This window comes from Lactuca saligna, chromosome 8, assembly GCF_052625555.1.
Source record: "Lactuca saligna cultivar CGN05327 chromosome 8, ASM5262555v1, whole genome shotgun sequence".
Lineage (NCBI taxonomy): Eukaryota > Viridiplantae > Streptophyta > Magnoliopsida > Asterales > Asteraceae > Lactuca > Lactuca saligna.
The window spans coordinates 170,119,655-170,191,743 of NC_136424.1; the positions used below are offsets into that span (position 1 = coordinate 170,119,655).

Here is a 72,089-nt window from a genome sequence, read left to right on the forward strand (position 1 = left end):
CCAGTAGAGATCATGGACCGAGAGGTCAAGCAAACAAAGCAGAGCCGTATCCCGATAGTGAAGGTACGCTGGAACGCAAAGCATGGACCGGAATTCACTTGCGAACGTGAGGATCAGATGAAACTGAAATACCCTCACCTTTTCGCTTAATTATTTGTAATTTATTATTTGCTTAAATTCTAATTTTAGGACGAAATTCTTTCTAACGGGGGGATGATGTGACAACCCGAAATTTCCATTATGTACAAACTATATCACTTCAATAGAAGTTATAGCAGTCACAGTTAATTTTCAGACTTTTCATGTAAGTTTGAGTAATTCAGGGTTTATACTTCAGGAAATATCAGGAGAGTGGGTGCACTAGGGTTTTGTGCAACATTGTTATTCCAACACTCTATTTTATTAGGGATCATTTCAGAAATAAAAATATTTTCTGCCAAAATATCTCAGGACTATAAATAGATTTATGAACCAAATTCATTCATCATTCACAATTCCAACTAGAGAAAAGCCATTTTCTCTCTGACGGATCTTCGGGTTTTTATACCAAAACGATCGTAGTGTGTGTACAAGTCCTCGCTTGACACTTAGCAATCCTGTACCGATCAGTTCATCCCAATCACCAACTACAAGTGAGTTCATACCCCTAATCAATGTTTTAAATGATTTTAAATGCTTTAAAGGGGGGAATACAAGTAGAAACAAACATGTTATTAAATCATTGTTATGTATTTTATAACTGTGTTTGTCATTTAACATATTTCACATACTACAAAATGTGATGCATGAAATGGTTTTAAATCTTAAAAACGCATTGTTATCAATTGTTTTACCTTTGAAATGTATATTAAAAATGACATCAAGTCATTGTTAATTATTGTTCAAAACCCATAAGATGTCTTATAAAACCATTTTACATTATTGAACTAAACTATGCATGTACACTTATATTCTTATATATGTATTGATGTTATAGTTTACAGTTTTCATTTAGTTTCTCACACCCTTGAGTAGTAAGAGTGTATAAACCTACTTGAACAACCAATTACCTTCCAGTAAATTATCATAAGGATAATTTGGAGATATCAAACATAATTCATATTACAAGGAATCACACAAGAGTCAATTCATTCATGAGTCTATACCAGTACATTACCTGATACATGAGTACCTTTACATTTGATTACATGATACATGAGTACCTTTACGTAGATACGCTTAATTGTGTACATTAAAATGAATACTTGTATCTTGAATTGCGAGGATGATTTATTAGTACCTTCTGTGTAAATCTTCCTGCATATCCCTAGTACCTCGGGATATCTAGACAGGACCCTATCCCCAGTACCTCGGGATACCTAGATGGGCCCCTATCCCTAGTACCTCGGGATATACGGACGGGACTAACCATTCCGGAACCCATCTGTTAGCAACAGTGGGTGATGAACATCTACGGATGCCTACGGTTATTACTTATACTAGGAGTACCTTTACAGGGACTAACCCTTCCTTCCCCCTGCTGCTGCTACAGAGGACAATTGGACAATCTTCGGATGTTCATTAGGTTATATAGGTCGTGTTAACCCTAGTACCTTGGGATAACAATTTTATATGATGTGTTAGTCCTAGTACCCAGTGGCAACACTTACAGTAGTACATTTTCCTGTTTACTTTATTTTGTGATACTTTCACATAAACGATGAGTTAGACTAAGTACTTAGTACTAAACAATTTAAAGGAAAACTATCATTTTACTTACAAAACATTCGGGTCTTGGTAGAAGACTACATCTCAAACTGATAGGAAATAAGGGATTTTCTAGGGTTTTTCATACGTACATCAACATTTTCATTTAACAATTTATATGGCCTTTATAACAGATTTTCACAAACAAGGCAATGACACTTATATACTTATGAATTCACCAGCTTTAAAGCTGATACTCGCTTTCAAAATAACTTGTATTCTCAGGTCATCAGTAGACAGGTACGGAGGCCAGGTTTTGAGAAGACGGAGCAGACAAGTCTCGTCTTTTATTTTGATTGTATATTTTTGGTGTCTTACTACAATGAAAGAAACACACATGTATTAAAACTTTACTTATAATGCAATGGATGATGTTGTTGCTTGTTTATTATATTACACTGTTGTGATATTGTACATGACGTCCTCCACCCCTGAACGTTTCCGTCGTTCGTGGTTTTGGGGTGTGACAAGCTTCATCTTTAGCAGCCTCAAGTGTCATTTGGAAGGCTCTCGCCTTTGGCTTTGGTGGAATGTTGGGCTTAGCTGCCTCCTTCTTCTTCGGACAGTCTTTCAAAATATGCCCCTCTTCATTACAACCAAAACACATCCTTTTGTTGTTCGCACACTTATTGGCAAAATGCCCAACCTTTCCACACTTGTAGCAGGTTACATCCTCGCTACATTTCCCAAAGTGCTTTTTCTTACACTTATCACACCACTTCGCTTCGCCTCCTTTTCCTCCACCAAACTTTTTCGAATCAGATTTCGAAATTTGCTTTTCTTACCGGAACCAGATGTTCCCTCAAACATTCTCTTCTCACCAACCTCAACCTTGTCGATGGTTCTCCCCTTAATCATGTTCTCAACAGACTTGGCATCCCAAATAGCTGCCTCTAGAGTAGGTGCTTGACGAACTGGCACTGCGTACTTCCATGAGAGTCCCTTTGCATACCGGTCAACCTTTGTCAACTCATCTGGAACGATGCGCAAAGCAAACTCCATCTTATCGGTAAAGTTATTAGTGTATTCATCAACTGACATGCTGCCTTTCGTTAATGTCAGAAACTTGTTCTCCAATTCCAACAGATTTTGAGCCGAGCAGAACTTGCGCTTGAACTGCACCAAGAATTCTGCCCATGTCGATTGTAGTGGCTCATTAGGGCTTAAATTCTTCCCTAGAGTGTTCCACCAACGAACGGATCCACCTCGGAACTGACGTACTGCAAACGTGGTCTGCAACTTGCCTCTGCAGCCACAAGTCATAAAGGCTAACTCCATTTCGGAGATCCAATCCATCACTCCGATTGGGTCCTCCTTCCCAGTCAAGGTCGATGGTTTGAAAGTAATAAAGTCCTTGTACTTGCATCCCATTCCATCATTCCTTCCATCATGGTTGTTTTGCCTAACTATCGGTGGGTTAGCTTGACCAACAGACCCACTGAAGTTTCCACCTTCCGAGTGCCCTTCATTTAATTCGGGCTCTTCCACACGAATTGACAGTTCTTCACGATTCTGTTGAAGCAACCGCCTAGTTTCATCCATCTAACGATCCAACATTGTCTGAATCATCATTTGCACACCAGCCATGGTTATTGGCTCAGGTGCTACTGCTACGACAGGTATTTGTTCAATCACTGGTGGTTGATTCCTGTTTTCATCAGCATTTCCAACTCCACGTCTTGTTCTCACCATTTTTGATCTACACACCGAATAAGGTGAAATTAGATACTCATTCACGATAGATATTCAAATCATCCTTATCACTCCGAAACGTTTACATGCTAGTTCTAAATTCGTAGACATACGCTTAGAATCCTACACACATAAAGTTTCTAGATCCGGTCGGCAACATACCATAGATCCGAACAAATAATATCATATATGGCAACATATAACATTTAGCACATAAAAGCATTTTAGGCAACTTTCCTAAAATACTCGTGTCTAAAACATAACCAACACATATCTCAAAATTTCACTTAGCATTTTAAGTTTAAGTCTAGAAATCCTACAAATTCCTAGTTCGCTTAAACTAATGCTCTGATACCAACTGTGACATCCCCAAAATCTCAGCCAGAAAAGACCGATTTTCATTTATGCTTTTAAAATAATTTCAGAGTAAATCCTTTTGATTTGAAAGAGTTGCAGAATTTGTTCCCAAAAACAAAACGTGATAAAACAATGTTTACCAAAGCATTTCATAAAACAAATGTATTTTCATTATATAATCAAAACTCGGGATGTCATGTTCCGATACAGACCATAAAGCATAAACGATAACATTACAAGTCATTCAACAAATATATACATATACAGACTTGCAAACAAAACAACTTGATGGTTCATCCATCTTATGCCCTTGCGCCACTTCATGTAATACAAATAAAACTGAGTGGGTCAGGCTTGGGAGCCTGGTGAGCATATAGGGTTTTCAACCCACAATAAATAATTAAATTAATTTTCATCAACCAAAAATAACCCAATTAAACATTCCCGTTATTCTCACTTTATGTCCCTAAAATAACTAACACAAGGGACCTAGTCTAATAATATTTCATCGGGGTAACAACACATGCTTCATGGGTTCCTCAGCAATATAAGTCAAATAAGGCAACAATGAGGGGGATGGAGTACAACAAATGAACACCCAAGTTCATTAACACCTACAGGTGGAGAACCTGCTAGCGTTCCACGGGACTGTTTAGAAAAGTTTGTGGTCGTCATCTAAACTCCGCTAGATGACTGAATCAAAAACAACAACGAGGCCTCTCATCTGTTTATCACACGTCAACTATCTACTCATGTTCTACGCAACATATTAGTAGATAAAAATATATATTTTTATACATAGTTTAAAACCTGTATAGCATTCTCATTCAATACATATTCCAAAACAACAGATGAGACACATACACATAACACGTATATCATAGAGAATAAATCGTATCTATGAGATAGAAGAAAGTGAATATACATTCACGCATATAATAATAAAATATACACATAACACATATTTTATATAAAATACTTAATAATTATGAGTTAGAAGAAAGTAACCACACACTCACTTGATCAGAAGATGATCGGACAACATTACGGCTTGCAGAAGTAGTAATCCTCAGCAGATCTGGAAGATCTCTACAAAAATCGAACTTCTCGCGGGCAGAGCTTCGGCTCGGGAATCGCACTTCTCGGGATCCCGGGAGCGTGAAACTTCCTTCTTAATTTGGATATGAGATCCGGGGTGTCGGGATGGCTTCGGGAGTTTACGCGCAGAGCTTCGGCACAAAGAGGAGAAGAAATGAGCAAAAATATCTGGAACCCTCGCATCCTATTTATAGGAGGTTGAGGCCTCGCCGTACGCTGGGCGTACAACCTTACGCGGGGCGTAAGCCTCCGAAATCGTCACTGCATGCGTCATCCGAAGAACTCGAGTGCGAGGTGCATCATGCTTCGCGGTATGCTGGGCGTACTTCGGATCAGATCGGTGACTCCTTCGGATATACATCCGAATTAAAGATTAAATTTAAATATTAATTATTTAATAAACTTCGGAAATTCATATCTTCTTCATATGAACTCCGTTTTTGATGTTCTTTATATCCACGTGTAGGTGAGACTACGCTCTACAACTTTTGTTTCGACTTCGTCGGCTAATTTTGACTTTATTTTTATTATTTATTTTTAGTAGGCCCGGACAGGAAAAACTTCGTTATAAATTCATAACTTCTTCGTTTGACGTCAGTTCTCGCCTAACTTTTCATCGCTTCGATACCAACAACGAGATCTTCGATTCTCGTTTAGATTGCTTCCGCTAAAAACCGCTCGATCTCAAATCGAGTATTGCAGGTTGCATACCGCTAAGCCGAAACTTCAATAAATCATAACTTCCTCATACGAAGTCAGATTTTGGCATTCTTTTTATGCACGCTCTCGGTTTAACAAACTCTACGACTTTCGTTCAGATCACTAAGGCTAAATATCGCTCTAACATAAATTTCACTTTTTACGTCATTCAGCGTTGCCGGTTCTGTCACGAAACTTCGCGAGGTCATAACTTCTTCGTTATAACTCGAGTTTCGACATTCTTTATATCTTCGGAATCCTTGTTTCGATCACCACATCTTTATGCAAAGATATTGGGCTTATCTCATACTTTAATTTTGACGCTTATTTTATTCTTAATTCATTAAATATAATAATTAAGAAAATAAACACATAATTCACATAACACTCAAATATTTCATCATTAATACTCCAAAAAGAGTTACAAGGGTTAAGCTAGACTATTACATCAATGAAAATGCCTAACCTGGAAATGCGGGCGTTACAATATATATATATATATATATATATATATATATATATATATATATATATATATATATATATATATATATATATATATATATATATATATATATATGAGTTAATGACTTAGAAGGGTAATAAGGTTTTAACTTTGTTTACATTAGGTTCTTAAGGGTTTTTTTGTACATATTACACCAACATAGTTGTTATAACCGTTTAAAAAAGGTAATAATATTTTAATTTTGTCCATAATAGGTCCTTAACGTCTTTTGTTGTACATATTATACCAACATGTTTGTTATAACTGTTTAAAGAAAGGTAATAAGGTTTAACTGTGTTCACATTAGATCGTTATTTTTAATATGTTTATCATTTCACCTAACTCTTTTACAATTTATATTAGTATCTAGTTAGATGGCTTCATTATTTCATCTTCTCATTTTTGTCGCTCATTCACCACAACCACGGCTTCAATAAAAAAAGTTACGTAAGCTAGTGGCGGAGCCACGTCAAAGTAAAAGAGTATACATGAAAAGTAATGGAATATCCTCGATAAGTAATGGCTCCGCCAATTGGGTATCCCCGATACCACATTACTTTTCGGGGATACTCTTTTACCTTGACTCTAGCTCTATCACTGACTTATAAGCTATCCGAAATTTATATAATGACATTTAAAAAATTTGTTTTCTTAGTTATTTAAGAGGTATATTTGGAAACTAAAAAAAAAAAAAACTAGTCTAAGTAGCTTTTTAAAATGCTAGTTTATAAACTACTTTTTGGCTTGCCAAACATGACATCTTAAAAAATATCGAAAAATAAACTAACTTATAAGCTAGTTGTGGCGCCAAACATAATCTTAATCATTAAGACTTTAATTATTATTAGATTTTTTTTTGATAAAAATGAAAAAATATGTTACGTAACCTTTCGATTGAAATCATTGTGGTGAATGCGCGATTAAAATAAAAAGATGAAATGATGAAGCTATATATATATATATATATATATATATATATATATATATATATATATATATATATATATATATATATCTTTACTATCTTATAAAAGAAATCTAACTATTTCTAAAAATAGATTGATTATAATAATAATATTTTTTTAAGATGTCCAAATGATGAAGCTGATAGTACAAGTAATCATTAATAAAATAATATTACATTTTAACCATATTTTGAATTCAAATATTTATCCTCAAATCTCCTTATATTTCTCAATAATTTGATATGGTTCCCTCAAATCTCGGATTCATTCAAATTTTAAACCCTTTTAGATATCCTTAAATTTAGCATGTTGATTCAAATATCTCTCCAATCGCATATACCTCTTTGCTCCTCCTCTGCTATAAAGTTCACCGTCCAGGAACAAAAAATGACTTCATTTCCCAAATAACACCATAGTTTGATTATGTTGTCTTCGACATGTACTTTCTTTTGTAACATAACATTTTTGTAGAGGAAACATATCACCGAAAGAATTTACACGCCTCGCCGCTTTGCGCGGGTACACTGCTAGTATATATATATATATATATATATATATATATATATATATATATATATATATATATATATATATATATATATATATATATATATATATATATATATATATATATATATATATATAAAACAATCAACATTTAACAAATGGTTATATAAAACGAACTAATGTTTCCTATGTAATATTGCTATACAATTTGTTGGATATAGTTATAAATTAAACCACAATTCTTTAGTATACAATTATCCCACAGGTAATTGTGGATGAACTTGTAGTCGCACATTTGAAGTAGATAAGCACCTCCAAGAAGTTATAGTCGTGCGAAATTCTTCCTCTAAGTCTTTACCCATCTGTTTTTCTATCAGAGAAACTGTGTATTGCATGAAGGTGGCTTTGAAAGGCAGTTTAATCGGCCCATCTCTCTGCGACCCGTACTCTTCCTCGGCTATCTCCAACAGTTCTTTAAATATTTCATTCTTGAGATAATCCAATGGCACCACAAACCGTATTTCATCTGAAGTATAAACCACAAAGCAACCCTTACCAAAAAAGTCTGCACAACCAGCGACTCTTGGAACCGTGATTCTTTTTGGCCTTAGTGCTGCTAGATTCTGCCAGTTCCATGTTATTCTATCTAGTTTCTTGGGGCTGATCATGTTGTTGATGATTATTGTTTGTGCCAATTAGAATCTAAGATGTTCTTGTTTGGTTTGTGCTTGAGATGAGGGAAGAAATTACATGTAATGGTTACATATATATATATATATATAAAAACATCGTCATAAATGAAATATTGGACAGGGGGGAAGGGGGCCAAAACCATGTGATAGATGGTATAAATGTAGGGCTATTAAGACATATACATGTTGGGTGTGTGTCTGGTCTTTTGATTTAAAATGAAGACCTTCTCTAATGACAAATTGGGTCCAATAAGAACTGGTTCATATCAGCAGCATCTGCGGCTGAATATGAGCCACAAGATTCAAGAGGAAATGGTGTAGAAGGGTATGTTCAGATTAGTCATGTTCGTTAATTGTCGACCATCACTGTACAACCTCATGTGGATAAGATTGACCGTAGATGATTAGTATACGGAGAAGGTTTATTCAATTCGATGGTGATCCTTCAGATCATGTGATTAGACAGAAACTTCTCTTGGTGCATAGGCTTTGGAAAGGATTTATTCTGTTGCGGTTTTGTATTCACATCAACATAACATAACATGTCTTTGACATCACCCACTCACAAAGCATGTTCTTGTTATTAACTTATTTTCAAAATCAGTAACTAACATTTTGTTTTAGTATTTATAATAATAACAATTTGTTTAATTAAAATCTTAATAACAATAAAAAAGGGTTTTTCTTTATTGAACAAACTCTCAAAATTGTTACCTTTGGCCACATAAGTTTTAAACCGTGCTATTTAATTCCTTAAATTTTTAAACCAAATGGTTTTTAGTCCAACAACATCCGGTGTTACTCTCCCTCCTTAAGATTGATGGTTCAAGTCCAGTTGTGAACATAAGTAAAATTAAGAAGTAGTTTATGAATAAATTAGATTTGCCATTAAAAAAAAATCCTTAAACTTTCAATTTTGTCACACCCCTTAACCATTGAGAGATGCTATAACAAGTTTAAGGTGTCCTTGCTTATTTTACATGCCATAAAGACAATTTTGACTTACCTTTATCCATATGGCGCTAATGTTGTGTCACCATAGATTTTTAGATTTTTTTGAAGTCTCTCTCTCATTATTATCATTTTACTTCAAAATCCCTCATTACAAAAGCTACACCTTCATGAATTAACGAGGATTAAACACACACAAACAAATACAAATAACATTATCACTTGTTGGAAAAATACATACACATAAAAACTAAAAATTTATAGCGTTAAGACCACTTAGATTAAAATAGGATTCACATAAATGTTTTAACATAGAGTAGAATTTGACATTGAAGAAATTAGTTGACTAAATGTGGTGGTCAACGATGGTTGCAGTGGTGCCTTAGTTGGTCGATTCTAACAAGTTGGTAGAGATTGCAGAAGTGGTGGTTAATGGTGGTTGTAGTGGCAATGACATCTTCCTTGGCCGATTCTTACGAGTAGGTGGAAGTTGTAGCAGTGGTCGTTGTAGGGGCTATGGTGACGCCTTCCATATGGATGACATGACAACACCATGTGGATGAAAATGGTCAGAATTAGCTTACATGGCATGCCACATAGGACGATAACCTTCTAAACCTATTATAGATTGTCTCAATGGCTATGTGGTATACATTAGAAGTTTAAAGAATTAATAAATACGACTACAACTTTAGTGACCTTTTGTTTGTAACGTCCCAAAATGTAGAGTAAAATTTTCATCTTTAGTAATAAGACTAATTCATCATCATTCCACAAAAGGTAACCAAGGTATAAGTTTTAATTAGTAAAATTAAATATCAGAGTAATTAAAATAAATGTCAATAGTGCGGAAATCTCGAGAGGATGCGATACAATCAAGTTGTGCTGTTTTTTTTTTGTTAATAGAAGCACTTGAAACATTTAAACTTAAAACTGTAAGCATAAATCTTAATAAATTCCTCAAAATATCACATACTATATAATAACGGGCCTAGCCCAACAATTATGTTTCATTCATACGGGCCCAACCCAACATACATACATTTGGGCCCAACCCCCTAAAAATAAAAATATTCCAAACCCAACAGGCATATAAAAAATCAAAGATTCACAAAGACAACTAGCATAACATGACAACATGACACCCAGTGTCACATAGTATAATGACCGGTCACTAAAGGACAAAACGACTGTGAGACTCATAGTCCATCATGTTGTAGCTATCTCTTGAACACATTGTGTTTCCATTGGTTGAGTGCTTAACTCATTAAGCCCTAAATCCATTAAGTTTAAGTTTTATACTTTCCAAAAAAAACGTTTATGCTTCCTCAAGGTCCATAAAAATTAGAATTTTATGGATATGCATGTCGTATGCATGTTCCACACCAATGTAGGTTAAAATTGGTAAAAATAATGTCCTATCCCATGCATGGTACCAAATGGAGATCAAACTTTAGATCAAATCCATAAGCCACTGTTGGCACATAAAGAGACCATAAAAATCCATAACTCCACTCATAATCCATAAAGAGGAACCAAAATGTGTATAAATCACAAAATTCAAGAAGTAACACACAAAAGTAAATACTTTATCACATACCAATGACCATTAGAGCTTAAAGGAAAATTCCCCACACTAATGCACACCAAGAGCTTCAAGATAGTGAAAACGTCTTCCAAAGTTTCACAACCACAGAAACACACAAAGGATAAAGAGAGAATAAGGTGCTGGGAAGCTAGGGTTTTCTGGAGACAATGGATGATGTGGGTGGATGAAACCATAGCTATCACATCCTTTAAATAGGGCCAATGGCCTAAGACATAGGGTTAGGCATCTACCACTATGTCGCAATTATCACCTAATCACGCTACAACTTAAATAACGTTGTCATGCTACGATGCATCTCCACGACCATGTAGCGGTCAGTCAAAATCCTAAAATTCGATATTTAAGAGTAATCAAACACCAAAAGAATAATACTTGAAACAAATGTTACATTTTTAGAACGCCTAAGACATACACACATTAAATCCTACTCCTAAATCCACACATTTTTTCTAGTACAAGACTTGAACCCTCAATCAATTTTATAGAAAGACATTTCCAACACGTATAATGGTGATCGATAAATTATAAACTCTTAAATTTGTTACTCATAAAATGAAAAATAAAAATAAAAGGAGACACCTCAAAAAAAATAACCATACATAGCACAAAATACAATAGTTAACAATTATGAAATTATGAATTCACCACCCACATTTTCAAATAAATGCGTTCCAAAAAAAGTCATAAGATTCTTTAATTTCTCAAGATAACGTTTTTGTTCGGTGATTACAAAACAATTTACTAATCATTGCAAGGAAAGAAAAATACAATTTAAGGCAAACTAGAATAACAAGAATTCACATAAGTTAAGAATACTATCCATTTTTGTCAAAAATCGATTAAGTAGAATTCAACCAAATTGTATGAGAGATTGTGGTGTTCGTAGTAATCAAGTACGAAATGATGATCAAAGTGAAAAAAAAGCGAGTTACAAGGAAATCCCTTGATCCTTGATAGGATCTCCAACATAAATCCTTGGGAGGTGATAATTATCACTTTCCTTGATGTTTTATTCAATATCAAAAGTTGATTTACAGAGATGAATGTGTAAATGTAAGTACAAGTATCGTAGATCAGCTAAATATGTCTGTAATGTGCTAGTTACATTTGTTATTTATGTCTAATGATAATAACAAGAAGTCCGATAATTTTGGGATCCTCCGAAATCAGCATATGAATGTTATCTGACTTGGTATTTTGGGTCCTTTACCTGGTTGAGACGACTCTCTGTTAAGAATGGGTCTTGTGTTGACTCGTCAGGATCCCGGGATATGTTTAGAAATATTAGTGGTCATAGTCAGGATCCCGTGATATGTTTAAGGTTCCTGAGGCTTCAAAGTATTTTAGGATCTTGAATATGATTCAAGGATTCTGCCTCTAACAATTGCCTCCAAATTATACCTGCGAAATATAACCATTAGTGTTTAAATATTTAGAGGTATAATTTTTAAGTAAAAAATGAAGTAAAAATTTCTACCGGATGGGTAATTTGAATTTCAATGGGTAGATTTCTAATTGTTAGAATGGGTCAAATCATCATTCTACCTCTTATGTATAAATAGGACGTCCATATCCTTAGTTTTATCTCATTCTTCTAGCTTTACTTCCGTCGTCGATTGTATATCATTGAAGGTAGTAGTCTTGTTCTTTTTTTCCTTCTTGTCTTTAGTCATGGTTAAAAAATCCACTTCTTCTCGTTCCATCATCATCGCTATTACTGATAATGATTTCAAGGGCTAGAAAATCTTATCTTACAAGAAAATTTGTATCTTCAATGACGATGACATCGAGTCCCTGAAGTCGTCTAGAACTTTTCCTACCAGTTCTAGAGTGGTTCAAATGATTGGAAAAGTCCAAGCATAATGATGGTGCTTGGAAAAGGATATATTTCTTTATGAAATTCAACTCGATTCCCGATGGAAATCTTTTATCACGATCTTGGATTAAAAAGTGTATGATTCTTTATTTTACATCGAGGATCCCAATATTCACACTTCTTATTTTGTTTGATTTTTTAGCTTTCATGTTTGACAAGCTAATCCCTCCTACCGAAGATACTGAAGATAGGGTCGATAATTTCCTTGCTTTGCCCGAGACTGATAGGACATTCAAGCTTGATCACTAAGAAGGTTCAATCGCCATTATCCTTATGGTTACCGATAAGGATCCATGACTTTAGTTCATTCTATAAGAAGGATCCACTGATATACGAATTTTCTATTATTTTTCGGATCCAAATTTAACCGCTCTAGTGCATCTTTCAATCTTATTAGCCTTGATTTCGCCATGTATAGTGACCAATTGGTGGTCAAAAAACAAAAATACTCTTTCCTTTCCAAGAAGGATACTATAGATTTATCCATCAAGGCTCCAGGATCCGAAAAAGGTAATCAACTGAATTCTTCAACCTGGAAACCTTAAGGTGGATGAAGCGCTGAAGAAGTTGCACTCCTTCTCACAATTTGTAAGTAACCTTGTAGTTTATTCTCTTTTTTCATTTTTATTCCTTTTCTCAGTTATCTCCCTATTGTTTCTTATAGGTGGCTTATCACATCTCTCATTCTTCAGAGTATCTCAAGGCTAAGCTCGACCAAACATATTAAGCTTTGAGGGAGAAAAAGGCGGTCAACGAGGATCTTCTCCAGATGGTGGGGGAGCTGGTCAAGGATAAAGTAATAAGAGAATAGGAACATACGATGGAGATCAAGGAGGTGATCACTGAAGCTAGAAGCAGTGTTGCTGAGGTGGTTTAGGAGGCTAAAATCAAGTTGGCGGAGGATAGCAAGAATGTAAGATCCTAGGACGTGACTGGGTGGCGTGAGGCTCTAGCCAAACTAACTGGTAGGCCTACCAATACTTGTCAAGACCCTACAATAATATGGAGAGAAGAAAAAGAAGGAGGAGGAGGATGAGGATAAGAGAAAGAAGATAGAGAAGGCCCCGATTGGGGGGTAATCAAGCGTAGGGTTAGGTTTGATTGTTAGAATAATTTTAACATCCTTGTTTGTAAACAATATTTTACGGAGTTGATGGGAAACTCATTTTTATACTATGCATATTTCATATTTCTCTGCTTGCATGGTTAATCTGTTTGATATAATTGTCGGATTTATGAGGATCCTTACATAGTCATGATCCTAAAAAGTTCAAACTTTTCTAGGTCCGATTAGCCAGAAACGATTAGCCATTAAATTCTGATTTTGAAATAATCAAGATCTTTTTTAGGATAATAAACCTTTTGAAAAATAACGTTAAAGGATAGATAGAACCTGGTTATCCTTTAACTGAATTTATGATTCCCTTAGTTTCGTATGATCCTGAAGCTTCCGTATGGAAGGACCCTTTCTTTAGAAATTCATCAGGTATGATTCTTGATTACCCATAACTTAGTTCTATGGAGGATCCCTCCTTAGGAATCACTTAGAAATAATTTTGGCTTGGAAAACAACCGAGAAGTAGCACATTTTAATAACATGGTAAATTTTAATAATTTTGATTTCGTAACTGAATGTTGCAATTATGTTGAATATTGTAAATATGAAATTGTGATTATAATCTGAAATCTAAAATTGTTTATTTGAATGTTGAAATTGTAGTTATAATCTCAAAATTAAATTTTTTTGTTTGATTGATATGTGGAAATTCTACTGAAATTAATGTTGAAATATAATTGAATGAATTCATGTTGAAATTCTAAAATCAAATTGAATGTTGAATCACATTATATTAGACAATTAGATGTTGAAATCAAATTATTAGATTATGTTTATTGTATTTAGATAAATATTGAAAGTTGAAAGTAATGAACTTGTAGTGATGAAGTCTAAACTACCATCCCGTAGTCAAAAACGTAAAAAGAGATAACTAGATGAAGAAAAGAGAAAGGTTGACGTCGGTTATCTAGATAATTTTATCCATAGATAATCCGTTGAAAAGCCTGTTGAAGAGCATGTTAAACACCATGAAGATGTAGAAGTAGAAGTAGAACATGCGGAAGATTAAGAGCCCGTTAAAGAGCTTGTTGATATATGTGACCCAAGAAAGTGGGAAAAACTTAATTATGAGGAGATTAAACTTTTAGTCAAGAAAGGTCCTAAAAGAGATACTAGTATTATGTATGATCCCTACGACAAATCTGGTAGACGATTTTCTGTGGCTTTATACACAAGAACATTATCAAATTTGGAGACATGTGATAGAGAATGTCTAGTATATTCGAAAGAGCTCGATAAGGTATTTTGTTTTTATTGTAAAGTGGTTAAAAAGGGTATTTTGAAAGGTACATTGTGTTGGGTTTTTTTAGCACTATAACACTCATATGGTGCACATGCAACCCTAAATGCTTTGGATCTATGTTTTCTCTAATTATACATGCATTTTCAATTATTCCAAAGCATTTTCCTAACTAACATACATTTGAGCAATTGAATGATACAACTAGTTTGGTGGCATACCTTTATGAAGGACTTGTAGCTCTTGGCCTTTGAAGCTTGAGCACCCCAAGTGTGATGCGTCTAATGGTTCACAAATACCAATATGCAAGAGGAGGCTTAAGAGAATAAGTTGCTTAGCTCACAAAGAAGGTGCAACTGATTTTGGTTCATGAGGGTTCTATTTATAGTGCTAGGGTTATATCTTTGCAAATCCTAATGACCTTTCACATTCTTATGCTCCATGGATTTAACCTCCATGGATTATTTAATTGGTTTAGCCCATCTACATAAATCATGGATCATTGGCCCACAATATAAGAATCATTGATTTACACAATCAATCCTTATATATTTAATTAGTCTCTTTTGACCACAAAATTAATTTCAAATTAATTTTTGATCAATACTAATTAAATAATACTATGATTTCATATTAATATATTATACTTGTAATATATTAATAAATCATAAATAACCTTATTCTCAAAAGTCCATCCTATCAAATTGCACTGGTGAAGGAAACCTAAAAGGACCATGCTACAATCGGATCAAGTACATCACAGTTATAGTTATGGGAATAGACACCAAATCCAACAAATTGGGTGATGAGTGTTATTTAGATTGGCACCATGTTACTAATAGTGTTAAAGAACATGAAATCTCATTGGATTATCTCACAAATAGGAACAAGTGGTTTGATATGCGTAAAAGATTGAACTTAAACGAAACAATTGATAAAGTCAAATACGAGAAATTCAAGAAAGAAAGAGACTACTGGAAACAAGTTCATTTGAGAATCATTTCAGTAGTGAAGTTCTTTGCTAAACATAATTTAGCATTATGTAGATCAAATGAAAAGTTGTATCTAAATGGTAACTATAGATTGTATATTTATTTCATATTCCAACAAATACCTTTTTGTTACTTATTATGATTGATTCTACTTCTTATTTGTTAAATGTATTTAACAGGTAATGAAAATTTGTTGGGTGTTATTTAAATGTTCGAAGAGTTTGACCCGGTTATCAAAGAGAATGTGCGGCGGACCACAAATGATGGGCTTCATGTGTATTATTTGGGGCACACGATTCAAAACAAACTAATATTCTTGATAATTCAAGATATTAAAAAGGAACTTATCAAGAAGATAAAGGAAGCAAAGTACTACTCAATCATATTTGATTGTACTCCCGATGCAAGTCACCAAGAACAGATGACTATAATAGTGAGGCATTTAAAGTTATCTTATAATTCAGTTACTGTCGAGGATTCCTTTTTAGGTTTTTTGAATCTTGATGATACCTCCGGAAAATGACTATTTGATGTTACATTTGAGGAGTTAAAGTCTCTTGTTCTTGAAATTGATGATATGCATGGTCAAGGCTATGATAATAGAGCCAACATGAAAGGAAAACACAAAGTAGTGCAAAAGAGATTTTTAGATATAAATCCTAGAGTATCTAACACTCCTTGTGGTTGCAATTTTCTTAATCTAACATTATGTGATATGGCTAACAAGTGTGTTAAAGGAAAGAACTCTTTTGGATTTACCCAATGCATTTATGCTATCTTTGCAAATTCTACTAAGAGGTGGGAAATTCTAAAAGATAATGTTAAAGCTTGGAGTCTTGAGTCATTGTGTCAAACTTGTTGGGAAAGCCGTGTTGAGAGTGTAAATGCTATTAAACTACAACTTGTTGATGTATGGGAAGCTTTACTTCAAGTTGGAGAAAAAGATAATGGTGTTGCAATTGCAAGTGAAGAAACTTCACTAGTAGAAAAAGAACTTGGTGACTTTGGATTTTTGGTATCAACTGTTATCTGGCATCAAGTACTAAACCATGTGAATATTATGAGAAAGAAGTTACAATCAAAGGATATACATCTTGATAATGTTATTACAGAAATAAACATATTAATTTGGTACTTCAAGGATTATAGAGAAACTATACTTTCAAAAGTGATTGATGAAGGTAAGGAGATTGCTATTGAAATGTGTATTGATGCAATATTTTCACAAAAGTGTTTTATTGAAACGAAAAAAGGTTTGATGAGCGTTCAAGTAGCGAAGAAGTTTCATTTACACCTGAAGATAATTTTAGGGTCAATTATTTCTTATACATTATTGATCAAGCTATTTCTTCTCTTGAGATGAGATTTAAACAATTCAAAGAGTATGACAAAGTATTTGGTTTTCTATTTCAACATAATTTGAGGGGAATTGAAGATAAAGATCTTAAGTTGTCTTGTCATCGTCTTGAAAAAGAACTAAAGTTTGAAGAAAGAGTGGATATTGATGCCGCTGAACTTTATACAGAGTTGAAATTATTTGAGACATTGGAAACCAATGAATTTAGCAACCCTATAGATGTTTTGAAGTTTTTGAAAGAACTTGATTATTTCCCAAATGCAAGCATTTCATATAGAATAATGTTGGCTTTTCCAATAACGGTGGCATCTGTAGAAAGAAGTTTTTCAAAATTGAAGTTATTGAAATCTTACTTACGCTCCACAATGTCCCAAGAAAGACTTAGCGTTTGGGCGATGATATCTATCAAGAACGAAATCTTAGACAGTATAGATTATGAAAAGTTGCTCAACCAATTTGCTATCAAGAATTCTAGGAGAGCTTCACGGATCTTTAGTTAACTGTTACGATATGTAATTATTATTAAAATACTATGATTTTGCTATGTTTATTGGTATAAAGTTTATCATCCTTTAAAAAAAAAATATTAGTTTATGTAATTTAATTTGTTGCATGTTAAGGCCTAAGGGTCTATTTTTCTACCTCATTATGGGTATTTGAATTCTTAGGACCGGCCCTAGATGTGAGATGCACATTGTGTAGTCAAGGGAAACTATCCTTAAAGGATAAGACTAAAGGTTTCAGATTCTTCATGTATCAAATAAGATCAAATAACGTCCCATTCCACATGTCTAAAAACACCTTGATATATGGAGTGTCATACGTGGAGTGAATCATGAGAAATTCTTGTAATTCGATAAATGATGTGAAAATTCTAAACATACATGCTCACCATCATGACCTAATCATATGGTTTTGCTGCCTTTATCGAGTTGACTTTATACTCTATAATGGGAACATATAATAGGTTACATGTCCAATCCTGGACATAAAAATATTGAAGTAGTGTTATTGTTTCTAAACATGGTTTTACAAGACTTACATGTATCGATATGTAAGAATTTTAACATATCCTAGACAATTTATAGTAAAAAATCCTTAATCATCTTTTTAAATATAACAAGAATCACATGAACCAATTAATGACTTAGAGTTATTTCATTTCAAAATTCCTTCAAAATGGTACATTTTCATGTGTTTCAGTTAATGTGTTCAAGATGAAAACATCTCAGAAAAGAATCTTAGGTCATACTTGAAAAAATTCGGCATCATATGTATGATTAAAACATTATTAATTTGTTGCATGTTAAGGCCTAAGGGTTTATTTTTCTACCTCATTATGGGTATTTGAATTCTTAGGACCTACCCTAGATGTGAGATGCACATTGTGTAGTCAAGGGAAACTATCCTTAAAGGATAAGACTAAAGGTTTCAGATTCGTCATGTATCAAATAAGATCAAATAACGTCCCATTCCACATGTCTAAAAACACCTTGATATATGGGGTGTCATACGTGGAGTGAATCATGAGAAATTCTTATAATTCGATAAATGATGTGAAAATTCTAAACATACATGCTCACCATTATGACCTAATCATATGGTATTGCTGCCTTTACCGAGTTGACTCTATACTCTATAATGGGAACATATAATAGGTTACATGTCAAATCCTGGACATAAAAATATTGAAGTAGTGTTATTGTTTCTAAACATGGTTTTACAAGACTTACATGTATGATATGTAAGAATTTTAACATATCCTAGACAATTTATAGTAAAAAAATCCTTAATCATCTTTTTAAATATAACAAGAATCACATGAACCAATTAATGACTTAGAGTTATTTCATTTCAAAATTTCTTCAAAATGGTACATTTTCATGTGTTTCAGTTAATGTGTTCAAGATGAAAACATCTCAGAAAAGAATCTTAGGTCATACTTGAAAAAATTCGGCATCATATGTATGATTAAAACATTATTAATTATGTACATCCATTTCAAAAAGATAATAATGATGAGTAACCATGAGACATGAAGAGTGAGAGATTTAACCTTCCAGTTTACGATTAAGGAAGCCAAATATAACCTTGACCTTGTTATATGTACCTTTACCTTCAATTCCTTACCACTATGTGCATTTTTTTATTCGGTTGAAACCTTTTCTTTCGATCAACCAATAGTGGACACAAAAGATACACTATTCGTCACCCTTTCGAGAGTTCATGGACTAAAACTCACATGTAATGGACACAATTGCTCTTAGGTTAACCATTCCTTTCCTGTAGCAAACATTCCGGATCGTAACCTGCTACAAAATGGCACACCATCATATAGGACCCGGGTTTTAGAAAAAACGGGTTATATATATTATCTTAAATATCACACGTATTACTAACGAGAGTTGGTATTGCATCGGCCCCATATGCAATTAAACCACTCAACATCGATTCAGATTTTCCTTGGATTTGTGTCGAATGATAGGTTCTTGATATTCAACAACTATCATATGTACCCACCATCCATCACTACAAGAAACAATGCCTTTAGCGGCGACACAATTACCGGCGACACAACCCATTACCAGCGACTCTACCATTTGTCGCTGCTAAAGAGTTGTGTTGCCGGTAAATGTGTCGCTGCTAAAGGCATCTCACCCGAATCCGCGTTTACCCTCTCTGAATGATCTCATCCATTCGATCGAGTATCTAATCTAACAGTTGGGGTCTCTTATCCGCAAAAACCTAATACCAGCGACAATTGTATCGTCGCTAAATGTCTAAAATGTCGCCGCTAATAGTGATCTAAAAAATAACGCGGTACCCTTCCCTCCTGATTGTTGCCATTGTTGCTTTGTGTCGCCGGTAAAGACCAAATCGTCGCCACTAAAAGCGTCGCCGCTAAAGGCTTTCGCAGATAAAAAAAACGCATGCAATCTGCTCATTTGCTTCATGTTTTCTTTCCATCTCTTCTTGTTTCCTGTTGCTATGCTGCTCCTCTTCTAATCGGTCCTCCATTTTTCTATTGATTCTTGATTCCAACAACTTATCTCCCCACATTGTATGAGATTAGGGGTCAAGGGTGGTTTGGGCTTCTTGTGATGCGATATCTAACTCCGTTTCACGAAGAAAGGTAAGTTTAAGTTCCTATATCTCTTTGTCTTTGTATGTTAACTTCGATTTCTAGTTTCATTTGATGATTAATTGAAAATTATTTGTCAATTTCATTGTTTTTGGTAGTGTTGTCTTTGGGTTTACGGGTGAGAGTATATTCGGGTGAAGACGAATTTTTCTGGCAACAAATTCGTTGATTTCCGCCACTACAGATTCTATTATTTCAATTTATTGTGAAATTTGAGTTTAATTGCAAGCTATGTGTAGTTGTATCAATTATGTGAAAATTGCCATATGTATGTATATTTTATATTTATATGAATCTATGTGAATTTGGTGTATATATGCCAATGTATGTGTGTTTGATGTATATGTGGTATATGAGTATTTTGGTAGAAGTATATATGATGTTATTATCTAATATGTTGACAGAGAGTTTTCAAGCAGCTTTGTTAAAAGTTTATCGAGAACGTAAAGTTGATGCAAAAGAATATTTTATGTTAGTCGGAGGGTATTAAGATATCCCGGGAGCATTAGCTAACCCTCCAGAGGGTATGGAAGTTGATAAGTGGAAGAAAGAAGTTGAGTATTTCCAAACAGACGAACACATAATTGCTTCAGAAAGTTACAAAAAAATTCGTGAAATGAAAACAAATGTCAATCGTGGGGGGTTGAGCTCGTATAACAGTACTTGCTATAAGAAGGTAACGTACGATACTTGTAATTATATATTTAAAATATAATCTAATTTTTAAAGTTAAACAGAACCTTAAGAGAATGGAAACGTTTCGCAAAGCTCATACGGATAAGAATGATGTATTTGTTACTGCTGAGGCGGAACAACAATATGTAAGTAATTAATTATAATTTTATCATATAATTAAATGTTTATTTATACTTAATTGTTACTCACTTTTGGGAGTTACAGAATCGGTTGGTTGAAGAGCTGTTAGAACAAACTCAAGGTGAAAGTTAGTTAACACCCGCTCAAGAAAGAATTGCGTTTGAGAAAGTATTAGGAGAGCGACGTGGCCATATTAGAGGCATTGGTCGTAAACCTTCTGTTCTCCTGCCGTATCCACATCCTTCGCAACCATCACCACAAGCATCACAACCATCACAGGTAAAACAATCTACTTTGGTTTTGTGGTGATTATTTGCTAAAAAGTTTGGTAATTAGGTTTTTGTTCCAAGTGTAAAAAATAACAATGTACTTGGTTTTTTGTCTTAGTTTAAAAATAACAATCTACATTAGCATCATAAAATGCATGTTGATTTGGTAATTTTGGTTTTGTGGTGATTATTTGCTAAAAAGATTGGTAATTAGGTTTTGTCCCAAGTGCAAAAAATAACAACGTACTTTGGTTTTTTGTCTTACTTTAAAAATAGCAATCTACTTTAGCATCGTAAAATGCATGTTGATTTGGTAATTTTGGTTTTGTGGTGATTATTTGCTAAAATGTTTGGTAATTAGGTTTTTGTCCCAAGTGCAAAAAATAACAACATACTTTGGTTTTTTGTCTTAATTTAAAAATAACAATGTATTTTGATAGTTTTTGTTTATGTTTGATAATTTAACTTATAAGTTTATATGTGTTGCTATTAATTATGTAGTTGGAAAATCTCCGTGCGATGCTGAATGATCCCGCATGTAGGGATGAGCTGTATTCGTTTTTTCAATCCCAAAATAATCGAGGAAACGATGGGAATGAAGATGATGATATATAGGCCAGGATGAGTTTTATTTGCTTATGTTGTCACGCTTTGCTACTTGGTAGATTGTAAAACTTTGGTTGTTTTTTGTAATTGTCAGCGACACTAATAGCGGACGACATTATTACTTTTTATATTTTATCGGATATTATGACTTTTGATATTTAATTAATTATAATCGGATGTTTGTTTTGTAATTAGCATCGACGCTATTATTTTTGATATTTAATCGAATGTTGTTATGTAATTACTGAGTACATTATTACCGGCAACCAAAATCGTTAATTACAAAAAAAAATTTAAAAATGAAAATTGTAATTACTGACGACACTATTACCGGCGACAAAGTTAATACGGTGACATGGTCATCAGCGGCGACACCTATCATTAGCTGCGATAAGTTCATTAATAGAGCGACAAAGTAGTAGCGGTGACTTATTACAAGCGATGCGTCGCCACTATTACTATTACCGGTGACAACTTGACTTATTACCGGCGATTTTTGTCACCGCTAATAATCGTTTTCCTTGTAGTGCATAATGATTCGTCGAGCACACGGTTTTACCAATATTCATTCAAGAACTCAAAGCCACATATAGGGCGCCTTCTGTTTTCTTTAGTTAGGTACACTTGATCAGTTGAAAAATCTTAAGGCGTAGATACATCTATATGCTAACACAGTTATTTAATCCCGCATCTAATCCTATCTGGGATTAACCTGCATGAACTATTGGTTATCAGGTAATGATCTAAAGTACATTCATATCTTGGTTATCATGCAAGAAGGACCATGTTCAATGGTGGTCAATGGTTGACAAATTCTTGTACATTAAATATACTTTTAATTTGTTTCCACGCAATATTGAATTGTGGTTCAAAAATCACACTAGCCTTGCTAATTGTGTGAACCAGTTTTTTTGGTACCATATGTGACCCAACCATCCGACAAAAATGTAATTATGTTTGGTTTACCTTACACCTTGTGTTGCCCCATTGTCCTTTCTCACTAGTCATTACATATTAAAAGCTAGAATTATGAGAGTCTCTAATGCTTTTATATATGTATAAGCATATACACTTTCTCAAAACGAATCAATCAAGAAGGGTCATAACTTGAATTTCATGTGAATCCTCTCCTAACATATCTACTTCATATAAGGTTTCATAAAAATGATAAACCCCACGAAACTCATCAGAACTTCAGGAGTACTAAAGCATAAACGAATCACACTCCCAAGAGCCGCTAACCCCACAACCAGAGGCATTAATAAGGGTCACTTTGCCGTGTACACATGTGATGAAATACGGTTTGTGTTGCCTTTGAGTTATCTAAAGAACGACATATTTCAAGAGCTCTTAAAGGTGGCTGAGGATGAGTATGGGCTGCAGACAGATGGACCAATCAGGCTCCCATTCGAAGCCACATTTATAAAGTACACGATATTTTTGATAGAAAGGTTTGTGTGTAATGGTATTGCGAAAGCACTTCTCATGTCTATAATTACGCCAGAAAAGTGGTTTTTGAGTTCGAACATTCAACTAGAACATAGTGAATCCCAAGTGCCAGTTTCTAGCTTTTGAGAGGAGTTGAAGTGTGTTCTTTTTTACTATGTATTGCGACAGATTGTAGCAAAATCATACAGACACTTCAATCATGAGATCGGATAACTGTAATTTCAATTGTTTATAGATATTAACAAATAACGTGTTTTCTCTTACTTCGGGGCATTTCAGAGGTGAACAAAAACCAGATTAAACAGATGATTTTTTAAAAGGCTATGAAATATTCATGAATCACACACATGAAAACCCAATAGATAAGTAAACAAGTTACATAATTAACAATAACGAAACTTATAGGAACCAAAAAAAACCCTCCACTATGATAAAATGACAAAGGAAAAAAGCTCTTGTCTATGCTTAGTTTATTTTTGAAAAAATAACATTATTTGAGTTTAACTTCAACAAATTCCTAACATAAAATCACATGTTTTCCTTCCAACATTCCATGCCATCTTCATCTTGCGAATCTTGAACAACTCCTTTTGGAGTGACTTTGTAAAATTGAAAAAAAATATATTATTATTATTTGAATACTGTTTAAAAACGAGAGCTTGGATTGGCATTTTAGAAAACAAGTAAAAGAATTTATAAAAAAAACGTTGTCGTATTCATCTCGATAATAAAAAAAGGCGACTGTCAATTTTTAAATCCTATCGTTTTAGTTAATCTTTTTACACCATAAACTTGGCTTATTGAATTATCAATTTATTTCATAATTCTTTTCTCAAATTTGCATTATCAAAATTTTCATGTTCTCTTCTTTCATCTTTCCCAATTAATCAACTTAGCTTGTCATGTTCTTACAAGAAACAATCTCTTCTCCAAATCTATTCTAGGTAGATTACTAGTAGTTCCATTGTTGCACCACCCCAATGTGTGTTGTTCAAGTTCCGATTACTTAGACATCTAATCAATCTAGTCAAGATTCACATTCATATTTGAATCTTGAGTAATCAACATTCATTCGTCACTTGATTATAAGGTATGTATTCTTAAGATCTTTCTGTATTTTGATCTAAATATTATGTGACATGATCATCATGGATCTTATGCATGAAAAATTAATTATTACACCACAACCGTAGAATAAAGATGAACAAAAAGACACGACCGGTTCTGAAAAAGGTCCCGAAAAAAGACCGGATCAGCCCGAAACCAGTCCGAAAAAAATGAACCATTTCCAGGCTGATCCAAAAAATGATCAGATTGCTTCGAGACAGATGCAAGACCAATTTAAAAAAAAAAGAAAGTGAAAGCTTATATGCATATAACTTTTGTGTTAATTATATATATTTTAATCACACATTGTCCAATTTCTTTCCTTCTTTCTTTTATTAAAATTTAGTGTATCATTTATTAAATCGTAATGTATCATTTTGGTGTTAATCACATATTTGTTAATGGAACATATCGAGATCAAACAAAAAAAATATCTAAACCGAACTCAAAAGGTGTATACAAAGATAACGAGACTGGTCTCAAAAAATACCAGATCGAAAACGACCAATTCCAAAAGGCCGGATCCAGACTGTCTTAAAGCGGTCAGAAAATACTAAATACTGTTTCGATATCGATCCAATCCATATTTGAACACCAATTTTTATTTGATTTGAACCTAAAGGCCTAATTGGCTATTTTCTTTAGGGTTTTGAGCTGATGGGCCTTGAAGTAAAGCCCAACACCAATATCGTGTTAAATTGAAAGTATCAAACTAAATGTTTAGAACATAATACGCACTGACACCAACACAGAAAACCGATCAAAGATTTTCTCCATTTCTCCGAACTGAAAGATATTAATCAAAAGAATCAAGTAGTGGAGGATTGGAATTTGTGATCGGAAAACGTAACGATGCCGCCGAAGAAGATGGGGGTGAACAGCAAAGCGGAGGCTGCTAGGGCACGGAAGAGCGCCACGGAGGCGGAGCGTAAGGAAAAGGACGCGCGTGAGAAGGAGGAGAAGTACTGGCGTGAAGCGGAGGGAGGGAAGTCACGTGCGGCGAAGAAACGCGAGGAGGAGTCGGAGAAGAAAGCCGAGGCTGCTGCTCGGAAGGCGGAGGTGCGGCGGTTGGCGGAGATTGAGGAGAAAGAGCTCGAGAAGTCTCTTAAGAAGGTGGATAAGAAAGCGACTAGGGTTTCGATACCGGTGCCGAAGGTGACCGAGGCGGAGCTGATTCGGCGAAAGGAGGAGGAGCAGGCGCAGATCTTGAAGAAGGCGGAAGAGGAAAAACGGAAGCAGAGTCGGACAGCGAAGGAGGAGGAGTACGAGAAAATGGTGCTTGTTGAGAATACTAATCGGGATGATACAGTGATCGAGGCTAGGTCAGTGGAGGAGGCGATTGCACAGATGTCGGTTGCCGATAGCTTGCCTGTGGATAAACATCCTGAGAAAAGGCTTAAAGCCTCGTTTAAGGTTCGTTTTTGGTTCTTAATGCATTAGTGACAATGGATAATCTCTACAGATTACAATTCTAATTGTTTTGATTATTCGGTGTTTGATTGTTTGAGAAATTTCCTTTTTGTTGTGAGAACACTGAAGTAAAAAAAGATAGACAACCACTCTTCATAATGGCATTTGAATTTTAGAACTAAAAGTTTGATTTTTATCATGTTATTTGGACTTGCTTAGGCGTTGAATTATTGAAATTTGCAGGCTTTTGAAGAAGCTGAGCTTCCCAATCTGAAAGCTGAGAAACCTGGCCTCACTCACACCCAGTATAAGGACATGATATGGAAGCTATGGAAAAAATCTCCTGATAATCCACTTAACCAGGTACATATATGATGATCTTAATTCTTATGTCTTATTTTGTTGAACTATATAATGTTATCCTATCTTATGAGATACATGGTGATTCCAGGGTTAACCATGTAGTCTTTTCAATCATTAGGACTTAACTTTATAACATTAGCCCAATAACCACATGATCAACTTAACACTATGTGGATGGGTTCTTATATATGTATTCTTTTAGGTTGCAGAGAAATAGGTCGCACAATTCCAACCAAGATGCAATATATATTCCTAATAGAGAGAGAGAGATTGCAGTTTAATGTATAGAGGGGATCAATTGTGTATAAGGTAACACCTAATTTGGAGGTTTTTTTGCCCCTTTTTGTGCTCCCTTATGCATTTGTGATTGTTGTTCTAAAGTTTAAAAACTATGATCTTGTATGAACTTTGGACTCATAATTCTCTTCTTTTAATCAAAGTAATAATAATTCCGTTTGTCCATCTTGAAATGTTTTTTGTGTACTTGTAGCTGTTTGTTTAACGTGTTATATAAATTATTCACAAATAACTGATGTGATTTTAGCTGTGTTACATGAAAACAAAGGTTTATACGAATTTATACAAAGTAGAAACTCCTTGTTACATTCCCAAAATGTTTTAAAACAAACCAATGACTAAATTACAACCCCTGTTTTGATCTAAATTAACTTCACACAACCAAAACTTTTGTTTGAGATCTTGAGAACCTTTTACACTTCACACTTTGTCTTGCTTTTTGGACACAATAATCAAATTTAGTATGCGAGTACATCGTATATGAAAAAAGTTGCCCGTTTTTAATTAGTGTCGATGTATTGATGGTATCATCATCCATTTAAAAGAAAACTAGTTAGTATAGTTCACTGTTAAAATCGAGAGTTTATACAGTTAGGGATGAGAATTTGGCTCGAAACCCGAAACGAACCGAAACCCGAACCGAACCGAATTGAATTAGGCCCGAATAAGCAATTCGATTCGGTTTTCGGGTATCTATATAAGGCTTATTTGGTTTTCGGGTTATTCGGTTCTGGTTACCCGAATAAGGGTTTATTTGGGCCAAATAAACCGAACCGAATTTGAAAAGTCACATTTTTTCTCCTTGATCGATAGCTTATTTGGTCTTGTGCTCTTGTGTTCTATCGATCGTAACCCAATACTCACGTAACCTGGAAACAAAAAAATCAATGCAATCGATCCCAGTAGCATGATACATCAAATCGACGACATGAATATTTGATCAATCGAGGGTTTTTCTCATCCCTACTTGCGAGTTGCGGCTATTGCTTTGATCGATCTACTGCATTGAATATTAAAATGCAATATTAATCTGTGTTTATATTTTTAGTACACGAATTCTAACTTTTTTTGCACCTTTGAAACAATTATATATACTTTGTATTATTTTTAATTAAAAAATTTGTTTCTTTAAAAGATCTGTTATGAAATCATAAATTACAAAAATCATACAGAATACAATAGTTATAACCACATTGTAAATGTTATTTGGGTTATTCGGGTTATACAATCATAATAGGTCATTAATTATTTTAAACATGTTATTTGGGTTATTCGGGTCGGAACCGAACCGAACCGAACCGAATAAAACCCAAACCGAACCAAACCTGTATTGCTTATTTGATTTGGTTTTCGGTTCATACAAATACCTTTATTCGGTTCTTAGGTTATTCGGGTTCGGGTCGGATCGATTCGGCTCTGGCCCGAATAACATCTCTATATACAGTAAACTATATAAGAAATTCATTGTTCAAACAAGATATTTTAGTCAAAATTCAGCCTTCTGGGACACGTATATCTAAAGAAGTTATGGTGAAAGCTTGATGAACACCACATAAAAAGGAATACCGAAGACTAAACTCAAGAAGCTATGGTGAAAGCTTTCTAAATACAACATCTGCTACAAATCGCACCAAAATCCACATATATAAGGAACAAAATTCTGAAAGTTTTATGAATATTGAAGACTAAAATCAAAAGTCGGAGTTCATACAGATAAAGGAAAAAGAAACATACCACGGTGTTAGAAGCCATAAATTCTGAAGAGAGGAAGGTGGAATTTGGGGATTGAGCGGAGCTACAGGTTTGATTTAGCAAAGTCAAGTCGTGAAATAAAAGCCTTGCACTTTTGCTGTAGACATGACATGAATCGGAGGAGTGAATATGGATTCTAAAAGGGGTTGGTTAAAAAAACACCCTATTTTACCATTTAGACAATCCTAATTAATGTTTGAAATATTTTTATTGGTTGAAATTGCATTATTTTCCGAAAAAGATGATTACAAGAAGTTGATTATAAGTTAACTTTTTATAAAAATGATTATAGGGTGGAATGCAGGTGATATCGTGAAGCGTGACTACGTAGCCTATTAGGGTTAAAATTTCAATAGATAAAAGTTTTTGTTTTAATTTTATTAAATTATATGAGTTTATAAATGTTGCGAGTCACATGAATTTAACTTCTTGTTATATATGTGTTTAAACATGTAAATTTGTATATGACCTTCATTTAAGACACAAAACACAAATTTAAAATGCATGTCAACATGAATAAACACGAACCTTGAATCAATTTCTTCATTAAAATCATCGAGCATCTGCCACGTACTTGGAATCGAGTTCTTCAATGCAATTACTCACCCCATAATAAAGCTCACAACTACTAGAAAAGTGTTTACTTTTGATGATTTGTATATGCTTGAAAGTAGTTTGGATTCCATATAATATATAACCCTTTTCATCCATCGTTGGCATCCATAAATGCAAAATCTTTTTACATAAGAGTCCTAGAAATTGTGAAATTAGATATAGGGAGATCATACAAATGTCTTACAAATTTTTTATGATTGGTGTTTTAGTCCTTAAACTATTTGTGTGGTTTTGTGAGTGAACCAACTCATGGGTAGCATGGCAACCTATTTTTTAGTTCCTTTTACTTCTTAGCATGTTTTAGGGATAAACCAACAGGCAAAGAAATAAGAGCTCCAGTTGTTTAATTTGTGATTACCGTGACAATGGTGGTACAAATTGATGTAAGCGTAGCCAAGGGATTTATGGGAGAAATGATCTCTACAGATGCGGCGAACAAAGTACATTGGGCCGATCATGGAGAAAAGGTGATAGAGTTCATTATCAGTGATGTCTGGATGAGGTCTCTGACGAAGAGTGAAGATCGGTTTTCAACTAGTAGCAACAACGGAGGTGGTAGTAATGGGGTTGGAAGAATAATTTTGCATTTCTATAACCAAGAAATAAGAGAGATTGGATGAAAGAAACCTAGTATATCAATTGTTTAACAATCAAACCTACTAAAACAAGTAAAGGGACTAAAAATATAGGTTGCTCACGAGTTGGTTCCCTCATAAAGCCACAAAAATAGTTTAGGGACTAAAATGATCAACTTTAGAAAGTTCGTAGGACATTTGTTTCATTTCCCAATTAAATATTAGAGCCATCGCCAAATTAAAATTCTTGAAAATAAATAAAATTAGCTTTTTCCCTCTCTTTAGTTTTCTTACCTACTCCATTTTGTGAATTTTTCCGGCACCCCTGGTATTTAAAGTTCAAAATTTCATGATTCAGCTTGATTGACACCTTCACCGATAAACAAATTTCGCACATCATTTTCAAAACCCTTAATCTTATTACCAACCATCTCACCAATATTAATTGTGTCTTTAACCTCTTTATCACACAAAAGTCTTTCTTTCTTAGGTCCATCAAAGGCCCTGATGTTGCAGTCGATGCTGTTTTCACTTTCTTTTTTTCTTTTTTTTTCTTTCTTTTTTTTTTTTTTTTTTTTTTTTTTTTTTTTTTTTTGAATTGATAATATTTGGCTTTGAGAGATTCTACACCAACCTACTGAAATATTAAACTTGGTGGTCATAGGTAACATAAAATATTCATGTTCTAGAGATGAGACAAACAAACGGAAAAAAAAAAAAAGCAAGGTTGAGGTCGATATTCACATAAAATATAAGATAAATAGAGCACAAATAGTTACATAAAACTTATCTATGTTGAAGTTACCAAAGGTTTCAAGGACAAATCATCATCGGAAGTAGTGCATGTGACGCCCGTAGATCAGGGCTAGTCAATTCAGAGACAATGAGCGTCAAAAATGAATTTTTGATAGAAGATTATTTAGAAGGAGTAATCTTAACTAAGTTGTAGTATATGTTACAAATATTCCGTACATATAAAGAATGCCAAAATCAGAGTTATAACGAAGAAGTTATGACCTGTCGAGTTTCGCGACAGAACCGACACGACACAATGCGAAGTAAATAGTGAATTTATGTTAGAGCGATATTTGGCATTAGCGATCTAAATGAAAGTCGTAGAATACGTTAAACCGAGAGTGTGCATAAAAAGAACAACCAAATCTGACTTCATATTAGGAAGTTATGATTTTTCTAAGTTTCAGCTTAACAGTATGCAACCCGAAGTTTGAATATGAGATCGATGGATTTCTAGCCGAAACAATCTAAATGAGAATCAAAGATCTCATCGATAGTAGTTCAACGGTAAAAAGACAGACGAAAACGGACGTCGGATGAAGAAGTTATGAGTTTATAACAGAGTTTTCCTGTCCCGGCCTACTAAAAATAATATAATAAAAATTGAAATCAAAATTAGCCGATGAAGTCTAAACGAAAGTTGTAAACCTTGTTTTTACCTACGCGTGGAAAAAAAGAACGTCGAAAACAAATCTCGTATGCAAAAGTTATGAATTTCTGAAGTTCGGGGCGTGAACCCCAACACCGTGTCAGAGTTCACGACGTGAACACACTGCTCACGACATGAACTCAATATTTATGACTTCTGGAGCTTGACAGACGCAACTTGCGATGACGCATGCAGTGACGATCAAGCCCACGATGTGAAAATACTGTTTACGACGTGAAAAATCGAGAAATCAGCCCTATAAATAGATTTGAAGGAGCAGCTGGCCAAGGTTGCTAATTCACCCTTCTCTCGCCCATATTACCTCGATTTATGTGCAAAGAAGTACCCCCGAAGCCCCGATATCATCCCGAGACCTGAAGTGAGCCCTGACGCTTCGAAGATCCCAAGAAGAAAAGAGTTTTCTAGCCGAAACTCTGCCCGCGATAAGTCCGGTGTGTGAAGATATCTCAGTTTCACCGAAGAGTTACTACTTGGAGAGCCGTAGTGTTTCCCAATAATCGTCTTGTCAAGTGAGTGTATAGTACCTTTCACAAACATGATTTTAATACAAGTATTCGTTGAATGTATTACATCTATGTTATGAGTAAGTGTGTAGTTACTTTCTTCTAACACATAGATATGAAGTATTTGCTATGAAATACGTGTTATGTGTTTATATATTGTTTGTTTATTTGAGATGGATGTTGGATGAATGTTTTATACAGGTTTGTATATGATTTAAACTATATATGTAATTTATATCTACAAATATGTTGGGTAGAACAAGGGTAGATGAAATAGTCGGTGTGTGATGAAAGATTAGTTTGAGGATGAGACGAAAGATGATATAAATCATGAGATGAGGGTGACAGGTGAAAAATGAGTGAAACCTTAACCCAAACGATGACCTCGTCATTCAGCAGAGTAGGGATGACAACCACGGACTATTCTAGACAATCCTGTGGAACACTAGCAAACTCGCAACTTGTAGGTGTTGTGGACTTGATGTTCACCGGTGTACTCTAAAAACCCTAACAACTATAGATTTAGTGCCTCATAATAAAACGATGGTAGCTATGGATTTAGTACAGTGTAGATGAACGTTGGTAGCTATGGATTTAGTACTATGTAGATGAACCTTGGTAGCTATGGACTTAGAATTGTGTAGATGAACCTCAGGCATCAATGGACTTTGTGTTAATTCCTTATGTCAATCCTTAAGAACAAATGAATAAAGAATAGTTTATTCTTACGGTAAATCCTTAAGAAATAAAGAAGATAATGGGGATGGGTAATTAGGTTGATTGTTTGATGATTGAATATAGTAATTATATTATTGTTGGTTGAAAACCCTATATGCTAACCAGGCTCCCAAGCCTGACCCACTCAATTTTCTTTGCATTACAAGCAATGGCACAAGAGTATAAGTTGGTGGACTTGGCGAGAGATTTTGGATTATAGATCAGTACTTATAAATAACTGTTGTAAGGTCTATTTTATAATGTTTATGCTTTTGGTCTGTAATGGAACATGACATCCCGAGATTTTGTTATTTAATGAAAATACATTTCTTTAATACATTTCTTTAAAGAAACGATTTGATAAATTCTTATCATATTTTGTTTTGGGAACAAATTCCACAACACTTTTATGTAAAAATATTACTTTGATTTTCAAACAAAGCATAAACAAAACCAGTCTTTTCTGACCGTGAAATTGGGGATGCCACAGTGCAAACATATAACAAGATTAGGGTGGCCGTGAAATCTATAGCACTTCATACTAACCTTATTCAATCCACAAAATATCAGTCCAAGAACATGCTATCGGGGAAAGTAAAAAACTAGACTTTGAGTTATGCTGATTATGAAATTTAACACTACCTAGTGACTTTTTTTTGTACATTTTGCTAATCATTTATCGGGTACCAAGGTGGAAGGATCAGTTAATATGTTGCAAAACTAGATACAAAGGAAAACACGAACATATCTCTTAGAATATATCTTTGGGAATTCGACAACTATTAATTGGGAAATTGCGATCTGTTAGAACAAAAAGGAAGGGATTTTCTCCCAGATTGATATTTATTTATGCGACAAATGACCAGTTTTTCACGTTCTCATGGGAACCACTTTTCCTGAATTGCAATAAAGTTACTATATTACCACAAATTTTTGATTTTGACATCGAGTTTCTTTTCTCAATTATGTTAATATATTTTCAATTTTGTTGCAATATCAACCTAATGACCGGTTCAATGAAAATTCTATATTTGGAACTCATTCCTGCCACATAAGATCTGACATGGCTTCCACATCATAATATTGACATGTCATTTATTTGGTAACTTGTTAGATTTATGGTAATTGGTCACTTGGAGCAGCATTAATAATCTTTGAAGATAGTAGAGGAACAACAAGTTCAACAATGTTGATGTTGACCCTTGTGACATGGACTCCAGAAGAATGCCACTCATCCTTGGGTGAGTCACATAAGTAAATCTTTTCTTTCCAGATATAAGGGAAATATCATACCATCAAAGATAAGCTGTCTCCCCCAAACCTTGCAAATTTTGAAGGGAAAGATCATACCATCAATCTAGCCAGTTGCAAAACTTTTCCCTTCTTTTTGATGAGTTTGTCGAAAGTAATCACATACCTCGTCTTCTAAATTATGTTGTGTTTTCTGTTTCTCCATCTGAAAAAAGAAGTGAAAGTGTGTGCTTTCCAGGTTAAGGTATGATATTTCTCTTCAAGGAACTCGATATGGTTCTACTTTTGTTCTTAGACAATATATTCCCCTTGGATTCAAGAAAATACCTACTTATGTGACTCACCCAATGATGATTGGTATTCTTCTGGAGTTTATGTCACCAACGTATACCGACATCAACATTGTTGAACTTGTTGTTCCTCTACAATCTTCAAAGATTATTAATGTTTCTTCATGTGACCGATTACCATCAATCTAGCAAGTTACCAAATAAATGACATGGTAATTTTATTACCTGGAAGCCATGTCAAATATTATATGGCAATATTGAGTTTCAAATATAGGGTTTGCATCGAACCGGTCATTTGGTTAAAATTGCAACAAAATTGTAAATATAGTGACATAATTGAGAAAAAAACTCACCGTTAAAATCGAAATTATGTGGTAATATAGTGACTTCATCATAATTCGGAAAAAGTGGTTACCAGAAGAATAAGGAGAATTGGTCATTTGGTTAATATTGCAACAAAATTGTAAATATAGTGACATGATTAAGAAAAAATAAACTTGATGTCAAAATTGAAATTTTTTGGTAATATAGTGACTTTCTTGAAATTTTCCCTTAGTTATATTTATAGTCCGAATTCCTTTGGATTGATAGAACCTTGTAATTCTCCTTAGGTCAACCCATCCCCTTTCTTTCTTTGTATTCCAACAATAATGGTGGTTCATTAATAGATTATTTAGAATCTACTAATTGTGTTAAAAAAGGAGGCTTATAATACTCATTTCTAGAATGGTTCGGTTTAGGGCATTAAGGAGTCAACAAATTGGTTTTTAGGGATAACCAAATGTCACGACATGTCAATCCAAGATAAGAAATCCATATTGGAATTGTTGTCACGACGTGATACATATGTGGCCACGACATGAAGAAGGTTGCAGCCCAAGCCTATGATCTTTTAGGGTTTCCTTCGTATTTAAACCCAGTTGGCTCGATTTTAGGGTTCATTATCTGCCTCCATCACCCTTAAATGTAAGAAAACCCTAACCCTAATCCATCTTGGTGGTTCTTGGCCCATTTTGGTGCTTTGGTGGCTTGGAAGAAGAAGAAGAAAAGTTCTAGAGTGTTGATCCAACGAAGACGCACATCATCATCATCATCATCTTGTGCACATTCTGGACCTTTATAAGTGTTCAAGATTCAACATTTATGCTTCTAGGTTGCTAAATATATGTTCTTGTCCCTTTATCTCTAAGCTTGAGCGATTTGAAGTGATAGGATTCCATAAAGTTGGCAACTTTATGGACCCTTGGAGCCTTTTGAGTATTATTTGCTTCATATCTGCGATTTGGTTGTGAATTAGGAACCTTGCATGAATTTGGAGTCATTTTCTTGGCCTTTGACCTAGATTGAATAGAGGGCATGCATGGAGCATGCGTGTCCATAAATTTTTTATTTTTACGAACCTTTGGAGTCCCTTAAGGCTTTCTAGAAAGTTGGAATGGAAGCCTTAATGGTTTGAGGACTCAAATCATTAAGTGGATGTCTCAAACTAAAGTCATGACATGAAAAAGAGGATGCCATGACACGACTGAGGAATGGTTTCATAACTACATTGACCTGTTGTGATCACGACATAACCAAGGAGGGTTCACATCGTGATGCTTGTTGAGTAGGTTATTTGTGACCAAGTTAGCTGAGTTAGAGCAATTTGATTTGGAATCAGGCTGAGTGAGTTCTCATGACGTGATGATGGATTGATCATGATGTGAGGCTCAATGGTTGATGTTGTTGGTTGTTGACTTGTTGACATATGTTGAATTTTAGTAAAGATTGATGGATTCAGTGTCTATACTAAGGTTGGACCGTCTATGTTTGGAGTGTTGTATCATCCTTTATGGGGCATCAAGACGTGGTTAGTAGACTTCATGATTCAGGTAAGTCTTCTCACTATACTATGTAGGATGCTAGTTGTATTTGTAATACTTGCATGGAAGACCAGATGGTGACCCCTGGCATATGTATGAATAACCAAGTGGTGGCTCCTGGAAATTGTATGTAAGACCAGGGTCTGGCCTCGACAATTATATGCATATGTATGTTGCTAGTTGTCTTTATGATGCTTTCAAGGAAGATCAGGAGGTGGATCTTGACACTTGTACATAAGACCATGATTTGGCTCCTGGTATGGTAAGGAAAGACAATGATTGGTTCATGGATGATAGAGAGAATAAGATTATGGATGACCCATAGCTGTAACATCGCAAAAATCATGATTACATATTTTTGTAAAACATTTCCACAAACCAAAATATAATCAACCATTGTTTCAAGAAAAAGCCATAAATCAGAGTACCAAAAATCTCTTGAAACATGTATCCGTAGGAGGATGTGTATGATCACGCATTCGCCTTGTCCCGATCCTCTGAGTTACATGTAACAATTAAACCAACAATTGTAAGTCAAAGCTTAGTGAGTTCCCCCAAAATACCCCACACAACAATACATATTCAATGCATCCCCACTGGGACCACAACAACAAACTGGATAGCCCTTGATCCCACAACATAAGACTGGATTGCCCATTCCCCGTCCACAACTCATGACTGGCTTGCTCCCGAGCCCACAACATATGATTGGATTACCCCTTGGCCCTCAACTTATGACTAGTTTGCTCCTAGGTTTTTTTGTCTTACAACACAAAGAAATAATGCAACAACTCAACCACACTATGTCGACATATGCAAAAGTAGAGAATAACTAACAAATACTGCTAATCATACTAATCTATCAATCTAACAAATCACTACATCATAGCAACATCCTATACATAAGGATACATCATACAATCTAGTAGGCCGATATTGGTGCCTTCGACCCACAAGTACAGTGAATGTTTTGTTCGTGGATGTTTTTTGGATGTTTTGTATGTTAAAGATTGTAGCACCCGGCTCGATCCCGTGCTTGCGACCAACACCATCCTAGTGATAGCTTCTTGTGCTTTAGTATGCCATATATACCAAAAGGTTTTCTAAAATTTTTATGTACATAATGTATTTACGGGTATACCTGGTGTGGAAACCTGGGAGTTACAAGTTTGGTATCAGAGCCGTGGTGTAAGTGAATTTGGTGCTTATAGTAAATACCTAAACTTAAACTGTGAGGTGGAAAATGTTATTTTATTGTGCCTCGTAGATATAATTTGGCAAAATTATGGGTATGTGCTATACAATTCTTTATAAATAATTTGTAACGCATATTTTGGAAAGAAGTTTAGTGCAAGATGTAGTATCTATGTTATGCACGTCGTAGTGGGTGTTTCAATGCGTGATGCGATTTAAAATTTTGAATGTTTGGAGTATTATGAAGTATCAATTTGTAATTGTCGAGACCTTTTTTCCTACCAATTAAAATTGATCGCTATTGGAAAGTTGGATATTAGATGATATCATGTACGATAAGATGATCAATATTGCAGTAGACGACACGGTGTACATGGTGCATTGTGGTGTATGATTGCGAGAAACACAACGGGATATGTGGTGTGATGAATACAAGTGCATGGTGCAACAATTAAGATATGTGATATAGTTGGATTGAATAATAGTAATATACTTTGATTTCACGACATGGTCATTAAGTAGATTGCTATAGTTGGTTTGTGCATATCACACTGTAAATAAGGTAACGTCACGACGTGATAGATGTAAGACAACGAAGTGATGAGAAGGAGATCACGAGGTGATGAATTATTATGGTCATTACGTGATCATGTATTGTCCACGACATGAAGGTCAAATTTTGACTAGGGTTCACTTTCAGCTGAATGGCTAGTTTTAGAGGATAGATTACATGGTTACTTTGTATGATGGATTATTGTTTAGTATCTGTCTTTCAATTGTGAAAGCTGATAGTTACTTATTATGATATCAGAATGGGGTCACGATATGGCTAGAGCATGATGTAACTATAATATGTTTTAAGTGACCCTGATGCGATGGAAATTTTCATAATATGGGTTAAAAACAGGATAATTTATATTGCTTGTGATGAAATCGAGAGATGTGAAGAGAATTTTTTTTAAGAAGGATATGAACCCTGATCTAAGAAATTAATATTTCATATATTGATTGTGGTGGCTATCTCGGATTAGAGATACCACTGGAATGGAACGGGCACAATATAGTGGTAGTCTAGGATTAGGGATACCAAAGAAATGAAATGATATAGTCGTAGTCTCAGATTGGGGATACCACAAGAATGAAAAGATACAGTGGTTGTCTTGGATTGGAGATACCACAAGAACAAGTATGATACATTGGTAATACCGGTTTGGAGATACCACAAAAACATGTACGCTATGGTAGTTATCCTAAATTTGAGATTTCCACGAGAATAAGAATGAATTAATAATATCCTGGATTGACATAATATGTGGTGGGTTGGTGTCATGACATAATATATATGGATATAATATTCGTTGATGGTATCTTATGTTGATACAAGATTTGTTGAACCATCATAGATCGACGTAGAGAGTTGATAGTGTCACAAAGTGATACAATATATTATGTGTTAGTATAGTGATTGGTTTATGTAATAGGTTGACCCTATCGTAAGGGATCATTGGGGAGAGAATGAGATGATATCTTTGTAGTAATTATTGAACAACGATCAGGTGCTGTATTGAGTAGTGTGATTATAGAATTTTTTACACCAAGGTGTAAACTTAGAGTAATGTAAAAGCATTCCTATGATGGAATACTTTCTAGTAGGAAGTTATTCAGAGATAGGTGTATGATTGATCAATTGAATATTTTGATGATACTAGTATGGGTAAATTTACTGTGCATATGGTTCATATTATGGGTGTTCAAAACCATAATGGATGTGGCGAATTTGGAATTATGATGTGATAAATTCATGTAAGTGATGAGATGTGGGAATGTTGTATGCACTAAAATGATATTCAGTGACAATTGATAATTATTCATTAAATTGCAAATAATATACCCAATTAAATGATTATGGGAAATTGTTTACTGATAAAAGTGATATACTCGTGACTTGGAAACAAGTCCTACATTGAGTACCAAGTGATATGGGTAATAATAATTAGTTAATTTTAAATAAGTAGTAAGTGAATGCTACTTGTAGTAAAAAGAATGGAAGTGATAGAAGAGTTATGACTAATAGAAAATAGATAAGGATAGTATATGTGTTCTATCCTCATTGTGTGTGATCTTCTGTATTATAAATTTCCTCACAAGTAATGTTGATTCATTGTGAGACTCGAGAAAAGTGCTAATGATCAGAAGAAAAGTGAATGTGAGATGTGAAATTTTTTCTTGTAGTTAGCAAACCATGGCATTTCTGATGCTAGAATGAGTTGTTATTATTGATATAGGTGCTTATAGTATGGGTGTATAAAGTGTTTATATGTAACTAGGATAACTCATTATGTAGTGGTTCATTTCATGTAATTGAAGTGGGTAATATGGTTAAATAGTTCTTCTTGGGAAGACTATAAGTTAATGGGACTGTTGATTATAACATAAAATTTCAGGAGATTTTGGGGACTGAATCTATTGAAGGAAGGAAGAACTTGTTATACCTGTTTTCTAAAATAGGAATCACCTAAAGAGTTATAGATTGTTATGAGATGAATACATAGAATAAAGCCTAGAGTTGTTTATTTTGAGAAATGTTAATTAATAAAAGATAGTTAGAAAATGGTGTAGTTCGTTTGATGAGGATTCAGTGGATATAAAGTTTGCTAAAAATGGAGTCCATATAAGAAAGTTATGGTTATTTGAAGTTGAGCTGAATGTACATTGCTATTTTGAGGAAGTCAAGTCAATGGTCGGACTTTGACCACCACGACGTGGAATATGATTGTCACAACGTGACAATTTTTCCCCTCACGACGTGAGAAAATGTTTTTCACGATGTGAGATCAGGTGAGTTATTGTGATACATGGCGGGAGAGCACGACATATGTAAGAACCAAGTTTAGATGCATCTCGTGACGTGGAATCATACTGCTCATGACATGATCCACCCTGGGTATAAAAAATGAGTGTTTTATGTCATTTGGTGAGTTTTTCCACACTTTCGATCAGGGTGCTACCAGGAAATGCTTATGAGACGTTATACCAGAGAAGTTATATTGATTTATAGGAGATATGGGTTGAGTTACGATATTGTGGAGGTATTGGCATGTGATGAGTTAGAAGGCAGTGTAGGTGAAGGACCAAAATTCATATATCTGCCGATTTATTAGGTGAGTAACAATACTCTAACATCTATTGTTGCTGGTAGTTGTGTAACATGGTATACGTGTTGTATTAAATTATATTATATTGATAATTATTGTGACGTTATATGGTACCTCAGGACCGTACATGATTATATACATGGGAGATTGTATTTTACCACATGAAGGTATAATTATTTATATATGTTATCTCAGATAGGAGATAATAGTATTTAATTGGTCAGACTAGTTTGGTGGTATATTTATTCATAGGTATTATATCGGATTGGATATAATGATATTTGACTGGTCTGACCTTAGTATTTACGACACAAGATTATTATCTAAATGTGCTATTAGATATCTTAGGAGATATCGAGGATATCCATTGGATGAATTATTTGTAATATTTATCGGATAATTGATTTTTGTTATATTTTATTTTATTTGTTATTCAAGCCATGAGGCTTATATTGTTTGTTTGTAGATGTTTTGTAGGTTAAAGATTCTAGCATCTAACTCGATCTTGAGCTTGCGACCAGCACAATCCTAGTGATAGCTTCTTATGTTCCAGTATGCGAGTGTATACCAAAATGTTTTGTAAAATTTTAATGTATGAAATGTATTTTAGGGTATACCTGGTGTGGAAATATGGGTGTTACACAAAGGTTAAATAATTTTAGAATATTGATTAGGCCTTATTGTGTAGCTGTCGTCTTATTCTAACCGTTGTAGTGTTGGGTCTTTTATTCGAAAGATTTTTTAAGTTTTTTTTTTTGCATATAACTGTATTCATGAAGTAGTTAGCTAAAATTAGTAGGAATTTTTTCAGTAGTTGATGGTAGGGTGAGGTAGGGATCCTAGGAAAGGCTAAGAAATGCTTTAGTGGGAATGATGTACTGGTAAGCGGGTTTTAGGAATACCAATTTGAGAAGGTGACTTTGAGGATTCGTGATGATTCCTAAGGAAAGTATGGATAGGTGTGAAAGGTTGTACTAGGCCCATACTATTGAAAGCACAGGATCCCTACTCGAATCAAGGATAGTCACAAAGATTCTAGGAAGCTTGTGGAATGAGGATTCGTTGGGTATGTTCTGATCATTTATGTGGTTGTTTTTCAGTATGGTGATGAGCACTTGTAGAAGTGGATCTGGTTCTAGTTCAGGTTTAGGCTCTGGTGTTGAGCCAATTGATGAGAGGATTCACGAGTTCGTTTCGTCTAAGGTTACTCGTGGCATTTTGGATGCGACTCATGTGATGTTTGGTACCATCAAGGAGAGGATCATATAGCCAATAGATGAGCATATCGGGGCTTTTGGGGTCGAGATTGCAGAAGGACAATTAGAGGGGACCGAACTCTCTCTTTTTAGAAGTTCAAGGCTTATAGAGCCATAGATTCCTTCAGGGAGAAGGTACCTATTATGAGTAGATGGTGGATTCCTGACATCGAGAATGCTCAGCAGACTAGTTTTTCCTTCAGGTATCAAACTCGATTTGTTTTCATTTCAACCAGGTGGGCCACAAGAAGGCCAATTGTCTGAGGTTGGTGAATGGAGTGGTGAGAGCATCTGCTCCAGCTGCATTGAGGATTACTGATGTCCACACCGAGGAGACTTCATTATGTTCAGTTTGGTATGTAGCGTATACGCTTTCTTTAAGACTTCATTATTTATGCTTTTGATCATGTTTCTATGTGTGAGACATTATGTTCAGTTTGGTAAAGTCTCCACCTAAGGATCAAAGTTTCTTTAAGATTTCCTGGTTACTATATTTAGATGAATTGTCATATGCCAATCTTGTATACCGAGAATCGTGTTTGAAGGGTATCTAGTCAAGCCAGTTGTAGTCGTTAGTTCGGGAGGCGATGGTCAGTGATTGTGTGTGACCTAGGTAGGAGTAAACTGAGTGTTCTTCTTGTAAGATCAACAACTGGATTGACTTTAATGATTTCAGTGCAATGGGTCGGAGGAAGTTGCAGTGTAAGTTTATTGTATTTTTGGAGTTCGAGATAGTTGAGATCTTTCGTGGTTGAGGGGCATAAGGGATTGGTCATAACGTGAGTGCAGGATGATTTTTTTCAGCTTCATGCTTTCAGGAGTTATGCATGTGGTCCTCACATCAGAAGTGATGTGTGTAAAACCAACTAGTTTTAATCCTACTAACTTAGACACAAAATAAACACACGAAAGGCAGTGTACCTATCGATTAGTAATATAGTTCAAGCAAGTAGGGTATCGAACACAGGGAACGGTAAACAATTAAAATAAATCCTAATATTATCTAAATAAAACAAATAACAAAAAGGGGGTTTTCTCTAGTTTTACAAGACTAGAAACTTAATTAGAATAACCAACACACAAATTAACTAACTAGCAACTAAAACAATTAATTACCAACTAAATTCAATAGTAAAGAGGACTTCTGTTTAGGTACGACTCATTTGTTCCCCTGGATGATTTTAATGTATCGGATTAATTCTTCATTGGCTACCGATTAAGATAATTAGGCTCATGTTCGCTATTCCTAATTCTTAGAAAACAAATTAACTCAAGCAATGGCCAGTTGTCTAAATTAACGGGTTTCCTAGATTATTGATTCGGGTTAAGTAAGACTTGTAGTGGTTAACTAAATTGGCCCTTCAATTAACCTCCTGTCGATGTTCATCCAACAAGCTTACACATTAACTTACTTATCTTCTAGTTAATTCTAGTTTCACGTTCGTTATTCCTAGACATACAACTATGTGGTCACAATAAATCATATGAAATTAATAACTAAGAGATGTTGATATAACTTAATTACTGATTTATTAATAGAAGAATAGTTGTTGTCAACACATAAGGTTCTTTAACAATCTTAACAAAACATAATTACCAATCAAAATTAATCCTACTCAAATAATCAATCCATGTTCACAAAATTGTCTACCCTAACAGAAGAATAAGTTTTTAGCTCATGATTGCAGTAAACATAAACTCAAAACGAAATCAAAGTATGTAAACATGATTCAAATCAAAAAGTTACTAAGAATAAACCAAAATTGTCGTGATTCTCTTCACAATTGAATGTAGGGTTGATTCTTCAGTTCCTCACGACCTAGCAACACTTCCAATCGTTTCTCAGCCTCCTAGGGTTTCTCTCCATGCTATGATATCGATCTGAAAGTCCCTTTATAAAGATTTTCACAAAACCGAGGCTACTCGGCGAGTCCAGTGACCTACTCGGCGAGTCCGTCACTTAAAACCCGTGTACGACAAGTCAGCGCGCGTCCAGAATCGCGAAAGTTCGATACAACTCGCCGAGTAATCGACCCTGCTCGCCGAGTACGTTTTGAATCAGCATTTTCTCAAAGCACAAAAGTCGTCCGTAATTGTGTCTACTTTTCAGAACATTTTGAATCTCGACAATCGGAGTTACGGTTCATGAGATATGGCCAAAACACTGACGAGGGGTCAAGCTGTCCAACAACATCCTTCTTTCTTCAAAATCCAAGATCCAAGCGTCCAATCGCTAGTTCCGCTTCCTTTTCCATCCGAGCATGTCATCATTGCTGAAAAATTAAATTCTAAACTAATTAATCACCTTTTGTTCATTAAATGAGACAAAAACAACATAAAGTATTAAGATAATGCATGAAGTTTATAACTAAATATGCTCATATCAAAATACACCACACTTGACTTTTGCTTGCCCCCAAGCAAAACTGAATTTTAGTACACTAATATTACATAAGATAATCCCAATCAAACCCAGCCATTATGCCAAGACCGAAACGCATGCATTTGTGTCTAAAATTTTCCTAATAACCCCCCATACTCCAAATTCTCACAATCCTCATTAACATTCGCCCACTTTTTCCGAACAATGCTCTTTTTATGCATCCCTCCGAATCCATCCTCAGAAAACCTCTTAACCTCAAGGTATTTTTGGTTGAGCAACCCAAGCATACATAATCTAGACAATTACAATTTATGATACCACATTGGAGCACTTTGGAATTCTTCACTTCTTTGACATTTGATCTTTAATTTCTTTGAATTCACCACCTTGTTGTTTGATTTTTGGTATCTTCAACTTTTTGAATTTCTTCGGAATTTTCGATCTTATAATTTCATACTTAACTTTGATGCTCCAAAAATTCTTCAAACTTTTCTTGTAATTCTCTCTCTCTCTTTTAAACATGTAACTCACTTTTTTTTCACTCAAAACCCTACATGCTTAAGCAGGGGCGCTCAACTTCAACCTTTATTGGTTAACGATAATAATTTTCCTGGATACATTTCTGGTACACGATGCTAAACATATTGCATCCTTCAAACTAAGCGAGGTCGTGTTTTTGTCCCATGATTTCACTGGAATAAGGAAGCCACAAATGCACTAGAACGTATATAGGCTCAACTAAACATTTGGGTTTTCATGCAATCATCAAATATAATACTAGCATGATCCCTAATTGCTTTACCAAAATTTTCTAAATTAATCCTAGCAAATTTTATGCAAAACTTTAAAAATTAACTAGTGTAACCAAGCAACCCCCTACCCCACACTTAATTTATGCAATGTCCCTATTGCATATCATGCATTATAAAGAACAATAAAAATAAGGAGAGAATTGGAATAAACTCCCCTGGGATAGTAGTGGCGAGGTTGATATCTATTCTCCTCAGCTCCATCTTCAATTGACTTTATACATGGGAACAACTCATCCATCTCTTGGGGTGTCAAAATCTCGTGTGGTACAGTCTTTAAAAATGCAGGAAAGACTCTCGGAAATCTCAGAAAATGTTGGTGACTCGTCGAGCAGGTAAGTGCACTCGCCGAGTCCATCGCTGTGTGGAAAAAAATGTTTCTACTCCAGGTCCGCAAAACTTCGTTTTCTTTCTCGCCTAGACTCGATTTTTCCCTTGGTTATCCTTGACTCTAGAATCTCGCATGAAATCCTTACACTCAAACTGAAAAGATCAAAAACAAATACCAAGTAATAAAAAAAAACATCAAAATAAAAATCCTAAATTATCCCTAAATACTAGAAGTTTAGAAAGAAAAAGAAAAGCAAACTCTAATGACAGGTTGCCTCCCGCAAGCGCTTCTTTTTGTGCGAGTCTTTAGCTGGACTCCCAACTTAATAAACTTCCAATAAACTCAATGTCAATCCATCCGTTTCATTAAATATTTTCTTTGGACCAATTTGTAAAATTTGGCTCTTTTCTTCTAAAATTGGCCAAACGAGCTTGAATACATAAAACCCAAGAATATTGACAAGCGTTGGAACCGGTTGGATACTAATCATAAATGGATCGTGCTTCAGAACTTTCTCCAAAGTTGGAATCGTCACCCCATGCTTCGAAACACAAACCGGAAATACAAGGGACCATGTCGTGGTAACAGTCAAACCACAACTTGGTTCTGCAATTCAGCTTGTTCTTGTTCTTCATCTGACCCTTCTGCTAGCAATCTTTCCAGCTCCTCCAAGTCTCTTTCTGGATTAAATTCTTCATCTAGTAAATTTAGCTCTTGTGACTCAAATTTTTCTTGATCGTTAGACAAGATGTTATCTAACCATCTATCAAATTTCTTCAAATCTTCATCCGATCCAAACTCCTCATCTTCTTGCTCAATCTCCTGTACTACTTCCTCAAGAAAAGCAGCAAAAGCATCGAGATTTGGAAAATACATAATAAATAAAAATAAAAATAAAAATTAAACTAAATAAAAAAAATTAATCAACAAATAAAATAAAAAATATGATAACAATTAGCAAATAAAATTAACTATTTAGAACCGTTCCCCGGCAACAGCGCCAAAAACTTGATGTGTGTAAAACCAACTAGTTTTAATCCTACTAACTTAGACAGAAAATAAACACACGAAAGACAGTGTACCTATCGATTAGTAATATAGTTCAAGCAAAGTAGGGTATCGAACATAGGGAACGGTAAACAATTAAAATAAATGCTAATATTATCTAAATAAAACAAATAACAAAAAGGGGGTTTTCTCTAGTTTTACAAGACTAGAAACTTAATTAGAATAACCAACACACAAATTAACTAACTAGCAACTAAAACAATTAATTACCAACTAAATTCAATAGTAAAGAGGACTTCTGTTTAGGTACGACTCATTTGTTCCCCTGGATGATTTTAATGTATCGGATTAATTCTTCATTGGCTACCGATTAAGATAATTAGGCTCATGTTCGCTATTCCTAATTCTTAGAAAACAAATTAACTCAAGCAATGGCCAGTTGTCTAAATTAACGGGTTTCCTAGATTATTGATTCGGGTTAAGTAAGACTTGTAGTGGTTAACTAAATTGGCCCTTCAATTAACCTCCTGTCGATGTTCATCCAACAAGCTTACACATTAACTTACTTATCTTCTAGTTAATTCTAGTTTCACGTTCGTTATTCCTAGACATATAACTATGTGGTCACAATAAATCATATGAAATTAATAACTAAGAGATGTTGATATAACTTAATTACTGATTTATTAATAGAAGAATAGTTGTTGTCAACACATAAGGTTCTTTAACAATCTTAACAAAACATAATTACCAATCAAAATTAATCCTACTCAAATAATCAATCCATGTTCACAAAATTGTCTACCCTAACAGAAGAATAAGTTTTTAGCTCATGATTGCAGTAAACATAAACTCAAAAACGAAATCAAAGTATGTAAACATGATTCAAATCAAAAAGTTACTAAGAATAAACCAAAATTGTCGTGATTCTCTTCACAATTGAATGTAGGGTTGATTCTTCAGTTCCTCACGACCTAGCAACACTTCCAATCGTTTCTCAGCCTCCTAGGGTTTCTCTCCATGCTATGATATCGATCTGAAAGTCCCTTTATAAAGATTTTCACAAAACCGAGGCTACTCGGCGAGTCCAGTGACCTACTCGGCGAGTCCGTCACTTAAAACCCGTGTACGACAAGTCAGCGCGCGTCCAGAATCGCGAAAGTTCGATACAACTCGCCGAGTAATCGACCCTGCTCGCCGAGTACGTTTCGAATCAGCATTTTCTCAAAGCACGAAAGTCGTCCGTAATTGTGTCTACTTTTCAGAACATTTTGAATCTCGACAATCGGAGTTACGGTTCATGAGATATGGCCAAAACACTGACGAGGGGTCAAGCTGTCCAACAACATCCTTCTTTCTTTAAAATCCAAGATCCAAGCGTCCAATCGCTAGTTCCGCTTCCTTTTCCATCCGAGCATGTCATCATTGCTGAAAAATTAAATTCTAAACTAATTAATCACCTTTTGTTCATTAAATGAGACAAAAACAACATAAAGTATTAAGATAATGCATGAAGTTTATAACTAAATATGCTCATATCAAGAAGCATCTAGACAAATATCTTGTTGTAGACGATTATCCCTTCTTAGACAATGAAGATAGAGTTCGAAGGCGCTTGTACTGCTGAAATTGGATGTGAGTTGTAATGTAGGTTAGCTCATTAAAACATTGTTATCGCTAATAAGATAAGATTTTTTTTGTGATCTATCAACTTCTGGGCATGGTTGATGTATTCCTGCATGGGTTTTTCCCAGTAGTAAGTGGGTTGTTGGATTGGTTATCCATCTGTTTAGATAATAGGTTGTTTGTTCCTTGTAGACAGCTGAGTTTGTTCAAGGAATTGATTGTATCAGGGGTAGGTACTTTGGATGTGATGATATTTTGTCAAGAGTAGCCGAGTATTTGATAAGGTTTAGGATGTGGGTACCCTAGACTAGTTGGTCATGAAATCTTAGTTTTTGTAAGCTCAGGATGATAGTGGTGGAGTAGTGAGTTTGAGATATGTTTCAAAGATCCAATGGTTATGAGGATGGAAGAGAGTAGTTGAATCCAAGTGGGGGAGAACCGTTTGGATTAATGAGAATATTTCCAAGTGTGAAGCAAGGAGAAGTTTCATATTAGGGTAACTGGAGAGCCAATTTTGGTTGTGGTATGAGTTGGAGTTTATGAAAGGAATAATGTTCATGTTCGGTTGTAATCAGGGAGGAAAATGTTGAGGATGATGTTTATCTCATCTAAAGTTATGAAGCATCGGTTGTGGCCCTTTATGGGTTCGTGGCTAGGTTCAGGTTAAGTGTTGTATTAGAACCTCTCTGCACATTCTGGGGGTGCAACTCGTATTTTTTTTGGTTAGGTATTATTATGGGTAGTTGGCAAGACCCTGGGTTGGGCCCATGGCAGTTGGGAAGTGTTGTAAGACTCCAGGGTAGCTGTAGCATTCACAAGGTTAGTAGGCAGTTGTGGAGGTATTGTAAGTCTACGGCTTGTCTTGCAGTCGTCACTAGGGTGAGTTAGACCGATGCAAGAGTGGTTATAAGACTATGAGGGGATCACAACCTTCAAGAGTGGTTATAATACTATGAGGGATGTTAGATCTGCATCAGTAGTTAGATTTGTATAACTCCCGATTTAGAGTGAGTCACATTTGGTTATGCTAGCTTGGGTGAGAACCGTGGATGAGGCATGATTGGTTGTGTTATTTTGAGTGTAATGCTGTAAAACTCACCGAGTTGGCCGATTACTCGGGTGAGTACTCCCTACTAGACCCTTACTGAGGAGATTTACAGAATCTGAGTACTCCCTGATCTGCCCCTTACTGAAGCGAGCAGTGTTGTAAAACTCGACTAACTCGGTGATTAATATGTATAAGATACATAATGATTTATTATTTAACACATACACATGTGCTCATTACTATATATATATATATATATATATATATATATATATATATATATATATATATATATATGTATCTTAAATTTTCAGTTTTTATTCAAGAAGGGAGACCATTGTGTGTTTTTTTTTTCTTCAGTTTTTGTGTATTCACATGTATCTAATTTTGTAATATATTTAAATCAAATTTTGAATTTTGACTTGTATAATTTCCCTAAAAATATTTCTACATGAATTACCGAATCCAAGTACTCCCTAATCGTCAGTCGGCCGAACATTTACTGAGTAGAGAGTTCTACAACCTTTCTTGGGTGAGTAGACTGTTCAGTCATTTGATGTTATGCTCATGGAAGGAGGTATTGGTGGTAAGTCCCCAGGCTAGTGATGGAATGTTTACAAGATCAGGGTTTTCGGTGATCTTGATGTCCAAGTGGATTAAATGGTGTCAGGGTGTATCGTAAATCAGTAAGTGTACGACTTATGAGGGTGAGACTCAGTTGTGTCTGGAATGGTTGGCGCATTAGAGCAAGTTTGGAGTAGGGAAGCTCCATGGTTATCAGATCAGACTCGTATGAAAGATAGGCTAGGGTAGCCTTTATCAGTTAGACTCTTGGGCGGATTCTTGTTGTATGTCCATGTCTGATATTGTTAGTCTCAGCAAATGGGTAAAGATTCTACATCCCAACTTATTAGAAGGTCAATATGGAATCAGGGGATCTTAGATAGATCGCATATGTGAATTTTTGGTTAATAGGATGTGAGTTATATTTTGGTTGAGCATCAATGGTTAGGACTCATTTTGGGAGTCACCATTCATTTTGGGATTCAAGGTTTCGGCAACGTTGAATGGTCAGGAATTCGATTTTCCAATACCAGTGATATAATTTAGGGTTGGAGAGGTTTGTTCGGTTCGGGTTGCGAAGTAGATTCATTATGGTTGTGGTTTGGAATGGTTCTATCTATCTACAAATCAAACATGGTTTAAGGTTTTTAGTTTTCGGTTAGAGTAGTTGGATCTTCTTTTATTGGTTAAGAGAAAAGTGTTAAGGTTCATTCTTAGTTAGGATGTGTGATCTCTGCTAATATTGGGCTTGATATCAATCTTTGAAGGCGGTCGTCTTTATAAGATGACTTCGAAGTCCTAATCGGAGTCCAAAAATTTATGGTGCGGTTTCTGGTGTGTCAAAGTAAGCTGTAAGGAATGATTTTGAGGATGAAATCTAATTTAAGTAGGGGAGAGTTGTAACACCCATTTTCTAGAATGGTCCAGTTTAGGGCATTAAGGAGTCAAAATCTTAGTTTTTAGGGAAAACCGAGTGTCACGACGAGAAAAGCCAAGATGACAATTGTGTATCAGAACTGTGGCCACGATGTGATACATAGGTGGTCATGACATTAAGAAGGTTTCAGTCCAAGCTATGATATTTTCTGGTTTCCCTCATATTTAAACCCCGTTAGCTTGATTTTAGGGTTCATTATTAGCCTCCATCACCCTCGAATCTCATAAAACCCTAAACCTATTCACTCTTGGTGGTTCTTGGCCCATTTTGGTGCTTTGTTGTGTTGAAGAAGAAGAAGAAGAAGCAGAGTTCTAGAGTGTTGATCCAACAATGAATCATCATTATTATCATCATGTGCACATTCTGGACATTTTGTAAGTGTCCAAGATCTACGTTCTTGTCCCTTTATCTCTAAGTTTTATCAAGTTGAAGTGTTGAGATTCCATAAATTTGGCAACGCTTCTTGGAGCCTTTTGAGTATTATTTGGTTCAGATCTAGGATTTGGTTGTGAATTAGGAACCTTGCATGAGTTTGAAGTCATATTGTTGGCCTTTGACCTAGATTGGATAGAGAACATGCATGGAGTATGCATGTCCATAAAGTTACCTTTTTTATGAACCTTTGGAGTCCCTTGATGCTTCTAGAAAGTGGGAGTGGAAGAATTCATGGTTTAAGGACTCAAATCATTAAGTGGATGTCTCAAAATGAAGTAACTCCATGACAAGGAGGATGTCACGACATGACTGAGGAAGGGTTTCACGACTAGGTTCTGTTTTGCTCACGACGTGACCAAGGAGGGTTCACGTCATGATGCTTGAGTAGGTTATTCGTCACCGAGTTGGATGAGTTAGAGCAAGATGAGTTGGAATCAGTTTTAGGGAATTCTTACAGCATGACGAAGGGTTGGTCACAACGTGGGGCTCAATGGTTGATTTTATTGGCTGTCGACTTATTGAAATGGGGTGAATTTTAGTCATGATTATTGGATTTAGTGTGTAACCTAAGGTTAGACCATGTATATTTTGATAGAAGTTCTGTAGCATCTATTGTGGGGCATCAAGATATTGGTTAGTTGACTTTGTGAGTCAGGTGAGTCTTCTCACTATACTATGTAGGATGCTAGTTTTCTTTGTGATACTTTCATGGAAGAAGAGGTGGTAGCCCTTGACATATGAATGAAAGACTAGGTGGTGGCTCCTGACAATTTTATGCAAGACCAGGTTCTGGCCCAGTAGTTATATGTATATGTATATGTATGTTGCTAGTTGTCTTTGTGATGCTTGAAAATAATACTAGGAGGTGGCTCTTCGAACTTGAACATAAGACCAGGATTTGGCTCCTTGTATGGTAAGGAAAGATGTTTGGCTCATTGTTGATAGAGACAATAAGACTATGGATGGCCCATAACATTCCTATTTTATGTATTGTATGTGGTATTTTGAGGAACTCACTAAGCTTTGTGCTTATTGTTTGTGGCTTAAACATTTTTCAGGTACTTCTAGTTCCATAGGGAACAGCTCAGTTTGACTATACAATATCTCCCGATGGCTTTTTCCACATTGATTACTTTTGATATACTCTGATGTTTGAAAATAAGATTGATACCGGTGGGATTTGGAACAAATGTTTGTATGAATCAATGTTTTAAAATGAAAATTTTATTGACAATTTTTGGATGTTACAAGATTATTGACACTGTTGAAATTAGTTATGCAATTGGTTTTCAATTATTAGGTTTTTAAGTTTTGATTAGGAAAAATATCATAGGGGATAAGGTACTACCCACTCATCACTGAATCTTTTAATACTAAATTCTAGATTATTGGGCTTCCCTATCAAAGTGGAATGGATTTGCGGAATGAGAAGAAAATATAACATTCAATTCAAGGCGCTTCAATAATCGCAATTTGAGTATCTAGGTAACCTTCCTTTAATCAATACTAGGCGAATGTTTGCGCGTTGCGCAGAAACACCTATAAAATTGAAGTCTTTAGAAATATATGTTTTTTTTAATATACCAATAACGTTGTTGTTAACTTTGATATAATAATTTTTACACTAAATTGATATAATATATTGATTATTTTTAATTATATGATAATATATACTATATACATCTATTATAACTTCATAATTTCATTTGTCTAAATGATTTCTACCTGTGAGTTACACATGAATAAAGTTAAATATAATATATGGTTTAATGTTATTTATAGTTGTTGCAAATGTTAATTAATTTTTTAAAATTTATTTGCTTAATGTTTTAATTTCCATCATTATAATTATTTAAAACATCAAACATTATTTTTTGATTTTATAGGTATCAATATAACCATTTATATAGACTTATTTTTAACTGTTGTTATTGTAAGTTATTTTAAGCTACTTATTTGGAAACTTTTAAAGATTATAAAAATATCTTTAGCATATATTTTAATTAAATTGAGATTAGAATTTAGTTTTTCAATTTATCACTACAATTTATCACTTTTAACTATTTTACAAAATATTCTTTGGTTTTTTAAGTGGAATTGAAATTTATATTTAAGTTGACATTGTAATACACAGAAACACCTATATAGTTGAAGTCTTTACAAATATATGTTTTTTAATATAATAATAATAATGTTGTTGTTAAATTTGATATAATAATTCGTAGATTAAATTGATATAATATATTGATTATTTAAATTATATGATGATATATACATCTATTATAACTTTATAATCTCAATCGTTTGAATAACTTCAATCCGCGAATTACACATGAATAAAATTAAATATAATATATGGTTTAATATTATTTATAGTTGTTGTTACTGTTAACTAATTTTGTAAATTTTGTTTCCATATATCACTACAATTTATCATTTTTAACCATTCACAAAATATTCTTTTGTTTTTAAGTAGAATTGAAATTTATATTTAAATTGACATTATAGCGTTATATTCAAGTTAACAATTTAAGTATTTTGTCCAAACTATTCAAATGTTGTAGCTTTAAACTGATATTGGTTTACATATAACAACATAATAAATCTATTAAATTAAGTATAATATGTTATAAGTTAAAAACATAACTTAATAAGTAGAAATAAATATATTATTTAAAATTTGATATTTAGTTTATTTATGATTACCCTCTTAGTTTTGAAAAATAAGAGTTATGGAACACAATAATTTTTTAGCAGTTATACGTAAATGGGTGAATGTGGGAACAATCATTTGAGTGGTAAATATATATCGTCCTTGAACATTTTCTATGGAAAAAATAGAAACTTTGGAAAGATTTATTAGAACTAAAAAATGTGTCACATGCAGCTTGTTTATATACTTTCCACTTCACTAAGGTTGGATGTTATGAGTAAAGGATGGATTCTTGATTTTGCACAAGAGGAATTTCGACATTCAACGATTTCACCAGAAACGCTCTCTCAATCGAATATAATTTAGGTGGTAGAAAATTCACTCCTATTGTTGGGGATGGTACAGAACTCAACAAAATGTGTTAGAATACTTGTGTGTACTAATATAAAATGTATTACCATCCTTACGTGTAAGAATTTTATAGACCAACGGCCTCTTGCACGGTTATTACTTTTCCAAGAGAATATTCTTATTATTTTCCAATTATCTTTCAAAGTTATGTAGCTGACTTCTACCCTCTTCCTTTAGATTCAATAATTATTGGATTTCAGATGATACCCTTGTGGAGTTGGTTAAGAATAGGTGTTATAGTAAGCATTCCTGGGAGAGCTAATTACATACTCGCAAAACATAGAGAAATCAAATATTTTATCAAGATTTGGAAAACAACCTCTATAAATGATTTGCAGAATCTTGTTCCCTAAATGGGAAAATTGATGTCTTTGAGACTTTGAGATTTTAGCAAAAAATAAATTCTCACTTCCCAAGAACTTGATAATTCACATGTATGGAAACAAAGAGCCAGACTTAGATAAGTAGTAGAAGGATATGAAAATATGAGTGATTTTCATAGCATCATCAATGGTAACAAAATGAGGTCCAAAATTAATGGTTTGACAATAGATGGAGAGTAGGTTCAGGATCTCAATACAATCAATTTTGAGATGAGGAAATTATTTTTGTCTAAATTCCAAGAATCAATGAAGAATCAACCAAAATTTCACTGGAACTTGTTTAAAACACTCTACTTGGAGGACAAAGACTTCTTAGAATCTCCTTTTTTCTTTTGCTAAAATAAAAACAAGGATTTTTGGAGCGTGGAGGTAAAATAGCATCGAGACCGAATGATTTCACATTCAAATCCCTCAAAAAGTTATGGGGTGTAGTGGGTATCAACTTTGTTGCTTTTATCAAGGAATTTGAATGAACATATACATCACCAAGGCCTTGGAGGCATGTTTATTTCTTTATTTTCCAAATCTAGCGATCTAGTCTCTTTTAGTGATTAGAGACCCATCAGTAAGCATTGGAAAAAAACTTGTGTGTGAACAAAAAAAGTAATGGGTTCGGTGGTTAGCATCGAGTAATGTACATACATTGAAGGTTGGAACATCATTAACAGACCATTTATCTTAAATAAAGTATGCACATAGGTAAAAAAAATTCAAAAAGAAGGTGATTTTATTTAACATGCATTTGAAAAGGAATTTGAATTCTCAAATTGGAAATTTTTAGGTTGTATGATGGAGCAAATGGTCTTTAGGCAAAAATTGAGAAAGTGAATTATTGGTTGTCTGGATTTAGTGAGATCATTCGTACTTGTAAATAGATCACCTACAATAGAGTTCGATCTCCACAGGGGTCTTAGGCAAAGGGACCATATTTCAAAATCATTCAAAAAATATCATTCAAGTTTGGTGTGTCCAAAAACACCATCCAAGTAAAGCATTTGTACAAAAAACACCAACGAAGTACATTCGTTGTTCAAATTTGACCTTGTGGTGACCGACAATTACTGGTAAAAAATAAGTAAAGGAAAAAAACAAGAGGAAATGACTCAAAGGGGTAACTATGTTTCAAAATTGTTCAAAAAACACAATTCAAGTTTGGTATGTTCAAAAAACACCATCAAAGTAAACTTTTTGTACAAAAAACACCAACAAACTATATGTTTTGTTCAAATATTACCCACTGGTAACTAGCTATTACAGGTTAAATGATGACTTGGCTTAACTGATACTTATTGATATGCCCTTGGGCTCCGACACCAACCAAAAACTCGGTCCTCACAACCTACATTATCCATCACCAAATGGGCGTTGTAGACACTACAACTTGTTACGAACGAATATAAATTCGAATACATCATAAACAAGTATTGGAACCATATCCCAGGAAACATGCAAAAGAAATGGTACGAAACAATAAAATAACAAGGAAAGGACAAGAGACGTGCATGTCTGTAGATTGGATAATAAATGAAGGACAGGTCAAGAATATAAACTCTTTTAACAATGAGCATCCTATAAATACCCAAAAGACATGATATCCAAGGCAGAGTAAGGTAAGGCAAAATAGAGATAACATACATAGAATTAAGGTAACATTAAGAATCATAATCTAAATTAGGCATCAGATAGCTATGTCGGGGTCCAAATTAGATTGCGATTTTGTTTCCAAAGGCCATAACCTCGGTTGGACCCTAGAATGACGAAATCGGATTTAGCATTAAGGTGACACTAAGAATCACAATCTGAAGGCCATAACCCTCGGTATGGATGTCTGATACTTAAATTATCCCCCATGGATATAAAAAATGATGAAATCAAACTTAGAATGAAGAAGTTATGGCCTTTGGAAGATTGGCAATTCTTAACCCAAGTCGAGTACTCTAGGTGTATGCTAGGAGTATGTCGGGCGTACTGGCTCAATATTTGGATCGCAAGGGTTTGAACATATGCTGGGCGTATGCATGGACTTGTTTAAGTAAGGCCTCGGGCCAACTTAAACCTTTAATCGTAGAGGCTTCATTTATTGTTTTTTCAATAATTATTATGTCATGTCATAATAGTTAAGGCAAGTCATCATTTAACATGTAAGAGCCAGTTACCGATGGGTAATATTTGAAAAAAAATATAGTTTGTTTGTGTTTTTGTACAAAAACTTTACTTGGAAGGTATTTTTTTGAACATACCAAACTTGGATGGTGTTTTTTGAACGATTTTGAAGCATAGTTACCCCTTTAAGTCATTTACTCTTGTTTTTTTTCCTTCACTTATTTTTTACCACTAATTTACGGTTACCACAAGGTAAAATTTGAACAAAAATGTACTCTGTTGGTGTTTTTTGGACACACCAAACTTGGATGGTATTTTTTGAATGATTTTGAAAAATAGTTACCCATATAAGTCATTTTTGTCACACCCCAAAACCAAGAACGACGGAAACGTTCTGGGGTGGAGGACGTCATGTACAGTATCACAACAATGAAAAGTAGTAAAAAAGCAACAACATCATCCATTGCATTAATAATATAATTATTATACAAATATTCTATCAAATTTTGATAAACACTAAAGCATAAATCAAAATGATAGATGAGTCTTGAACGAGCTCCATCTTCCTTTCTCCTTGCATCGATACTTGTCTATGATAACCTGAGGATACAGGTAATTTTGAAAGCGAGTATCAGCTTTGAAGCTGGTGAGATCATAAGTATTTTAGTGTCTTAATTTGTATGTAAGAATTTGTAAGTTTATGAACTGTAAGTATAAAAATGTTTGTAAAACAACTGTAAACGTTTGAAAAACTCTAGAAATCCCTATGATTCCTACTATTATATAAGGGTGTCTTCTACGAAGACCTAACTGTTCACAATGTAGTCTTCTACCAAGACTTAACTGTTCTAAATGTTTGTTTCATGTAAAAGTGTGTAATTTTCCCAAGTGTAACTATCATTAACAAAATATAGTTTTTACATTTAAAGTTTAAGTGAAAAGATCACTAAATATATATACAGGGAAAATTAATGTAGTACTAAAATGTAGCGCTATAAGAACTACTGCTGTACTAACTACCTTAAACCGGATTTATATTAAGGTATTCTGTGATTAATTGCACCATACTATTGACTGGTAACAACGACATACGAATGTTCATAAAACGGAATGACGTTTGGCACCCACAGACCTGCAGGTCCGGCTGTAGCTAGCAGCAAGGTGTAGGATAGTCAATCCAGTATAGATCTATACGCAAACTCACACTCTCCCTCCAAGAGAATTCTAGCTACAACTCGGGCCATGACATTTAAGGCATGCTCCGATACAATGGATCACAATTGTTAACGTATTCATGTATATGTAATGTAATGTTACTTGTGCTAGTATCGTTGTATATGTTCTCTTCCTAGTATAGTTGTATATGTTCTTCTCTAGTATAGTTGTATATGTTCTTCTCTAGTATAGTTGTATATGTTCTCATAGTAGTAAGTATTAACTCATGAATGAACTGACTCATAGTATGCTATTGTGTTCTAGTAATAGTTCTAGTATCTTCCTAAACTACCCAAATGGTAGTTTACTAGTAATCTATCTGGTACGCATGGACATGGATGTATACCCTTGATACCTAAGGGCATTGGATGAACTGGAAGGACCTTTATGACTATATATGTACAGATGTTATATAACTAATATTTAAACGACCTTCGGACGAGTACCCAATATCCCACCAGACCACATCTCAAGCGCGAAAAGCAAATAGGGTGGATAGCCTTCCTAAGTCTTTTAAACATTTCTTATATAAATATACATATAGAGGCATGAAATTTATAATATAAAAGCATAAATAAGTTTTGTAAAACCTTTGAACATAAATTATTATCTTAAGAAAAGATCGACTTGATGTCAATCTATAAAACGGTTTGAAGGCATGGGTTTGATAAAACAATTTAGTATAAGGAAACATTTGTTTGAATCACAATTGTAAATAAGTTTGAAATAAAACATACAAAGTAAAATGTACAGTGTAATAAGGAGTTTTAAACATATAAAATGTTTATAAAAATCATTTGAAGGAAACTGTTCAGTAAAACTGCTAATGAATAGCCAATCATTTGAATGCTACTTATTAATCACATATGATGGATATGATAATTAGCATAATTCTACTTGTATCCCCCCATAAAACATTTAAAAACTGTTAAAACATTGATTAAGGGGTATGAACTCACCTGCAGTAAGTGATTGGAATTGAATGGAAGGTTATCGTAAGGAATGATCTGACAAGTGCTTGGTGTCAAGTGAAGACTTTAGACACACACAATGATCCTAATTACATATGAAGACATATGTATATAAATAATTAGTGATTAAAACACTAATTATACAAGTATAAGAATTTTAATGCGAGGAAATCGCTTTTGGTCAAGTGTTAGGAGGCAAATAGGTTGCAACAAAGGAGTGCAAGACCTCTAATGGGGGTTTATGGTCAAATGACCATAGGATTTGGAGTTTACGGCCCAGGGGAGTAAACTCCTGGCCATAAACTCACAATAAGGTCTCTAAATGAAGCTTAGAATTAATACAACTCTAGTGGTGAAGTGTTCCAAGGCTTAAACAATTGATTGGGCTTCCTATTGACTCCATTGAGGAGTTCACAGCCCTGGGACCATATCCCATGGAGATTACGGCCGTAATATCCCTTGGGGAATGGTTTATAGTGCTTTCAAGTCCCTAATTTATCAAGGAATGCATTAAGGCAATTGTCCAAGGCTTTAGGAGGATTTATGGCACCATTTGGAACCATTTATTAGAGTTCACGACCCTGGAACATCTTGGGCCGTGGACACCCTTTTCTTTGTGTTTTAATGGTGTTTGCTAGCCCCAAACACACTAGGGTACTTATCCTAATTTGTCTCTTGGCTTAAGGAAGGTTTTTAAGGCATTTTGAGACCTAAACATGGAGTTCACGGCCCTGGAACATCCTTGGCTGTGAACTCACTTTCATCCTTGATTTTAATTGATTTTGGTGTCCTAAACATGCAATGGTGGGTTCTAGTTCAATTTCCATGGCTTTGAGGGACATTGGGACACTTTTGTCCCTTAAAATGGAGTTTACTCCCCAAGTGTTCTTGGGCGGTAAACTCCCAAATCTTGGGGTTTTGGTCTGATTTTGATGTTATAATACACAATCTAAGCTATATAATATAACTAGATCGAAGTACTCACGATTTGGGATAAAAGCCCGAAGATCCGTGAGAGAGAATTTGGATTTTCTCTAGTTGGAAATGTAACTAATGAACTATTTGGTTCAGATTTCTATATATAGTCCTGATATTTTTGGCAGAAAATATTTTATTCCCGGAATGAACTCTAATGTCATAGAGTATTGGAAAAATAGTGTTGCACAAAACCCTAGTGCATCCACTCTCCTGATATCTCCTTAAGTATTAAACCTGAAATACTCAAACTTATACTCAAAGTCTGAAATTTCACTGTAACTGTTCTAACTTCTATTTGATTGATATGGTTTGTTCAGAATGGAAATTTCGGGTTGTCACAATTTTCCCTTTAATTATTGGTAGGGAAGGATAACACATTATGCTAATGATGGAATGTTTGTTTCTAACTGATTTTTGGTGAACATTCTAAATTATTCCCAATTGATTAGATGCTTGCACTTATCTTCAGGTCTAAAATTTAACTACTCTGAGATCGATGGTTGTTTTGGATTGAGGTAAATTCTAACAAGATTTTGAGTTATTCATTTATTCTCACATGTGAAGTTGCTTCTCTTCAATTCTCATATCTTGGTCTCTTAGTTGGGAAAATATGTCACTCGTAAAATCATGGAAGTTGGTCATTGATCGAGATGCTAATAAGCTTATAGATTGGAAAGCCAAGCTCTCATATTTGGTGGGCGAGCCACACTTATTAAATATCAAGGAAGGGGATGAGGAAATGGCAAGGAAGGGGGTGACTAGCATATATAAAAACATTGCTAATATCTAGGCAAATTTTTCTTCATACAATCTGGATTTGGAATGTTGCTTCGAATGCATGGTTGGAAATAAAGAGAAATCAAAATTTTGGCACGAAATTTGGATGAGTGATATCTCAATTAAACACAAATTTCCTAACCTTTTTTACTTGAAAAATACAAAAGATGGTCTATTATCGACACACTATTATTACTTGTGGATTTGAATATATATCTTGAAAGTGGAAATGGAAGCGAAGACTCTCGGTTTGATTGCAATTGGCGGAATTGAAAATTTTGAGGGAAATATTAGTAGGTATAAATCATAGCAATAATGAAGTCTTTTGGTGTTGACCAGGTAACAACTCGAAGATCTTTTCAATTTAATTGATTTGCAATGTACTCTATGCAAATATTGACAATCAGTTTTGTCATGAATTAATGAGAAAGATCACACACATACACATACATAAAGAAACAATATTTTATGTGGTTTTGTCAATGTGACCTACATCCACATGATAGGAGAGAGTGTTCTTATTCACGTTCTTAACCAAATATTAAGAGTACAATCGAGACAAACAAAAGACCACTAAAAATGAAAACATTATAAATCCTCGCTAGTAGCTCTACTTATAGACTGAGGATCAAACATAAAAAACATTGATGGGAAGGACCATCCATTATTAGGCCTAAAAATATGTTAGTAAAAGATCAAGCCACCATTCATCTAAGAGACCCTTTGACCTAAGTGATCACATTTACACCAAGAGAGCATCTTTACTAAAAGCATGGATATCTTGAAGTTCCAATCCATACCCGTGCACTAGGCACCATCCCTGTGCATCCTCATATGAAAGAGTGCACTTGTCCGTTCTTGAAGTGCATTTGCCTTGCCTCCAATGCATTTGTCTAAAGCCTGGTGCATTTTACAAAGCCTGGAGCACATTTGGAAAATGCTCCAACCTTAGTCGAAAAGCTCCAAAGGTACAAGCATCCGCCGCAGGATTTTTCTTGAGAAGGACAAGCATATATGATGGGATTTTGCTAGAGAAGCACTTCATATTTTGTCTTCGGAAAATACAACCAAACCTTCTTTGAGTAGTCACCAATAAACATCATAAGGTACTAGCATCCACCATGGGATTTTTATAGAGAAGGATCCTATAAACCTCAGTGATCATACTCAAGGATTTTCTTGCTTGTGTGTTAACTAGAACTTAAATTCACCCTGTGTTACTTTCCTTTGATACACATTTCACATAATTATATTTTTATAGTTACCTCTCCATGAAACAACCATTGTTCACTCAACATTGACATGACCTTATTGCTTAAGTGACCCAATATTTGATGTCATAAATTCCATTTTATCATGATGTCTCTCTAAGGATTCGAATACAACCATCATTCTTCTAACTAAACCGCCTTCCAAGAAATAGATTACATGTTGAAACTTTTCTTTAGTAACAACAAGAGCATCTTTGGAGACCTTTATCTAGTTATCTCCAACGGAATACTTTATCTCATATGATTATCTAGTGTGCAATGAGAAATCAGGTTCTTTCGAATTTTAGCAACATACCAATGATAAAGTTTTCCAACTATACCATCATGAATTTTGATCTAAACCATGACACTACTCTTGATACGTTGCATCCCATCCTTAGCCATTTTCATTGTGCCATTCTATTCTTTAAAAGATTCAAACCAATCATCATTAGCCATTTTCATTGTGCCAATGATAAAGTTTTCCAGCTAGTCATGCTCATAGCCAATATGCCACATATATCTCTCTTTTATCTGATTTTTCTTGAACTAAAACAACACTATTATTTTTTCTTGATTCATCATTAAAATTTCCATTTTTTTTCTATAGACAATCTCTCCTATGGTTCCCTTTTTTCTTGAAGTCATAACATTTTACTTTAGCAGAAACTTTTGATTTGGAACGAGACTTTCTGTTGTTTCTTCCACCTCTTTCTATTGGTATTCCCTGGTTTATGGGAAAACCTAAACTAGAAACATCTTCACTAATGAAAAATCTTTCATTTTAGTTCAGTAGACAACAAAGAATCATTCACAGCGACTGTCGTTCTTCCATACAAGATTGTATCAATGAAATTCTTATAAGAATTTGGCAGTGAACATAACAAAATAAGAGCTTGATCTTCATCTTTAATCTTTACATCAACTCCTTCTAGATCTAAGATGATAAGGTTGAAATTATCCAGATGATCTTTTAAATTGATACTTTTTTTCTGCTGGTGAGTATACAAATATTTGCTTCTGATACAACCGATTCGTTAGAGAATTGTTATGATACTTGTCATAAAATTTCTCCTAAATCCCAACAACATATGTTTGATCCATAGCCTCTCATATTACTTTACCTATCAAGCTTAACATAACAATAATATGTTTTTTTTTCAAGAATATCCTTCTTTAGTGTTTCATCAATGTATTTTGATAGTGTTGCTTCTCTTTATGAAGTCATTGCATAGCTCAATTTAACCTAAAGACCCACCATATCTAGGTTATACAAATTGAAATCATTTGAGCCATTGAACTCCCATAGTTCGAAATATTGCGACGACATCCCTTTTAATCAATTTAACAAAATGTAGCTCTGAGACCACTAGTCAAGAGTAGACAGGAACGATCAAACACACATACAAAGACACAATATTTAAAATGGTCCAGTCAATGTGACCAACATCCACATGTAACGAGGGGTATTCGTATTCATAATCTCAAACAGAGATAAATAATAAAATCGAGACATACAAAAGACCACCAAAATGAACACAATACAAATCCTAGCTATCAAACACCTATTTGTAGAACGATGATCAAACATAAAACCTTTATGGGTTATTCCCCTCAATTAGTAGGCCTAAATGTGTAACACTGTAAATTTTTGACTAAATTTCAAATTTAAAAACACATTCATTCCAATAATTAACCATAAAGTGCCACAATGTCAATTAATCAAAACCCATGTTCAAAAGAAAACCGTATATAAAACTCAAGGATCCTCTAAATCATAAAACAATATCCGGTGTATGTGTACAATCATGGGCGCCTCCCCGTGATCCTGAGAAGTACCTGAATCACATAACGCATAACATGGTAAGCACAAAGCTTAGTGAGTTCCCCAAAATACCACAAACAGCTCATTAGCCACTCTAAGCCATAATTCAATAAGACCCGTTGGTCGATGTTTCTCAGTGGGACCCTCCGATCCCAACTCAGTAAGCTCATAATAACAATACTCAACATAAATCACAAAGACATAATGCAGAATATCAAACACACATATAAGCACAATAAACATCTTAATCACAATAAGGTACTACTCATGGTAGGTATAGTAAGAAGACTCATCTCGTAATCAAGCAAGTAACAGTCACATACTCAGAAATCCCGAACTAGCCTCCGCCTAACAGATTACATAAGTATCTCTAATCAATACCCCATTCTTACTAAAATACTCCAAAACTTTCTCTTACTCTCTCTCTCTAACTCTTGGAATGGGTAAAAGACCATTTTACCCCTCCGCGTTCTCCATTACTTATGTTGGCCAAACCCTAAAGTCAACATAAGTCAACTCGAGTCAACAGTCCCAGTTTGACTTGACTCGCTGAGTGCACTCATGTGACTCATCAAGTCCAATCACTGCTCATAGGTCCATATGATGGTCCAACTCATCGAGTTAACCCCTAACTCGTTGAGTAACAACATTGACAGTTCATCGGGACAAACCCTAACCGACTCATCAAGTCGGCTCCTCGACTCGGCGAGTCCATTCAGACTCTTTCCCTAATCAGACGACTTTAAGGTAGAAGACTTTTCTAAACTCTAGATCTACACTCTCAGGGCTCATTTATCAAGTAAAGTCATAGACTTTATGTCCATGCATGGCACTTTGGGCATGAAATACCAAGAACATGCTCTAATATGGGTTTTTCACTCAAGAGTTCCACTAAGACTGAATAAAGTAGGGACCTTAGGATGCTAGGGACCTCACAAGGTCTAGATCTGAAGTCAAAACCCTAACCGACTCGTCGAGTCGGCTCCTCGACTCGGCGAGTCCATTTAGACTCTTTCCATAATTAGATGGTTTTAAGGCAGAAGACTTTCCCAAACTATAGATCTACACTCTCAGGGCTCATTTATCATGTAGAGTCACAAACTTTACGTCCATGCATGGCACTTTAGGCATGAAATGCCAAGAACATGCTCTAATATCTGTTTTTCACTCAAGAGTTCCACTAAGGCTGCATAAAGCAGGGACCTTTCGATGCTAGGGACCTCACAAGGTCCAGATCTGAAGTCCAAACCTCCACATAAACTCGAAATCCTCAAAGTCCTAATAATATAAAGAAAAGAAGCCCTAATCTCCAAAAATTTTAGATCTACCCAAACAAATGAGAAGGGTTTGAACATTATACCTTTAATAGGAGCTCTTGGATGAATAACAACAGATCTAATAGCCTCCTCTTGCTCCTTGCTTGAAAACCATATCCTTTCTTCCAAAGATACACCAAAATGCTTAAAGTTAGTTCTCTCTCTCTCTCTATATATATATATATACATATATATATATATATATATATATATATATATATATATATATATATATATATATATGCTCAAAGAACGATTAGGGTTTCTCTCAGGGAAGTGTAGCCGCAAATGAGGCTATAAGTGTGTTTAAATAGGCCCTAAACCTGCGGATTTAGGGTTTCTCATCCCAGCGTCTACTCGGTGAGTCAGCTCTCAGACTCATCGATTGGTCATTAACCCCATGTGGTACATCGTGAATCTACTCGACAAGTTGGAGCACCGACTCGTCGAGTAGCTCATTAGATAAATAAATAATTAAATAATAAATAATATACCTGGAAGTCCCAATGTTACAATTGTCCCCCATTAGAATCAGACTTCACCCTCGAAGTCATGATCTGAAAATAACTCTGGGTATTGCTCTCGCATCTCGGACTCCGGATCCCACGTCAACTCGGACCCTATCCAATGTTGCCACTGGACCTGAACCAGGGTTACGTCTTTGTTCATCAGAAGCTTCACCTTTCGATCCTTGATCGCAATCGATCTCTAAGTGTAATTCAGGAACATATCCACTTGAATGTCCTCTAGTGGTATCACATCCGTCTCATCAGCTACAGACTTCCTCAGTTGAGATACATGGAAGGTGTTATGAATCTGACTCAACTCCATAGGTAGCTCCAAACAGTATGCTACCCTACCCATTCTGGTGGTCACCCTGAAAGGACCGATGTATCTGGGCCACAACTTCCCCCGTTTCATAAATCAGATCACCCCTTTCCAAGGGATACCTTCAGGAGTACAAAATCTCCGACCTAGAACTCCATCTCGGATCGTCGCCTATCTGCATAACTCTTCTTGCGACTTTAGGCCATTAGTAACCTCTGTCCGACCTGCTGAATCTGCCCATCACTCGCTACCCCACTTCTCCCCAACAAATGGGAGTCCGACACTTTCTCCTATAAATAAGCTCAAGGGGAGGCATACCAATACTCGAATGATAGATGTTGTTGTAAGAAAACTGATCCAAGGGAAAATAAGTGTCCTAACTTCCCCAAAAATCCATAACACATGCAGGCAACATGTCCTCAATCGTCTGAATCATTCACTCGCTCTGTTCTCCTGTCTGTGGATGGTATACGGTACTGAAGTGTAATCGGGTACCCAAATCCTCATGAAATTTCTTCCAGAATATGGAAGTAAAACGTACGTCTCGATCTGACACTATCAAGGTCGGCACTTCATATCGAGATACCATTTCCCTCACATAAATCTTTGCCAATCTCTCTACAGAAGAACTCTTATTGATGGCAATGAAGTGAGCTCTCTTCGTCAGTCGGTCCACAATCACCCAAATCGCGTCAATGCCACGCGCAGTTCTCAGCAACTTGGTGATAAAGTCCACGGAAATCTATTCCCACTTCCACTGAGGAATCTCCAGAGGCTACAATGGACCATGAGGACCCTGGTACTCGGCCTTAACCTAACGACAGTTCAAGCACCTCTCGACTACCCAAGCCACGTCCCTCTTCATACAGGGCCACCAATAATCTCTCTTTAGGTCCAAGTACATCTTAGTGGCTCCTGGATGGATTGAGAATCTCGATCTATGTGCCTCCTTCATCGGGATACGGTGAGCTGCGCCGGTATAGGGCACCCAAATACGCCCTCAAAAAGTCATAAGCCCTAGACTATCTTCCAAAAACTTGGACACCTGCCCAATCACCCGCTCCATTTTTCGGTTATCCAGTCTCATGGCCTCCACCTAGGCCTCTCGAATGGTATCTCAGACTGGATTCATCACTATCATCCTCATGCACACATCTCGGATATGAGCACTCTCTGCTCTACGGCTCAGGGCGTCAGCTACCACAGTAGCCTTTCCCAGATGCTACAAGATCTCGCAATCATAATCTTTTACCATATCCAACCACCTCCTCTGTCTGATATTTAGGTTGGGCTGATCAATGAGATACTTCAAGCTCTTGTGGTCCGTGTATATGGTACACCTAACACCATAAAGATAGTGGCGCCAAATCTTGATTGAAAACACTACCGCTCCTAACTCCAAATCATGCGTGGGATACCTCGTCTTGTGAGGCTTCAGCTGCCTCGATGCATATACAATTACGTGACCCCACTGCATCAACACTGCACCCATCCCTGGTATTGACACATCACAATAGACCACAAAGTCCTCCACTCCCTCTAGAAGGGCTAACACCGGAGGTTCACACAATCTCTGGCGAAGGGTCTCGAAAGATGCCTGATGCTCAGGCCCCCAAACAAAAGTAACGTCCTTCCGGGGTAACTTGGTGAGAGGAATCATAATCTTGGAGAAATCCCTGATAAGTCTCTGATAGTAGACCACCAATCCCAGAAAACTCCTTATCTCAGATGGTAATCTCAGCACCTCCCATCGCATAATCGCCTTAATTTTAACGAGATGTCCAAGAAACTAGACCTCTTGGAACAAGAAATCACACTTGGAGAGTTTGGTATACAACCACTCCGACCTCAAAATCCCAAGAACCTCTCGCAGATGCTCCTCATACTGCTCCGTGGATCTCGAATATACTAAGATATCATCGATGAACACGATCACCGACTGGTCCAACATAAGCCTGCACACCCGATTCATGAGATCCATGAATGTCGCTGGTGCGTTGGTGAGTTCGAAAGGCATCACCACGAACTCGTAATGCCCATAACGAGTTCTAAAGGTCGTCTTCTGAATATCATCCTCGCACACTCTCGTCTGGTGATATCCGGATCTCAAATCAATCTTGGAAAACCAAGATGCCCCCTGCAGTTGATCGAATAGATCATCAATCCTAGGTAGTGGATAATGGTTCTTGACCTTCAACTCGTTCAACTCCAGGTAATCAATGCACATCCGGTGTGAACCATCCTTTTTCTTAACAAAAAGGATCAACGCTCCCCATGGCGAGCTGCTCGGTCGAATAAATCCCTTCCCCAGCAGCTCCTGAAGCTGTAAGGATAACTCTTGCATCTCTGGCGGTGCAAGGTGATAAGGTGTCTTGGCAATGGGTACTGCTCCCGGAACCAAATCAATCCGAAAATCCACTTGCCTCTCGGGAGGCACACCCGATAACTCCTCGGGGAAAACATCAGGGAACTCGCATACTATTGGAACCTCGGAGATAGAACTCGATGTCTCTGATACAGTCTGTAAATCCATCACATACGCCAAGAATTCCATACAACCCTGCTGTAAACTCTACCTTGCCCTGGAGATAGAGCAAAAAGCTGACCCAGATCTGGTACCCTTGCCATACACTGTAAGCACACCCCCACTAGGGTCTCGTATAGTCACTAACTGGCGCTCGCAGTCGATCACTGCTCCAAAGCGGCTCAACCAATCCATGCCCATGATGACGCATACATTACCCATCGCGATCGGTACCAGGTCAATCGGAAACTCGACGCCAAAAATCTCTAGCACACATCCTCAGAATACCCCAGTAGCAAAAACCGCATGCTCATCTACTATAGAACCCCTCAGAGGTCGACTCAACGCCTCACGACATATACCGATTTGACGACTAAAGGCTATAGACACGAAGGATCCACTCGAACCCCTGTTAAATAACACTAAAGTAGGTACAGAACTCACAAGAAATGTACTTAAATATAGCACAAGATAATCACAAAAAGAGAATCTCAGATTAAATAAATAAATAAGGAAATGAATACCAGCCACGACATTTGGTGTTGCACGGACCTCCTCCGCTGTCAGCTGAAAAGCTCTCCCACGAGACTTCAGAACCACTACCTTCACTAGCCGAACATCAGTAGCATGCAATGCAGTAGGAGTGGAACCCTGGGTTGATCCCTGCACAAGCTGAGGGTACTCGGCCTTCCAATGGCCGGTCTGATTGCAGTGAAAATAGACTGCAAAAACCTTGGGAAAATCCTTCGCCATATGCCCCTCATTTCCACATTTATAGAAAATCCCCGCCCAACAAGATCCCTCATGACTCTTTCCGTACTTTCCACAAGTGTGGCCCTTCTGACCTCATGATCTCGAATCAGCGGGCTTTGCCCGCTTGGCTGCCGGCTGCAACTGTGCCGGCCACCGATCTCTCCCATGAGACTCGACGTCCTCCCTTGCCTGAGTCTCCAGCTCGATCTCCCTCCGCCTGACATTTTCCTGGAGCTCAGAAAATGTCCGATAAGACGAGTTCACCATGAAATCCCGAATATCCCTCCTCATAATGCTCAAGTACTGGCTAATGTGTGCCTGCTCAGTCACCACATGCTCAGGGAAAAGCAACGCCCTCTCGTGAAACATCCGCATAATCACAGTCACCGAATCTGTTTTCTGTCTAAGAGACAAAAACTCCCGGGCCAATCGTTCTGTCTCCACCGGGGGAACATAATCATCTTGGAACATAATGAATCTTTTAACAAGAAAACGACTGACGAAGGATGCTTTTCTAATCAAAGTATTGCCGAAAATAATCTAACAAAGAACTCATATGTTTTCCGAAGACAAAAACCTCAACGAAAATGGGTTGAGAAATCTAAAGTTGTCAACGAGGTTTTAAAACAAAAGGTTGAGGAAAATGAATTTTTTTTCAAAATTAAATTCAAAAGAATTCAAAGAACAAATTGACAAATTTTCGAAAGATAATAAAATCTCAAAAAGGAAATCAAGAAAGAAGATTTTTGGCAAACCATTGAGTCACGAAAAACACAAAATGAACTGAAAGTGAAAACATCCAAAATGCCAAAAACTTATTCATCTTCTTCAGAAAATAGGAAAAATTTCACTCAATACAAGGTTTCAAACGATCCGAAAACATCATTTTCGACAAAGGCTCATCATCTTTTAAAGAAATTTCAAAACAAAATGTTGAAAATCATTTTTCAAATCAAAAGAAAAATTTTCAAGAAAGATATATTCAAAAACAACTGTTACAAACAAACTTGATGGAAGTTATACTCTGAAATTTCGTTCTAATTCAAAAGTTGATTTTGTTCCACAAAAGTCGAAGTTTCCAAATCCTTCGATGAAACAATCTTCAAAAGTTTCGTACATAAAAGGGTTATCACAAGCGAAAAACATTGATCACTGGCTTGAAGGAAAAGGTCGCATGTATCAGTCAAGGAATTACACTCAACAACAAAACAAAGATGCTTATGATAAGTATCTGAATACATCATCCACTGGAAGCTTATCATCAAATGATTCGAATGTCTTAATAAAGAAGTGGAGAGTAGTTGTGAAAGAAACCAATGTTGAATCACAATCTAAGAGGACGAAGGATGATGTCAGTAACAATCTCAAAATGTTGAAAACTTATGTTTCGAGTCCTTTACCTAGTGTTGTGGACTTAATCGATAGTTTCAAAACTAAAATTTGTGATTGGGTTAAGAGTACTGCTTTTCATTCTATTCTTAAAACTAATTTCCAAGGACCCAAACAGCCTTGGGTACCTAAATTCTTTCAATGATCACAGGTACTATGTGACGAACAATATGATGAGAAGTGGTATATCGATAGTGGTTGATTACATCACATGACTGGATGAAAGGAGAATTTGCGAGATTATTGAAGCCTAGATAATGCTGCAGTTGTGAAGTTTGGCAACAATCATAAATATCAAGTCAAAGGCTATGGAAAATTAACGAATGGTTAATTCACAGTGAATCGAGTTGCATATGTCAAAGGCCTTAAATATAATTTGATAAGTGTTTCGCAACTAGTTGTAGGAACTGGCAATCAAGTTGTGTTTAACGAAGAAGACACTATTATTTAAAAGATTGAAACACAAGAAGTGTTGCTGAAATCAAAGTGACATGGCGATATGTTTACCCTTGATATCAAATTGATTGTTGGGTAACCTTCAATTTGTTTACTTTCAAAAGCTAAATCTGATGTTAGTTGGTTATGACATCGTCGGTTATCTCATTTGAATTTTCGGAATTTAAATAAATTGGTAACTGAAGATGTTGTTCGAGGCTTACCAGTTTTAAAATTTGATAATGATACTTTATGTGTAGCTTGAGAACAAGGGAAACAACATCGAAAAGGACATCCAATTGTGATAGATTCGAAAATCGTGGAACCATTGGAACTTCTTCATATTGACCTTTGTGGATCATCAATTGTTGAAACTCTCAACAAGAAACGGTACATTTTGGTTATTGTTGATGATTTTTCATGATTTACGTGGGTGTATTTTCTCAGGATAAAATCTGAAGTCGCTCAGACGATGATCGAATTTACCAAGAAAATTGAGAAAAGTCTGAAAAAGAGTGTTTGAAAGATCAAGAGTGATAATGGGTCTGAGTTTAAGAACAAAGTTCTAGATTCATTCTTAATTGAAAAAAGGGATTTCGCATAATTTTTCGTCACCATATACACCACAACAAAATGGTATTATTGAACGAAGGAATAGGTCAATTTGCGAAGCAACAAGAACAATGTTGACATATGCGAATCTTCCTCAATATTTTTGGGTTGAAACTGTATCCACAACGTGTTTTACTCATAATCGTTCGTTTATTCATAGACGTTTCAGTATCACTCCATATGACATAATCAATAATCGAAAACCAAATGTTCAATTTTTCCATGTGTTTGGTTGTAGGTGCTTTATTATGAATCTCAAGAATAATCTTTCGAAGTTTCAAGCTAAGGCTGACGAAGGAGTATTTTTGGGATATTTGCACAATTCGGTTGCATACCAAGTGTTAAATAAACGAACACGAAAAGTCGAACAAAAGCCAATTATTAATGAATCAAATGATGAAACTGAAATTATAACTTCATCCGATTTTTATTGTGATTTAATTTTTACTGTTCCTAATAGGGCAATAGATGTTGAGGTTCGTGTGAATGATAATAATCAATCAGACTCTTCGAAGCACATTTAAGGGGGAAAATGGGAGAATGAATGAATATGTTGAGAGGGAGCAACTAGTTGAGAGGGAGCAGCAGAATCAAAATAACAGTGATACGATAAGTCTTGATCTAAATGATGAATTTCTTGAAATTAATGATACTCTTTCTGTTGTAGGATCAGAAAATGAAGATTTATACGAAGATGCACATTTAGATTTTGATCCAACATATCCACCACTCGAAAAATGGACAAAAGATCATCCGAAAGAACAAGTACGTGGGAATCCACAAGATGGAGTTTTAACGAGAGCACAACTTCGTGCAAAGAATGGGGTATTAAATACTCATCAAGAATTTTGCGTGTTCAATGTTTTCATTTCGAAAATTGAACCAAAGATAATTAAAGATGCAATGAAACACTCAGATTGGGTGGCTGCAATGTAATATGAATTGGCTGAGTTTGAACAAAATAAGGTATGGAGATTAATTCCTAAACCTGAAAATATTTTGATTGTCGGGTTAAAATGGATTTTTAA

General features: G+C 35.3%; 4 protein-coding genes and 1 pseudogene across 4 annotated transcripts; 4 read left to right on the top strand and 1 right to left on the bottom strand.

The window, feature by feature from the left end:
• Positions 1–7,823: 7,823 nt before the first annotated feature.
• LOC145010289 (auxin-responsive protein SAUR68-like) lies at positions 7,824–8,237 on the bottom strand. Its single transcript, XM_078968852.1, has one exon. It carries the CDS (start codon positions 8,235–8,237, stop codon positions 7,824–7,826), a length of 414 nt encoding a protein of 137 aa, XP_078824978.1.
• Positions 8,238–15,825: 7,588 nt separating this feature from the next.
• LOC145010290 (uncharacterized) lies at positions 15,826–16,254 on the top strand. Its single transcript, XM_078968853.1, has 2 exons — positions 15,826–16,126; positions 16,226–16,254. Exons 1-2 carry the CDS (start codon positions 15,826–15,828, stop codon positions 16,252–16,254), a joined length of 330 nt encoding a protein of 109 aa, XP_078824979.1.
• Positions 16,255–16,761: 507 nt separating this feature from the next.
• On the top strand, positions 16,762–17,903 carry LOC145010291 (uncharacterized). Its single transcript, XM_078968854.1, has 2 exons — positions 16,762–17,249; positions 17,300–17,903. Exons 1-2 carry the CDS (start codon positions 16,762–16,764, stop codon positions 17,901–17,903), a joined length of 1,092 nt encoding a protein of 363 aa, XP_078824980.1.
• A 5,423-nt stretch (positions 17,904–23,326) lies between these two features.
• Positions 23,327–23,929, top strand: LOC145012657 (auxin-responsive protein SAUR68 pseudogene; annotated as a pseudogene).
• Positions 23,930–25,520: 1,591 nt separating this feature from the next.
• LOC145012658 (coiled-coil protein) lies at positions 25,521–27,027 on the top strand. Its single transcript, XM_078971453.1, has 3 exons — positions 25,521–26,205; positions 26,446–26,565; positions 26,768–27,027. Exons 1-3 carry the CDS (start codon positions 25,645–25,647, stop codon positions 26,780–26,782), a joined length of 696 nt encoding a protein of 231 aa, XP_078827579.1. The 5' UTR covers positions 25,521–25,644; the 3' UTR covers positions 26,783–27,027.
• Positions 27,028–72,089: the final 45,062 nt, after the last annotated feature.

Bases quoted from the DNA above. Each gene is read 5' to 3' on its own strand.
- LOC145010289 (XM_078968852.1), bottom strand. From the start codon at position 8,237: ATGATCAGCCCCAAGAAACTAGATAGAATAACATGGAACTGGCAGAAT.
- LOC145010290 (XM_078968853.1), top strand. From the start codon at position 15,826: ATGGGAATAGACACCAAATCCAACAAATTGGGTGATGAGTGTTATTTA. The intron at 16,127-16,225 runs GTAACTATAGAT...TGTATTTAACAG, and splicing joins TGAAAAGTTGTATCTAAATG to GTAATGAAAATTTGTTGGGT.
- LOC145010291 (XM_078968854.1), top strand. From the start codon at position 16,762: ATGGCTAACAAGTGTGTTAAAGGAAAGAACTCTTTTGGATTTACCCAA. The intron at 17,250-17,299 runs GTGTATTGATGC...AAACGAAAAAAG, and splicing joins AAGGAGATTGCTATTGAAAT to GTTTGATGAGCGTTCAAGTA.
- LOC145012658 (XM_078971453.1), top strand. From the start codon at position 25,645: ATGCCGCCGAAGAAGATGGGGGTGAACAGCAAAGCGGAGGCTGCTAGG. The intron at 26,206-26,445 runs GTTCGTTTTTGG...TGAAATTTGCAG, and splicing joins GGCTTAAAGCCTCGTTTAAG to GCTTTTGAAGAAGCTGAGCT.